Here is a 62566-nt window from a genome sequence, read left to right on the forward strand (position 1 = left end):
GTCCTCCCTGGGGGAAAAACATGGGTGTGAGGAGGGGGGGGGGGAAATGCCATTGTTTAAGAAAGGACATGGCATGTCCCCCACCTCAATAACATGTCCTGGCTTGATCCGTTGGGCTGGGAAAAGCAGAAAAACCCAAGTGAAGTAAACGCTGGTTCATCCCCCACCATGGTGGTTTGTTGGTGAACAAACCAACAGAGGTGCAGGGGGGAGCTCAATGGGACAGGAGACCTCTGGGTGGGAAGACCCCAGGTTGAGGTGCAGCTGCCTGGACCCCTGACAGTCCTGGGCATGGTGTGGGGGGGATTGTGAAAATCCCTGGCAATGTTCCTGGCCTGAAATTCCCCAAGCAGCCCACCAGCAGCCCCTCTGATCCTGGGGCTCAGGGCTTTCCTAATCCTGGGGGGATGCTCCCCAAACCTTGTCTTACATCACTTTCAGACACGACGACAGCCCACCTCCCAAAATGGGAGGTGCCCAGTGCTGGCTCCCAAACCAGAGGCACCAGGGCTGAAAGCTGGGTCCCACTGCCACGCTTCCAGGCAGGAACACATGAATATTTCAGTGGAGAAGCCGAGCCCTGTCAGTTTGTGTTTGGTTCTAGCAGGGTAAGTGCTGAGAGGGCTTGGGGGGAAAGGGAGGGGGGGAGGGAAGAGAAAACGCTCTCGGAAGATGCGTTGCGTCACATCCCGGGAGATGGGGGCAGCGGCCCCGGGGCCCGATCCTCGAGGGTCTCCACCTCTGCTAAGGATGCGCTGAGCCTGGCCAGCAGAGGGATGTTCAGGACCCTCTGGGTCGCGGCACATCCTTCCATGCCGCCCCCCTCCTCTCCTCCCCCCCCAAAAAAAAAACCCACCCCAGCACGGTGCCCAGAAAGAACTCGGAGCAGCTATGAGCAGGGGACGCGTTAAACCAGTGAGGAGGGTGGTGGGTGGGGGGTTGGTGGAAGGGACTCAAGGCGTCCCCTCGGGGATGCTGCCGAGCCAGCCGGGCGGTACGCGGGGCCCCTCGGCCCAGAGGCCACGGTAGATGGGCGCAGGGGAGGGGAGTGGGGGGTTGTGCGGGGTGCGAACTGACCCCGGCCGAAGGAGCTGTAGAAGGGGGTGTTCCCCCGCCGGGCAGGATGCGGAGGCGATGTTTCCGGGGGTTGTGGGAGGGAGAACGTGTCGCACTCCCCCTCCCCCAAAGTTTCGGACGCAAACCCACGAGCTACCGGCGCGGCTGTGCCCCCAGTCTTTTCCTCATCTTCTTCTTCTTCCTCCTCCTCTGCCTCTGCCTCTGCCTCCTCCTCTTCCTCCTCCTCCTCTGCCTCCTCCCCTTCCTGCTGCCCACTGCACTGTGGGGCTTGTAGTCTCCCCGCCGACCCGCACATGGGGCGCGACTACATTTCCCGAGGGCCCCCCCCCGCACCCTCCTCTTCCTCCGCCTGCCCTTGCTGCGGGATCGGGCTCCGTCTGCGGCGGGGAGCCCCGGCCCCCCCGCACTGCGCTCGGGCGGGTACGGCCTGCCGCCCCCATGCCCGCCACCCTCCCAGGTAGGGCCCGGGGTGCTGGGGTGTCCCCGGGGCTGGGGTGTCCCCGGGGTGGCCTGTCTCAGGGTGAGCTGCTGCCGCGCATCCATCCCCCGCCCCCAGCACCCTCCTCTCCCACCTGCACCCCAAGCCGATCCAGCATCTAAATTGGATGCTGGGGTCGGGGCGGGGGGAGGGACACGGGTGAATTTCGGGGAGCTTCCCTGCCTTGCTGTGCGGAAGGCGCTCCAGGGACCCCCATCCCTGCCCGCTCAGCTGCTCCCCAAAAAGCACATCGTGCTTCGGTGGCTTCACTTCGGTGCCCGCTGGGGAGAGCATCCCCCTGAGCCCCTCCCTCCCCCCCGGCTGTCCCTCTCCCCACCCCAACGCTTCACTATGGGGACCGTAGCTCCCCGGGGGGGCTGCGGCCACGCTCGGCTGCCCTCATCATGCCCCTGGCCTGCGGGCTGACAGCTGCGCAGCCCGACTGCCATCCCTTATCGGGGTCACGCCGCGATAACCCGGCGATAACCAGGTTCCCACGGTGACAACCGCGCTCTGCTCCTTCTTCTCTGCCGGGCTTGCACCAGGGCGGCGGGATGACAACGCTGAGCCGGGAGCATCCCTTGGGATCCCCTCACCTGGGGTGGCGGCAGCTCCGCGGGTGGTCTGGAGAGGTGGAACTGGGTTTGGCCAGGTGGGTTTGGGGCTGGGGTCCCTGCACGTTGCGGGGTGGTGGCACCAGGGCAGCGGCACGGGGCTGCGCCCTGGATTTCAGTGTGGTAAGGGTTTCCTTTGGGTCAGGGGCGGACACGAAAAAGGAAACGGGGAGCTCCCAAAACGCAGAGGGTGGATGTCCTGATTTCAGTGTGGATGGAGTTAATTTCTCTTCTAATAGTGGATAGAATGCTGTGTTTGGGAGTCAGGATGGGAGCAGTGCTGATAGTATCCTGTTTCTAGTTGTTGCCAAGCGATCAAGGACTTTCTCAGTTGTTCATATTTCCCTGCTAATGAGAAGGGAGGGGACGAAGCCAGAACTGGCCAAAGGGGGTATCCCATGTCAATGACGTCATGCTCAGTATAAAGGGGGTCTGGTGGGAGGAGGAGCAGGCGGCTCCAGGATGCGTGGTTTTTGGGGATGTCTGGTTTTGGGGCAGCTCTGGGCTGCACGGCCTGAGTTGTGTGGTTCGGTGAGAAACTGCATTGTGTATCACCAGTTTCATATATTTTTTGCTCTAAAGTCCTGTTAGCATTGTTATATCTGTCTTGCTGCTATTCTAGTAAACTCTCCTTATCCCAACCCATGGGGTTTTGGTTCCTTGGTTTTGGGGTTTTTTTCCCTTTCCCTTCCCTCCCCCCCTGCCTCCAACTTCCCTCCTCCCTCTTCCTTTTAAAGAACAAGTGACTACGTGATGCTCAGCTCTCAGCTGGGGCAAAACCATGACAGTGGAAAATTAGCCCGTCGGGGTCCTGGTGCACGTGGTGGGGGGGGGCTGCCCCGCAGAGAGCGGCTGCTAGAGGTGACGGTGGCTCACGTCCGCAGCCCAGCTCAGGGACAAGCGGGTGATGGGGCATAGTCCAGCCAGTCGCTGCTGGCAGGGGCCCCAGGTAGGCACGGCACGGTGCTGGGGTGAGTCTTTGAAGGTGCGGGGCAGGGAGGTGGTTAGCCCCTTTTCCCTTGCCCTTCCCAGCAGGGTGGGGGTGGGGGGCTGCAGTGCTCCGTCTGTCGCCCAAACCCATGCCAGCTCTGGTTGATAGCTGGCCCGGCAGTAAGGGAGCACCAAATCCCTGCCTGGCTCTCCAGGGACCCAATTAAGAGGTAGGGACCGATCCCTTTGCGTTGGGACACGCATGTTTTCGCAATGGTTTGGCACTGGTGCTGAAATCCCATGGGAATGCCGCCGGACAAAGGGGGACCCTGCTTCCTCTTTTGCTTTCAGTCAGGAGCCACCAGCTCACTTCCCTGTGCTTTATCCAGGGGAGGGGGCTCTTCAGACGTGAGCCCCCCTGAGTCTCACCGCACAGGATGAAGTAGGAGGAAGACACGGATGGGGACCGTGGACTTATGTGCTAATAACTGTAATTAGTCATTCTGCAATTAGCAGGGTAATCGGGTTCCTAGACCTTGCTCCCATGTCATGGATCGGTACACGTGGATTCCTTTACGGCTGGAGAAGTGTTGGGAGCAGGGAGCTCAGGGAGGACAACCCCGGCCAGGCCTTCACCCGTCCCCGCCTTCCCCTCGTGATCGCTAATCCGCTCTGCCTGGCGCTGCCAGCTTTCCTGCGGCCAAACCTCGGGCTCTGAGCCTTTAATCTCCCTCCGGACCCATGAACCTCGTGGCATTTTGCATTCTCCCTGGGCCAGGCGATGCCACCCAAGCACTGCAGCCTGCAGCAGGATGGCGGGGGGGGGGGGGATGAGCCATGGGGCAGCTGCTTGCCTGGCGCTTGGCTCGAGTCCCGCCGAGCGCCCGGCTAATGTGTAACATGGGCGGCCTCACGCTCACATTAACCCACAGTCAGTGTGGTCCCCGGCACGGCTGCTGCCATCTCCCTCCGGAGCACCCCTGGCACGGAACATCCGCATCCTTCTGCCTCCGGGTCTGCAGCAGAGCCGCTCGCCTCATTTTAAGGGAACAGGGAGAAAGGGGAGGTGATGGGAGCTGAGGACACCCCCCCACTCTGCAGAGCCAGGCACTTTGGGCATCCAGGCTCATTTATAAAGGATTTACAAATGCCGCCTGAAATCCCCCCCCTCCCTCTTCCTTCCCCCCACCACTCCTCCCCATCCCCGCACAGCAAGACGTGCAGCTGCTTTTCTTCCTGCAGGAACATCTCCTGGGGAGAATGTAGCAGTTATTTATTTGCCTTGTGATTATGGAGGAATTTCAGCCCGTGCCAAATGCTCCTTTCTCCCCAGAGACTGGAGCGGCGTGGCTTTTGATGCGTCGGAGAGCACTTGCAGCCAGAGAGGGTCTGCCTGGCCCGGCAAAGCCTGTCTAGATGATGGTCCCCCGGATAATGCCACCATCCTGCTGCAGAGCCGGCAGAGCCATGCCCAAGAAGGATGATGACACCCAAAAGCCAGCACCAGAGATGGCAACGGACCAGCGCTGGAAGCTACAGGTTTTCTACCTCTGCTTCTATGGCTTCATGACACAGATCCGGCCCGGGGAGAGCTTCATCACCCCGTATCTCCTGGGGTCTGACAAGAACTTCACGCAGGCAGAGGTAAGCCTTGGGCAGCCTGTCCCCTGCATCCCCCTTTGTGGCTACCCTGGGGATAGCTGGAGCATCCTACCGTGGTTGCGGGGTGTGGGGGAGGTGGGGGTGCATCCTGGGCAAGATGCCGCATGGTGAGGCGTGGTGGTGTTTTTGGGGGTGAGGAGAAGGTGGTGTGGGTCTGTCTGGTGGCACGGCCCTGTGACTCTGGGCTGCGAGGTCATCCTGGCCCCAAAGTCCCAGGCTCAGTTTTCCCTGGCTAGAGCCCTTGTGCCTGGGCTGGCAACTGATTTTGGGGGATGGTGCCTGACCCCTGCCTGCCAGGGCAGGCACAGGGGTCCTGAGCTGGGAGAAGCCCCGTCCCGTCCCAGCAAGGGGACCTTTCTATGCTGGCACAGCACAGGGCTGGGCACCGCCGGGCTGCTGGCACCGATGGCATTAGATGGGGAGGGGCTCTTCAGCCTCATGCCCCAACCAAGGGATGCTGGCCCCAGTCCCAGCGTGCTGCCGCGTCCGTGGGAACGCTGCGTTCCAGGCACGGGAGGGGGCCAGAGCTCAGCCAGGCCCCTGCAGAGCACGCTGCAGGCCGCCTTCCTCCCCGCAGAGGTGCCTCGATGGGAGTCACGTCCGGTGCCCAACAGAACCACGCTCCTCAGGGATGGGGACATCTGCCAGGGACGTGTCCCATGCTCAGCCCCTCCTCCTTGCACGCATGGCAGGTGACCAACGAGATCACCCCGGTGCTGACCTACTCCTACCTGGCAGTGCTGGTGCCCATCTTCCTGTTGACGGACTACCTGCGCTACAAGCCGGTGCTGGTGCTGCAGAGCCTGAGCCACATCTCCATCTGGCTGCTGCTGGTGTTGGGGACCTCTGTCCTGGCCATGCAGCTGATGGAGTTCTTCTACGGCGTCACCATGGCTGCCCGCATCGCCTACTCCTCCTACATCTTCTCCCTGGTTGCCCCATCCCGCTACCAGCGTATGGCCAGCTACTCCCGCTCTGCCGTCCTCCTGGGTGTCTTCACCAGCTCGGTGCTGGGCCAGCTCTGCGTCACCTTGGGCAGCGTCCCCTTTCTCACTCTCAACTACGTCTCACTGGGCTTTGTCAGCTTTGGCCTCATCCTCACCCTCTTCCTCGAGCGGCCCCGGCGCAGCCTCTTCTTCAACCGACCCAAGGGGGCTGGCAATGGGTCTGAGCTGGACAGGATGGCTGGGGGGGAGGGTGGTGGGGGGCCGGGGGGCTGGCGGGAGGGGGTGCTGTGCCGCATGCTGCAGGAGGTGGGCGCATTGGCCAGGCAACCCCAGCTCCGGCTCTGGTCCTCGTGGTGGGTCTTCAACTCAGCCGGTTACTACCTGGTGCTGTACTACGTGCACATCCTCTGGAACGAGATCTACCCCGCCATGGACAACCGCCGGGTCTACAATGGAGGGGTGGACGCCGCCTCCACGCTGCTGGGTATGCTGGCTTGGGCTGGGGACACTGAGGATGGGGAGGGGGTGATGGTGACACACTTTCCCCCCTGTATTGCTGCGTCCCCTGGGAATGGCGATCTGGAGGAAGTTTTGGGGGGTGCAGTGGGTGGTTTGGCAGTAGTGTTGAGGTGAGCATCGCTAGGCTGGGGGACTCACCATGACCCCATGCTGGTGAGGTGGTCACAGTGTCCTTCGTCCCCTTCCTAGGGGCTGGTGCTTCTTTCGCCGCCGGCTACATGAAGATCCGCTGGACGCTGTGGTCAGAGCTGGTGATCGGGGTGGTGACGGCGTTCCAGGCGGGACTGCTCCTCGTCATGAACACCACCTGCAACATCTGGCTCTGCTACGCTGCCTACGTCCTCTTCCGTGGCTCACACCAGTTCCTGGTGCCCATCGCCATGTGCGTGGTACCCCTGGGGACCTGCTCCCACCCCAGCAGCCAGGCCAGCACCAGGGGCTCACCAGTATCCCCCTCTATCCCAGTTTCCAGATCGCTACCTCCCTCTCCAAAGAGCTCTGTGCACTGGTCTTTGGGATCAACACCTTCTTTGCCACCGTGCTGAAGACCATCATCACCATCATTGTGGTTGACAAGAGGGGCTTGGGCTTGTCTGTGCATCCCCAGGTAGGAACATTGCAGGGGTGGGCAGCCAGGATGGAGGTGGTCCTGCAGTGGCATGGGGTGAAGCGGGGGGGCTGCAGGCATCACCCTCTCCCCACCTCTCTTGCAGTTCTACGTCTATTTTGCCTACTTCACGCTGCTGGCAGTGGTCTACCTGCTGCTGGCTGCTGTCGGCGTGGGCATCCGGCACAGCCACCGCAAGCGGCCGACGGAGCTGGCCCTGGCCAGGGAGCCGTGCCAGCACCCCACAGAGGCCCCAGCACCAGAGAAGAGCCCGGAGACGGGCGCTGTGCAAGCCTGAGCCCTGCGACCACCGTGGCAGCCGGGTCTCTGCTCCACAAGCAAGTGTCACCGTGCGGTTCTCCTCCCGTCCTGCCAGCGGGGCACAGCGCCAGCACCCCCTTTTCTGCTCCACGGGGCCAAGGGGCTGTGCCCCCACCACCTGCCCTTGGCCACAAACACAACCAGAGCAGGGGCAGGGTGCCCACAGCTGCCACCACCGCCACATGCCGCACGGGGACACGAAACACAGATGGAAGGGGTCCAGGCGGTCTCCTGGCCACTGGGTCCTCAGCGTTGCACGGAGCCAGGCTACAAGAGGATAACGTTCCTTTATTCAGTGCCTTTAGAAAATGGTTTTGTAGGACACAACTGACCAAACAAACAAAAAATAATAAAATTAAAAAAACCCAGAGATCCACAGGCTGGAAATTGCGTTAATTCCACAAAATACAGTAGGCTGTAAGGAGAAGCGGCCGTGTGACTCGCACAGCTTGGATGGGAATCATTTCCATAGGATAATAAAAAGCTAGTAACAGATTAATCTTTTTTTTTTTTTTCCTTTTTTTTTTGTGGGGTGGTTGGTTTTTTTAGCACCTTGGATTTGCCCACACACCAGTTCACCCCAGCTCTGCTGTGCCTGCCTTGGCCACTGGAGCACAGCAAAGGCAGGCCCGGGGCAGGAGGAGGAATTTGGGGTGATGGGAGTGTCAGCCCTTGGTAGCGCCTGTGTTCAATATGCACGTGCATGTAAACACACACCAAGGGCATGCCTGGCCCCATGTCAGGGTCACCTCATCACACTGGTTCCCATTCTGGCCTGGGTGCGGGTGTACCCGGGGTGGGGGGCACAGAGGGGATGGGGGGCGACAACAGCCAGAGAAACGCTGGGGCTCGTGAGGGTGATGATGAGCTGGGTGGGATCATCCTTACCTGGGGAGGATGGAGACCATCCTGGGGAGAGGGGGGTGCCGGCACCGCCACAGGACAGTCCCTTGCTTGGGTGGGATGCCAGGGTTTCCTCTAGAGAAGAGCCCGTAGCCCCAGCAGCATGAATTCGGGTCTGGCCCCACGCTCCTGGCGAGGACGGTGCAGGGCTGGGGGGGGTTGCAGCAGAGAAATCCCCACAGGCTTTCCAGGAAGGCACAGGGCATGGCAGTGCCAAAATCTCCCCCCATCAAGCATCCTCTGGTCCAGCCACCCCGAAAAAAAGCATCCAAGCGGGTGGTGGGACGCAAGCTGAAGTGGTTAAATAATATGGGTTAGAAGTGGAGCAGGAGGAGGAGGAGGATGATGAGGAGGAAGGCAGCCAGCCCACGGCTGCCCTGCCCCGGGTGGGATACAAGGAGCCCCTGCCAACCCAGGGCAGGGGCAATGGCGATACTCTTTGGCTTCAGGTCTGCGGGAGGAGAAGAAAACCCTGCTGGGGGTGAAGGCAGGAGATGGAGGGGCTGAGGAAGGACCATGGTGGGGGTGTCAGGGGGTGCAGGCTGGCCCAATCCTCCCCGGGGAGGCATGGGGTCCCCTCCCCTCCCCCAAAAAGGGAACGAGGCGGGAGGAGGGGCTGTCACTTTTTGGCAGAGGTCATGAAGCTGTTCTCGATGCAGAGGACAATGAAGGAGTGTTGGCAGCTGCTGGCCACCTGCTCCAGCAGCTTGCCAGAGCCCAGTGAGGAAGCCTGGCCAGTGACGCTGCGCTCCTCCGTCCGCCATGTCTCACAGTAGCTCTCAGGCAAGCGCCGGCCCTTGGCATCTGAGCCATGCCAGACACTCTTCTGAGGCCTGGAAGAAAGAAAAGTTGGGAAGGGGGATGACCGCTGCTGCTCCCTAACCGTGGTGCAGACCCCCCCCCCCTCCATCTCCTTCACTCCAACCCACACTCACCATCCTGCATCCCGCAGGACATCCCGGCCGTCGAAGGAGAGGATACGGGCGCCGGCTCGCAGCGGGGCTTCGCTGCCCGTGAAAAGGGCTTCCCAGTTACTGAAGAGCACTTCGTCCTGGTTTGGGGAGGGGTGGTGGAAAAAGATGGAGGGGGGTGTTGTTAAGTTGGTGTCAGCACTGCTTGCACCCAGAGAGCATCCCTGCAGAGCATCCCAAAGCCACCCCCACTGCCTACACAGCAGTGACCACAGAGCATCCCTGGGATCAGCAAACACCGTAGATGCCCAAGAAGTAGAACTAATCTGAACAATCTCACCAGCTATCATTCTCATTTTACTTGCCCTACCATCCCTCCAAATCCTATACATAATAGATGAACTAGACAAACCTGATCTTACCCTAAAGGCCATCAGACACCAATGATATTGAACCTACGAATACCCAGACTTTAAAGACCTCATGTTTGACTCATACATAATCCCCACAACAGAACTATTACCAGGACACTTCCAACTACTAGAAGTAGACCACTGCCTGGTTATTCCAATAGAATCCCCCATCCGCAGTATCATCACAGCCGACGACGTCCTACACTCCTGAGCAATCCCCACATTAGGACTAAAAACTGACGTGATCCCAGGATGACTGAACCAAACATCATTCATCACCACCTGCCCAGCCATCTTCTATGGCCAATGCTCTGAAATTTGTGGTGCCAATCACAGCTACATACCAATTGTAGTAGAATCTACACCTCTCATCCACTTTGAAAACTGATTCTCACTACTATCATCCTAATCGTTAAGCAGCTATGCAACAGCACTAGCCTTTTAAACTAGAGAAAGAGGTCCATCAACACCTCCTTAATGGCATCCCATAACTTAACCCACACCCATGGTTTTATTTTATATTCATAGCATGATTAACCCTATCACTAATCATTCAACCTAAACTTTTGTCATTCTTCCCCACCAACTTAGTTCACAAGAAACCCTCTACAAACACTAAAACTCACTCCTGAACTTCACCATGAACCTAAGCTTCTTTGATCAATTTACAAGCCCATCCCTCCTAGGAATCCCCTTAGCCCTAATCTCCGTACTATTCCCAACCCTACTACTCCCATCACCAAACAATTGATGAATCGCTAACCGACTCTCCACCCTTCAAACATGACTCCTTCACCTCATCACAAAACAATTAATAATTCCATTAGACAAGAAAAGCCATAAATGAGCTTTAATCTTCACATCCCTAATAATATTCCTCCATATTATCAATTTATTAGGCTTATTACCCTATACCTTCACCCCTACAACTCAGCTATCCCTGGGATGCTCTGTGCTCACTGCTGTGTAGATGGTGGGGATGGCTTTGGGATGCTCTGCATGCCTTGGGGCTCACGGGGTGTCGAGAGGGGCTGGGAACACCACAACCCCACCTGCCCCCCCCACGTACCCGGAGGTTGACAATGGGCACGGCCGCACGGTCGGCCCTGCGCACGATGCTGTAGAGATCCTGGAGGCGGGAGGAGAGGAAGGCGCGGAAGGTGCCGGCCAGCCCGACCTGCCGGGCTTGCTGGAAGCACTGGAAATCGGCGCCCCGGATGCCGCGCATGCCGCCGCTCAGCGGGGTGTTCAGGGCCACCAAGTGAAGCTGCCAAGAGGAGGTGACAGGGCTTGAGGGACATGGGCGGCCGTCGTCACCCCCCTTCCGCCATCGCCTCCCCGCCACCATCGCCATCATGCCTCCACTCCGCCATCGCCCCCGACTCCATCACCCCCCAATTCCGCCATCGCCCCCTGTCCACCATCACCTCCCCGCTGCCATCACCCCCCCTCCGCCATCATCCCCCCACCCCCATCACCATCACCCCCTCTCTGCCATCGCCATCACCCCCCCAATTCTGCCATCGCAGCACTCACGGCAGGCTGGAAGTCCTGGTGCACGTGGGCAGCCACAGGGGCCGGGTCTGGCCGGCGGTGGACGTAGTAGCTGTTGAGGAGCTCATGCTGGTGGTGGAGCAGGGGCTGCTCGGGCAGGAGGTGTTGGTTGGCTACCACCTCATCCCCGCGCCAGGGCCGGGCGGTTGGCGGGGGACTGTGGTTGCGGAGGGGGTGCAGGGGTCCCCGGGGCTGGAGGGGGGGCTGGGGGCCGGCATAGTGGACGCTGGGGGGCTTGTCGTACACCTCGTTGTCCTGGGGAGGGAGAGGCAGGTTTGAGGGATGGTTGGGGATGGGGATGGGATGGGAATGGATGGAGGGAGGGAGATGGGGGATGGGACTCACCAGGGCCGAGCTGGGGATCAGGGTGTGCTCCTCCAGCTGCAAGTACATGGCACATCAGATCCCAGCCATCCCCCCTTCCCCTTCCTCATGCAAGGGGGACACATGACACTCAAGCACCCCCAAAAGATGCCACTGAAACTCCAGGGTGATGCTGCCCGCATGCCCTCAGAGCCGGGCAGCAGAGGAGGTGTGGGGGGTCCCTCTGCCCCCCCTCCACTCACCAGCACCCGTCGGAAGCCCCCGCGCAGACGGACGTAGAGCTCCTGCCGGTCAGTGAGGAAGATGAGGCTGCCCTCGGGCAGCTCCTGCGCAGCGCTCAGCATTGCTGGGTAGGTGGGCAGGGCACGCAGCTGCGGGCACAGCCCCCAGGAGGGAGCAGTTAGGGCTCAGCCTGTGGGCAAACCACCCCCCAACCAGAGCCCCAGCTCACCCCCAAGGATGTCCCGCTGGTGCCTGGTGGTCCCGGAGGTCCCGGTGGTCCGGGGGGGCCAGGGACGCTGATGGCTGGGAGGAAGACAAGTGAGATAGAGAGGGCTGCAGCACAGGGAGGGATGCGGGAAGGGAGGGATGTGGGGGCACAAGTACTCACCTGGTCTGTGGGGACCTGGGAAGGAGGGAGGACCAGGGGGCCCTGGAGGGCCAGGGGGTCCTTGCCGCCCCTCGTATCCAATACCAGGGGGGCCCTGAGGTCCAGGGGGCCCCGGCGGCCCAACAATACTGTCCCCCTTGGGACCCTAGGCAGTGCAAGAGAGCATCCCTGGAGCACAGCACCTGGGGATGCCGTCCCCCCTCACGCCCCTGCGCTGTGGAGTACTCACCGGCAGACCGGGGTAGCCCTGGGGCCCAGGAGGTCCTGACAGCCCAGAGCCACTGGGACCATAGAATGGGGTGCCACCCGGCTCACCCTTCTCGCCCTTGGGACCTGCCTCCCCCTTGTCGCCCTGTGGGATGGCACATTTTTAAGGGGAGGGGTCAGGATGCACCCCGATACCCCAATCGGTGCCCGGTGCAAGCCCCATGAGCCACCGCTGGCAGGCAAAGGGCTTACCCGCAGGCTGGCGCTGAAGTGACTGAGGTCGTAGGGGAAGTGGCCTGCAGAGAGGGAGAGGAAGGAGAGGAGAGCCAGAGTGGGCATGAGCCACCCTCTGCCCACCTCCACCCACGGGGACCGATCACCCACCTGGGGGGCCTGGGGCTCCAGCATCACCTTTCTCTCCCTTTTGTACTGGGAACTGGTGGAAACCTGTGGGAAGTGATGGAGGCATGATGCCACCTGAGAGCTGCAGCACCCCAGCCCCAGCTCTAGCTCAGGGGGGGCTCCTCCTCCCCACCCCCAAAGCACCCTGAGGGGGCTGGAGGCGAGGGACACCCCCTTACCAGGGAAGGCTGGCAGCGAGGGATGGCCAGAATCACTGAAGGCCTGTGGGGATGCAAAGGAAATGGCTGCAGAGACAGGAGCATCCTTGGGTACTCCAACCACAGTGCAGTGCTGCCGGCAGCCCCACACACCAGCCCTGGCTGGGATGCCACCGCAGTGTCCCCAATCCCTTCCAGCCAAGCAGGGGACACGGGGAGACACCTGGTCCCCAGCCCTCAGCTTCCCCTCTTGCAGTGACCTTGTTGTTACTCACATTGCTGCTGTCATAGACTATGCTGGCAGGTGGCCCGGGAGGGCCTGGGGGACCTGGGGGTCCTGGGGGACCCTGCAAGGAGGAAGAAGATGTGTCAGGGTTCTGCAAGGCAGACAGTCCCCATGGGGGGGTAGGGGGCACACTGGGGCTGTGCCCTTCCCCCGCGAGAGGGAGACTTGGGTTCCCAGGGTGCCCCTCAATGTCTGCCCCCCCCCGCATCTGCTGGGGGGGAGCAGGGTGGGGGGCCTGTCACGGCATCACTCACCCGCAAGCCCAGCATGCCACTGATGTCCGCAGGGTCACCTTTCTCACCCTTCAGCCCATTCATGCCTGGACGTCCCTGCGGATGAGCAGCAGAGTTGAGCCTTGTCCCCATCACATGGTGACACCCCGGCATCACCTCTGGCATCACCCACCCCTCAGCACCGCGGGGACATGGTGGGGTTTGGGGTTCGGTGGGCACAAGAGGAGCAAATGAGGTGGGGAGATGCGTTGGGAGGAGGCGATGGCCAAGGGGACTAACAAACCGGGAGCGGATCTTACGGGTCTGCCCGGGAAGCCGATCTCTCCTTTCATCCCTGCTCGTCCCTGGGGACCCTGGAAGGGAAAGATGATGAGGATGGGGAATGCTCCGACTGGAGGCACCCCCTGTCGCCCTCTGCCCTGGATCAGCCCTGACCCTGCCTGTGGGACGTGAGGACGGTGACTTACCGAGGGTCCTGTCGGTCCCCGCAGCCCTGGCTCTCCCTGTGGACAGCAGAGAGGGAAGAGGCATCACCACCGGGACCACCCGGCACCCGCTGTGCTGGGATGTGCCCCCCACTCCCATGGCACACCTACCTTTTCCCCTTTCACCTTTGCGGTCACCACGGTCCCATCAGGGCTGATGATGACACCAGGCTCCCCCTTCTCCCCCTGCAAGAGAGGAGGAGGCAGGATGGGAGATGGAGGCATCGGGCTCCTTCCCGCGGCAGGGCTGGTGTCACCACCAGGACCTGTTGCCCAGGTGGGATGGGGACCAGATGTGTGACCACCTCACAGGGCAAGAGGTGGCCCAAAACAGTTACCTTCAACCCCGGGGAGCCCTGGGGACCAGATGACCCCCGGTCTCCTTTCGGTCCCACTGGGCCCTGTGGGTAGAAGCAGAGCCCCAGCGTCATCTCCCACCTGCCAAAGGCAGACCCCAACCCCCTACCTCCATCCCCACCACCCTGGCAGTGCCAGGACTGGGCAACCAGAGGTAACACCACCCAGAGTTTCCACTGACACAGTCCCTGTGGTCCCCAGCGCTGCCACCAACTCACCGGGAAGCCAGCGTGACCCTGTCTGCCCTGCAGAGAGAAGCGGGAATGCTTGTAAGAGCCGCCACCCCCCTTCATCCCCCTCCCAGACCTTTCCAAGAAACCAGGTGCCCACCCAGCAGTGCCAAGGGGTGGGCGTGGGTGGCAAGGGGGGCACCTACCTTTGGACCAGGCAAGGCCACCGAAGACTTCTAGGAAAATAAGAGAAAACAGGGGTTTCATCCTTATCTTTGCTCTTGAAGCACAAGTAGAGTTCCTAGAGAGGTCCCCCTTGGTCCTCCCGCATGATGGATGCCGGGCAGGCCCCTCCGCCCCCCAATTTTAGCTCCCCTCCAGCTGAAGCCAGGAGCCATCACTTACATCTTCACTGGAGACAGCAATGACCTGTCCAGGGGGACCGGGTGGCCCAGGGGGTCCAGGGAGCCCTATGCCATCTTGGCCTCGCTCACCCTAGACGATACAAGCCATCAGACCCTGGGGAACCCCTGGTGGGTCCCTGTCCCCAACCCAGTGGCACCTACCTTCTCACCGGGGCTTCCTCTGTCACCTTTGGGTCCCTGGAAGGAGGAGCAGGCAGAGGTGAGCATCCTGCTCAGCACTGCATGGAGCCAGACCCTGGGTCACAGGCAGAGACCCCCCCTTGCCCCCCTGTGACTCAGCAAAACCTTTCAGGCCACCCCCACCCCACCACCTCAAGGTGGTGAGTCAGGGTGGGATGCTTTTGGGTGGAGGTGATGGAGCGCAGTGAGGCAGGCTGGTGGGGATGCGGTCCCATGCAGCGAGGGCACCCTGGTTCCAGAGCTGAAGGCACTGGGGGTGGGGGGGATTTTGGCTTCTGGGGATGGTGCCATTGCTACACGCAACGGTGCCCTGCCTGGAGTGAGGGGAAGGCTTTTGGGTGCCTGATGCTCCTACCTGTGGTCCCGGGAAGCCCTCCAGGCCGGGGCGGCCATCCATGCCGGGCAGTCCAGCATCTCCCTGCAATGAGAGGCGGGAAAGGGCGAGATGGGAGTACGAAGCATCCTCCTGACAGCCCCAGGTCAGGGGGCACGGGGGTCCTGCCCAGCGCCCTGCCAACTCCAGAGGGTCACATGCTGCCCATCCCAATCTCCTGGCATTCCTACCTTTGGTCCCGGCAAGCCGGGCTGGCCGGGGCTGCCGACCTCCCCCTGCAAGGAAAGAGATGTCAGAGCAGGGATGTGCCCACAGGCTGCCCATGAGCACCCTGCACGGATGCTGCATGGGTGAGGAAGGTGTTTGAGGGGCTCCTCACCTTCACCCCTGGTAGTCCTGGCACACCCTGAGAGCAACAAGAAGAGGGCAATGAGTGTGGGGTGCTGGCAGGGAACAGGGTGGCAGGGGATGCCCCGTGTGGAGCAGAGGGACAGGGTGGGAGCAGAGCTACCTGTGGTCCCTCAGCTCCAGGTGGTCCTGGGGAGCTGGTGGCGAACGGCAGCCCCGAGCCCTCCATGTCGCCCTAGCCAGGGTGAGAAGGGGGCAGGGTGAGAAGGGGCTGAGCCACACCTCCTGATCCAGCTTCCCTTCCCCCCCATCGCCATCACAGGGGTGGTCACTTACGAATCCAACCTCGTAGCCTGGCCCCGGTGGTCCAGGGGGACCAGGGGGGCCTGGCTGCCCTCGGGGTCCGATGGGCCCGGGAAGTCCAGCTAGTCCCATTTCTCCCGGAGGTCCTGCTGGTCCCGCCTCTCCCTTGTTGCCCTACAAAAGGGACGAGGAAAGGAATTTAACAGCCCCAAAAAACAACTCTGGGGACAGATGGGACCGAGTGGGCCACGGTCCCCGGCTGGAGTCTGGGGCGGGAAGGAAGTACATCCCCTCCCACATCCCCAAACCGCCCCCTGGGACAGGGCAGGGATGGTCCTCTGCCTCCAGGGAGGAGGGGGTGTGTGGGAAGGGGCAAAGCCCGGCTTAGGGAGCATCTGGGCCTCCGCTTCCCCCGGCGCGGGGGGAGCGAGGAAGGGGGCGCTCCCCATGCAACGCGCACGGCGGCCACCAGAGGCTCGTCTGAGATCAGAAATGTCACTCCAGTTTTAACTGCGAGCATCGCCGGCCCCGGGGCGGGTGCAGAGCTGGGTGCTGACGGGTGTGTGTGGGGGATGCTCGCAATCCCCCCACCCCCCGCACTTTGCTACGGGTCTGCGAGCAGCCGGATCGGTCCTTACGACCGCTGCCGCCCCATCCACCCCCTCGACGTTGGCAGCATCAAGAGACCTTAGCTCTGGATGCTCTTGTCCCCAGCTCAGGCTGCGGCATCCCAAAGGGCATCATCCTAAAGGGCATCATCCCAAAGGGCATCCTGGCTCCTGAGGGAGGGGAGGGTGATCGTGTGCATCCCAGTGAGCCTTTACCTCCACTCTGGGGGATGTGGGGGTGGGAAAACACTTGAGCAAGCGGGCAGGAGAGCAATGTGCTACCCAGCTTCCCATAGCAGGGTGTGGGCACCCAAAACTCGCCAAGCAACCCCTCTTCTGTGCCTTGGAACACCCCCATGGCCTCGCCTGCACACTTCCCAGGGCAGCCATACCAGCACCAAAGCCACATGCAGGTGGCAGGAGCCTGGTGAGCATCCCAGGGGTGGTTGGTGGCTCCACACACCCCCGAGTTGTGGCACTGTTCTGCCCTGGGAGGAACCCAAATACCAGCATCCCTCTTCCTGTCCAAGCACGAGGTGCCCCCCCAGGCAGCATCCCTGCCTCCAGCCTGCAATGCACATGGGGCACCCTCCCAAGAAATCCACCCCAGGCACAGTACCTTGGGGCCTGGTGCTCCAGGGAGGCCGAGGTCACCCACATCGCCCTGAGGAGGAGGAGGAAGGAGAAGACAGTGTGAGGAAGCCGCCTTGTTGTGGGAGCAGGTGGGTGCTGCTCTCCAGTCCAGGGATGGAGGGAGTTGGGACCTTCCGGAGTTGTGCCCGAGGACCGAGTGGCAGCTGCTGTGAGACTCCCTGGGGTGCCAGCTGCCCCACGGGGAGGCTGTGACATACTCCAGGGGAACATGGGACACTCACCCGCTCTCCTTTAGGCCCTGGCTGCCCAGCTTCCCCGTCTCTTCCAGGAGGGCCTTGAGGACCCTGCAAGATGCCCAGGAGATGGCTCCAGCACAGAGAATTCCCATGGGGCTGGTGGGCACATAGCCCACCACCACCACAGGGGTCAGTTATGTCCCCACAACCCTGGGGTGGCCCTAGGATAGGTCCCCTTGGCCACCACATCCACCTACCACTGGCCCTGGGGGCCCAGGGATCCCATCCCTGCCTGGCAGGCCCGGTGGTCCCGGCAGGTCTGTGCGGTTCATCCCAAACCGTCCCGGCTCCCCTGGCAAGCCGGGCACGCCGGGTGGCCCTGGCGGACCGGGTGGCCCCCGTGGACCCTAGAAGAGAAGGAAGGGGTGATGGCTGAGTGTGTCACCTGGCTCTCACTGGTAGGAGGGGACTTGCACTCACCCGCAGGGTCTCCAGGTCACCACCGAAGCCGGAGCCCTCCATGTCAATGAAGGTCTGGGAGAGAAGCACAAGGGCCCAACATCAGGTACCAAAAGCTGAGGTCAGGGTGCCCAACAATGCAGGGATGCTGCCCAGGGGCTGGCAGCAGCATCCCGCTTCTCCATGGCCCTGTACCCGCACCCAAACCCCTGTATCCCCAGAGCACCCACCAGCTTGTCATGCTTGGATGAGGGTCCAGGTGGTCCTGGTGGACCAGGTGGTCCAGGTGGTCCCCTTGGCCCCACACCTGGGTCACCCTGGCACAGAGCAGAGAGCACAGTTGGCAAGCATAGCCCAGGCTCCGGGTGAGAGGAAGGAGGGGCAGAGGCGTGTGCCATCCCCCCACACCAGCACTGACACTCACCTTCTCTCCCTTCAGACCAGGCTCTCCTGGCGTCCCGGGGAACCCCTGGGGTCCCATATCGCCCTGTGAAGGGGAGTGGTATGGAGTCAGTGGGTGGCAAGGCAAGGGGGTAGCTGGCACCCATCATCCCACCACCCCTCAACCCCACTTACGGGTTTGCCGTCCTCACCAGGATCGCCCTAGGGATGGCAGAGAGGGCAGAGGTCAGTGTGCAGGCAGGGTGGGGGCAGAGGGGATACTGAGGGGTGAGGGGCTCCACTCACAGGCTCGCCATCCCTGCCAGGGGCTCCATCCTTCCCTGGTGGCCCTGGGGGGCCGGTGACCTGCTCCACCACCGAGCCATCGGTGTGCCGAGAGAGCGTCCCAGGGGGGCCGGGGTCACCCGGTTCCCCTTTTTGGCCCTTGGAGCCAGGGTAGCCAAATCCAGCATTGCCCTGGGGAGGGAAACGTGAACGGGTGGCGTGTCACCAAGGTGGGCAGCCCAGCAGACAGGGCTCTGCCATGGCTCCCCCAGCGATGCTCACCTTAACGCCCAGCTCTCCTTTCTCACCCTGTGGGACAGAAACCAAGAGGAGGGGTTGTCAAACGTTGACATGTCAGTGGCACCCCTCAAGGGATCCCCTCTCTCACCTACCTTTTCACCCTTGACACTGCCCATCCCCATGATGCCACCAGTCCCTGAGTCCCCTTTCAGGCCACGGTCACCTTTCTCCCCCTTTTCCCCTTTGGGGCCAGCACCTGTAGGCAGGGAAAAGGGACCTGGTTGTGCTTGGGGACAGCCACCCCGCTGTACCCCTGCGTGCATGCTCTGGGGCTGGCCGGTGGGGAAGAGGACACCTTGTTACCTCCTGTGGAGACCCGCAGCGTCTCCTCCGCTCTGGTCCTCTCAGCTTGCTGCAGGGAGACCCCGCCGCTGCTCGACCCGCTGCCCGCTGCCACGGGGGGGGCGGTGACGGGGACAGCATCCACCAGCCCTGGGACACCCTGTGCCAACAAGAAGGGGACAGCATGGTGCTGTTCACCTCCTGGTGCCCTCTCAAAAGGGACCCTCTGTGAGGCCTCCTGGGACCTCGACCATCCCTCCTCATCCCCAAAAATCTGGGGTTTCTACCACAGAGTGCAGCACCCATAGACACCAACTCACCTCAACTTTGCCCAAGGGTTGGTGTCCACCTTCTGCCCCACTGCCGAAATCACCAGAGACCTGCATTTAGCCAAGGAGAAGGGGTGAGGGGTCAGCCAAGACCCCAGGGTGGCAGCCCCCCCACCCCGCCTGCCCCAGCCATGCTGCCAGCACTCACCTCCTCAGCATCATCCTCTTCTTCCTCACACTGGCGCTCAGCCGCCCGCGGGTCCCCTTGCAGCTTCAAGTCGGCGATCACCCCCTGGAAGGAAACCACACCATCATAGATGGACACCCACCACGGACAGCCACGTGCCACAAGCCACCCCACGGCGTGGTGCAATCTGCCATGCCACCCAGCCACCGTGTCCCTCAGCACCCCGCGTACATCGGGGACGCTTGCCTGGTGTGCCAAGCACTCTCCATCGCAGCATCTGCATCCCGTCCCAACGAGGTTCCAACCTTGCAGCAGACAAATCCCCAGCGCCACCGGCATGGCCCGGCGAGCCATTGGGAAAAGCTCTGTGCTGGCACCAGGCAAGCCAAGCAGAGGTGGTGGCCAGAATCTGGCCAGCCAACCAGCAGCGCTTTGGCCATGCTCCTTGCTCCCCTCTCCAGACAGCTCCCCAGCTGCAGACGGCCTCTCCGCCCCCAGAAAGGGCTGCTGGCAGGTCCCGGTCTGGTGCAACCCTGGGTTTGTATTCCTTCAGCTAATCCACACTTCCTCACCATTTATTTGGGTTTTGCAAGCACGACGCACGTCCCAGCCACTTGTTTATACAGGAAACCACCACAAATTCCTTCCCAAGGCTGCTGCCTCCGGACAAAGCCCCATAGCCGAGCTACCTGTGCTGCCCAGGAGGGCAGCATCCCTGTCTCAGCTGGAGAGGGCACATGGGTACTGGTCTGAACCTCATGGCTCCCATGGTAAGAGGGATCACCCAGCACATCTCACACCCCAGCCTAGATGAGATGGGATACAAGGGGTGCTGCCGGGATAACAGGGATGCTGCTGGGATACAGGGATTGCTTCTGGGATGGGATATCTCCCATCCCTCTGACTCTGGTGGGGAGATGCTGGGAGACCCACATCTGCTCTGGTCCTCTTGGCTTGCGGCAGGAAGAGCTCGCAGAGGGTAAATACCTCCTGCTCGGTGTCTCTTCTCGGGGTGAGACACCTAAAATAATATTTGGGCTGGCTGGAAAGCCCAGTGTAACGGGGCTGGGAAGGACTGGCGCTCAGGAAACACAACGGGTTTAACAAAACAAGAACCAGGGGCAGCTACAGTTCAGCTGGGCTGGCTATGGCTTCGTTATACGGATATATTGTAGATATAGTTCAGATAGATAATAAATATATTGTACCTTTAAATATATAAGATATATAAAACCCCTCCCCCAAGCGAATGGCCCCCAGGTGGGTTGTGACCCCCCTCCCCCAGCTGCTCGCCCTCGTGACAGCTGGCTCTGATCCATCCCTTCCCTCCCCGCCGAGCCCCATGTTCAAGCCCAAGCTTTGATAGATGCAACACCCTGTCCTGGCCTTCCTGCTCCTGGGGTTGGCTGGAGGCATCCGGTACATAATCCAGTTCCAGGCTTGACTGGAGGCAGCCCCGTGAGGGACAGGTAACAGGGCTCTTCACAGCACATCCGTCCCAGTAATGGGGGCAGGAGCACCACGAGGTCTTACGGTGCATCCAGCTGCAAACAAACCTTCCTGCCGGGCCACAGCTGCGACCCCATCGACAGCAACCCCCTTGACACCTGGGGTCCTGGGGTCTTCTGCATCACCTGCAGGCTTTGCCCACTCAGGGGCTGCCACAAAGGCAACATGGGCAGAGGCACAGACACCAGCGGAGATCCCACCAGCTGCCCACAAGCAGCCCACCTTGCAGCGTGACCCAGGGCCAGGATTTAATGGGCTCGATGCCCTGTTAGTTCCAGATAACATGAGCTGGGGCTGGCCAGCGATGGAATTACCACGAGGCAGTCAGATGCCAAGGAGATGTCCAACGAGCCCACACTCTCGTCCAGCTGAGACAGTCAGCCTCCTTCCCCATGGGAATACCGGGGGTGGGCAGCGGGATCGGGCGTTTGGCACACTTGGGAACATCACCTGCTAGAAAGGCTGAAGCACTTTGATCTGCTCTGGGTGTTGCTTTACCTCCCAGACAGTGCCAACACCACTCCAGCTGAGGAGTGGCCCTCCCAACATGTTCAAGAGCAAAAAATTGCTCTTCAAGAGCAAAACTTTGCTCTTGAGACCTCAAGGGACCAACTTGAATCCCAGTATAAACCGGTCTCTAGCCAATCAATCATTAACTTCTCCTTGGGGAGGCTTTCCCTGCCCAAAGCTGTTTAACCAGGATGGTGGCAGCACCGTTCATTAGTCAAGATGATGTTTAAGCTGAGAAACACGCTTCTTCCCAACCCCCCTGGGAAAAGCATTGCTCCACTCAGCAGAACCTCTGTTGCTGGGCAAACCACGCTCAACTCCAGAGAAACCTAAACTTTCTTCTCTTGGAGCACCATGGGGAATTTCCATGCTGGCTGGGCATTTCCCCTACGCCTTCTGCAAACCTTATCTAGAAGCTAAGCCACACTCAAATCACAGGCTGAGCTATCACCTTCTCCTTGTGTTCTCCAGTGTCTTCCTGCCGATACTGTAACTCAGCTCTGGCCCAAGCATTTTTTCCAGCTGCGAGAGACTCTTTACCAGCCACACCTACTTCTTCAGCAAAGGTTTTGGGTATTTTTAGCAAAGGGGACACTCGAAGAGGCTCTGTGGATTTGTGGGAAAAGGTCCGGGCAGCGGTGGCTGCTGCAGCACAACCCATCGCCTCTCGTCAGCTCAACTTTGCCTTGGTGAGATTCAAGCCAACAAAGTTGGTGGCATCTCAAGCCACCTTTCCCCACAATCTCAAGCGTCCCCTTTCCCAGGGACATGAGCAGAGTGTGGCCAGTTTGTTGACTGGGCAAAATGGTTGGTTTAACAGGCACAGTCTGGTACTCCTCCAGCCTCACCCAGGCTTCTTAGAGGTGCTCCTCAGGATGACCTGAAGCCTTACCTGGTATTTATCTGGGTCAGCTCCTCCAGCCTGAGCAACAAAGAGCCCAGAACCCTCTTCCAGCTCCATCTCATCTGGCGAACGCTCGAAGTGGACCCGCTCGTGCTCCTCACAGTCCAGGTAGAGGATGACTTCATCTTCCTCCACACTGATGGCAAACCGTGTCCACTGGTTGAGCAAGGTGGGCACGGTGAAGGTGGCTGCCACGTAAGAGCTCGGTGAGCCTGGCTCCGTGTAGTAGAAGATGATCTGCTGCTTGCCCGCCCGCAGCTCCGAGAGCTTGACGCCCACGTAGATGATGCTCTGCGAGGAGTCCGTGATGGCAAATAGCATGCCAGCCCGGGGGGTGGTGGGCTGGATGTGGAACAGGAGGGAAAAGTCCCGGTAGAAAGGGCTTGGCAAGTGGTACCGGGCCACCTGGCCTGTGTTGGCGTTTGGGCCGAAGACGTAGCCGGGGTTGTTGTCGGGGCCATAGATTTTGAGGATCTCCTCCGGTGGGGGGTCTCCAATCAGCTCCAGGAGGCTGACCTCGGTGCTCAGGGTCTCTGCAAGAGAAAACGAAAGGGGACAGTCACAACCGGCCTGGTGAAGATGATCAAGCAAGGTGCCCAGCGGGGTGGCGCCCCTGCCCATGCCTCCCCCAGACACCACTCTTCAGCAGCTCTCTCTGCTTGCCCTACCCAGGGCCCGGGATTTTCCCTCCAGCTGCAGGTTGGCCAAGGCAGTGAAACTCCTCAAGCTTTTCCCACTGCATAGTTGGGATGCGACTCCAGAAATGCCACCCATTCTCTGCTGCTGGTCCTCTGACCACAGCCAGAACATCCCTGAGACTGGATAAAACCAAAGGGACCTTGCCTGTGGTAGCAACGTGCCCATGCAGGCATAGGGGTGCTGCTAGAGCACCGGGATGCTGAACAGCCACAAGCCGTGAGGAAGCTGTCATGCATCCATACCAGCTCCAGAGTCATGGTGACCCCCCTCCCCCATGTCATCTGAGGACAAGCTTACAGGGTCACCCCAGCAGGGAATAAATCAGAGCCATCCCCTTGCAACACCCTGGGAACAAGGCTGGAGCCGGCGCGCCCTGTCAGCTTCCCAGATGATCTCAATTTGGAGCTCGCCTCCTTTCCCCACTCCTTTTTCTCAAGGCGCCGGGGGGAGGGAAGTTCTGCTTGGGACGGGGACGGTTTCTCCTACCCAAGGCAGCTGAACATCTGGCCAGGCTGCGCCGACCCTCTGTACGCCAGCTCCTGTTGTTTTGGCAACAGGCACATCCTCATCGCCCACACACCGGGCGCTGGATTCCTCCTCTCCTATGTCAACTGCTTGGGGTGGGTGCCAACTTGATGGGAGTGAGCACTGCTGGGTGCTTTTTAACTCTGTGTTTCCCAGGAGTAAGGAAACCCAAAGGTCCTATCCGGCTCCAAAAAGGCTGAGGGCTCTGCAGCAGGAACAGCTCTGTACCAGGAGCTCAGGCTGCTCAGCGCTAATATTTGCCCCATCCCAAGTGAAGAACAGGAGCTGAGACAATTCAATGTCCCCAACTCCATCCCTGGTGTTCCAGGTGAGCTGCTGGGGGAGGTATCAGAGGTGTGCTGACCCAGGGAGGACCAGCCTGGAACCCCCACCCTGTTCTGGGGTTAGGCATCGTCCTCCTGAGCTCTTGAAAAAAATTTAAAAGAAGAAAGAAAGAAGAAGAAATCAGCCCAGCCTTGCCCAGCCCGGAAGGAAAACACGTCTCTCAGCATGGTGGGAGGAGATGAAAACCTGGGTGCCTCTTCCAAAGCCTGGAGGTACCTGCACAGGCAGAGCATCCCCAGCCTCCTGTCACTGAGTCCTGACGCCAGTGCCAGCCCCGCAGCAGGGACGCAGGCAATGCCACCAATTAGAGGTGGGGGCAAGTTTTCTCCCTGCCAGGCCCCCAAACCCCCTGATCCCTCTCCTGAGCTTGCTGCTCTGAAGCTGCTTGGTGTCCACACTGCTCCCCCAAGACCCCAGCCTCTCCCAAGCTTGGCACCCCCAGAACTGAGCACCCAGCCAGGAGGAAACCTCCCTCCTGGCCTTGTGTCTGTCCTGATTCCCTCATCCACCCTGCACTGGGACAAGGAGATCCCTGCACTGGGACAGGGACACCCCCAGCCCACTCGGAGGGGAAGGGCTCAGTGAAGCCCCTCTGCCACTCTGGGTGCAGAGACCTCTGGACCCTGGAGCCCAGCACCCTTTTGAGCCCAGCACCCTTTCACACCCAGATGTGCTCAGCCCTAAACCAAAAACGATGGGGTAAACAAGCAGGGCTCCCCTCACAAGACCCACAGCAAGGCCCAGCCTGGCACCCACCACTGAGACACCCCATGGGGCACCCCACTGCCCTGTCCCCAGCCACAGTGGTCATCTGGCAGCAGGCAGCTGCAGACAAGCCAATCGCAAACACCAGGATGCAGGGATGGAGCTTATCTTGGGCTAGAGGAAGCAAATTCACAACAGCTTTAAGGAGAGAGGAAGCCAGAGCTTCCTCCTGAGGGTCTGCAGGGGTGTAAGAGCCAGCGCCTGCAATTCCTGCAGCCAGACAAGTCTTCATCGGCCCCGGGGCTCGGGATGAAGTGCGACAGGCTGAAAGAGGCTTTTGTTCCCAATGCCATTCTCAACCACGCTCCCCTTGGGTTTTCAGCCAGCTCTGGGATCCTCCCTCCTCTCCAAACATGCCACTCACTCCAGGGTGGGAGCTGGGTGACAGTGCTTCCCAAAGTCCAAGATGGTAGAACAAAGCAGGCAGAGGCTGGGGCTGTGAGGCTGGAGTGGGCTGGGGGAAGCAGGGGGTTAAGAGGAGACCCCATTAAGTGGCTGCTCCCCTGCAAAAGCCAAGCACCTCTTCTCCTCCCCAGACCTTTCAGGCCATGCCTGCTATTTCAAAAGGACATCCAGAGCCAAAATATCACCCTCCCCCCCTCCCCACAGCAAACCAGCAGCACCCGCAGCAGAATGTGGAGAGCTGGAGCCTGCTGATGCTGAGGAGGTTTTGGGATGGGTGCTGGCACAGGACAGCTGCAGGGATGTCTCTGGCCACAGCAACCTGGCCATCTGGTCCCCTTGCCAGTGGAAAAGCCTCAGGGATGCTCCAAGCTCCTGCCAAGACTTTCCTGGGTGGCCCAAGCCAGGGCTGCCAGGGTTGCCTCACACATCCCATCCCAGCTGGGACACAGGGGACACCCGGCATGCAGGAACATCTCAAGTCACTCCATGGGGCGCACCACAGTCCTCACGTCCCCCACTCATTCCCAACACCACCCATCCAGGAGCATGCACGCACACCTCCCCCCAGCATCCCTATGATCCTGCCGAACTCCACCAGGGTCTCCCGGCAAACAGAGCTGCTTTGACACTGAGAGGACCATGTGTGTGACCCTTGTCTGCTGGCCCCCTGCTAAACCGTCCCTCTGACGGCAGCGGGTGTCTCGCCACTCTGGGTCAGCAGCCCCCCATCACCCGAAGGCACAGGGGGCTGGTGCAGGAACACAGCCTCATTCAGAGGGCTCGGCGGGGGGAGCGGCGAGCTCCCACTCCAGCTTTCATCCCAAACTGTGTTCATGCTCGTACCCCCATGACGTGCATTGCTCCAAGCACCAGTGTCCCCCTACACTGCTCCCTTCCTTTCCCCCCACCCACTGTCAAAGCGGCAGATCCCAGGCTGACATACAGAAGGGTCACAGCCACCTCCTGAGGAAGCCAGGTATGAAGTCACCTGTCCCACTACTGAGCAGCGGGGGATCAAACATTAGCCCTCGGGTAAATCATTAACTCCCCGGGCAAAGCACCACTCTGGGAGAGGGGAGTGTATGGGCACGGCCGGGGGTCACCTTGAAACCTCCTCACCGATGCTACTGCGGTTGGGTGGTTGTGGGATCCCGGACCTTCCCCCCTCCCCGTGGGGAGCTGCCACCTCTCCAAGCACCCCACTCTTGGGATGGACACCCCTAAGCCCTTTGCAGTGGCACTCATGAACCGGCCCCGAATGCCAGTGTGATGCACTCAGGGAGCTTCTCTTGTCCTGGCCAGCGGGACACTGTCTTTTAACCTGACCAGGGATAGGATGGTGATGCACAGCCTTGCAGAGGGAGCCAAGGCCTGCTGGCACTCCCTGTTTGAAGAAGCCCAGGCTGGATGGAAAGCAATTTGGGGCTCAGCAGCATCCCATGGCAACAAGGTAGAAGCATCTTTTGGTGCTGGGGTTTTTGGGGGAGGGGAGACAAACACACAAACCCAGGGACATCACCCAGCCACATTACCTGCAGAAGCATTAATAAAGACACAAGAATACCCTTCATCCTCCGCAGGGAGAGCATCACAAGGCAGAGGCAGGCGCCCACTGGCCAAATGCATCCAACACAGGTCTCTGATGGCCTCACAGAAGCCCTGGCATGGTGGGGGGGTTATGGGGACCAAGGCGCTACACCCAGGGAGCAGGAGCAAGCAGAGAAACCACTCCACGTAGCGATGGCACCGCGATTCAAGCAGCCCCTCCCACTCATGCAAAGCCGCCCGAATTTCCTCCTCGCTGCCGTGGCGGAGGTAATTCGGGAATCTGGCATGGCGGGTGCCCAGCACGCTGCAGAAGGGCAGGCGGGTCGGGACAGGCAGGCAGCGGCCCGCTGGCAGCGTCACTCCGGGTAAGAAGGATGCGAGCCCCATGCTGCTGCTATTGTAGAGTCGCGTAGTGGCGGTTAGTAAATCGAACTCAAGGGACCCGGAGTTATCAGCAAGAGGAGGATCCACACCGTTAGCCACCCTCCTCTTAGGCAAAGGGCTCTGGCTCCCGTTCACACCGGCCAGCACCAGCCCCCGGCGGTGCCAGAGGTTTGGTGGGGCAGGTGGTGCTCCGTGGCGATGGCGGCGTGGCTGTGCCATGGGGTCTCGGGGCGGCACCACCTGCTCAGGGGTGTTGTCACCTGGTGAGAAAGGGAAAGGGGCACTACCTGGCCGGAGACCCGCCGGTCTCTGCAAGGGCACCTGTGTCCCCATCACTGTGGGGGTCCCCGTCCCCAGGAGTTTCTGGTCCTCAGTGGTCACTGTCCCAAGGAGCTGTGGGTCCTTGGTGGTCCTTGGCCTCAGGAGCTGTGGGTCCATGGAGGTCCCTGTCCCCAGGAGTTTCTGGTCCTCGGTGGTCTCTGTCCCAAGGAGCTGTGGGTCCTTGGTGGTCACTGTCCCAAGGAGCTGCGGGTCCTCAGTGGTTCCTGGCCTCAGGAGCTGTGGGTCCATGGTGGTCCCTGTCCCAAGGAGCTGTGGGTCTTTGGTGGTCCCTGTCCTGAGGGACTGTGGGTCCATGGTGGTCCCTGTCCCCAGGAATTTCTGGTCCTCAGCAGTCCTTGTCCCCAGAAGCTGCAGGTCCTCAATGGTCCCTGTCCTCAGGAGCTGTGGGTCCTTGGTGATTCCTGGCCTCAGGAGCTGCAGGTCCATGGACGTTGCCATCCCCAGAGGCTGTGGGTCTGTGGTGGTCCCCACCTGTGAGAGCTGCGGGTGCTTGGTGGAGCTGCTGACCACATCCTGTCCAGAGGCAGGTGACATGCTGTGGGGAGGAGTGATGCTTGGCCATGCCATACTCTCCGCCAGCCCCGCGGTGATCCTGTCCCACTGTTCGGTGTTTTCGGCCACGGTCCCCTCACCTGCAGGCACTGTGGTGCCAGGATCCTGTTCCCAGCGCGGCGGGGTGGCCAGGTCCCCCACAGCCTGGCCACCCCCCATCCCCAGGGCTGTGCTGGGGGTGGGGGCTGCTGCAGTGATGAGTGGCTCTGGCACCGCGGTTCCCTTGCCGGATGCCTCCGGGCTTCCCGTGGTCTTTGTGCTGCCCCAAATCCAGTCCAGGAGCTGCATTTCAGAGCAGGAGAAGCAGCAAGCCAGGAGGAGCAGAAACCCCAAGTGAGGTGGGGCTGGGGCCATTAGGAAGGGGAAAATGAGCCCTGTTGCTTCCGAGAGTGAACTGGAGAGGCTGGAGGAGGGGAAGGAGGGAAGAGGCAAGAGTTTTGCCCCAGCCAGACCGCCTGAAGCGCTCACATTGCTCTCTCTTCCTCTGCTCCGGCACACGACCCTTCAAACCGGAGCGGAGCAGGAGGAGTGGCCGTGCTGCCGGCCCTGCCAAACCCTCCTCTCCCAAGGGCCAACCTCTCCACACCCGGCACAGCCCCCCGGGACCCTGCCACTCAGCTGGGGACCCACCTGAGCCCCCCAAGACCTCTGGGAGTGGAGCCAGCCTTCCAACGCACCCTGTTCCCTGTCCCAGCTGCTGCTGCCAGCTTTTTAACTCCTTCCTGCCCAAAAAAATTCCTAAATCTTCTTTCCCTGCTTGGCAGCTCCACCTAAACTGCCAGCATGGAGAGCTGCACGCTGGGGGAAGTCGTGCATGGACATGGTCCCCAGGGATGCCCAGCTTTGGTGGGACACATGGGTCCTACCCCCACACAGTCTGTGTCTCAGAGTAAGGATATAACCTTGGAGCAAAAACTAAACGAGGAAGGAAAATAATCCCAGAAAACATTTCCAATACTTCCACTGGCCGGAAACGCAAGTAGTCCCCAAAGTCAAGTGCTTCTGAGCTGCTTTCCTGGGTCAGTTACACAGCCAGGACCCCCCAGGTGTTGTCACAGGACAGCGCTTACAATCCCACCCCACCCCCCCCACCCCCCTCCAGCCCCAACCACAGGCATTGTGAGCCAGGAACATCTTGAAGCCAGCCAGGCTGAGCAATCGCAGCCTCAAGCACTGAAATTTTCCTGAAACCCGGGATTAAAGTTTCCCCTGGGCAGCATTGGTGCTCTCCCACGCCCCCAAAAATCCAGTTTTCTTCACCTCAGCTTAAAAAGAATCCCCCAAAATCCATCTCCCCACCTCAACGCTGCCCCGCTCAGAGACAATGACCCACCTTGCCCCTTTCTTGGGGACCATGGAGTCCCCTGGCTCCTGGAGCACAGCACTGTGCTGCTCTTGCTGTGACACCAGGCAGGTCACCTTTGTGGGTCAGAGAGTGTCCCCAAGACGGGGGCATTGACGGGAAGGTGACAATTTCATGCTCCCCTAGCCGGGATGCCACGCACCCCGTGGTCCTGCACAGTGGAGCAGGAAGCAATGCGAGTCTCCTGATGCTCTGGTTTAAAAACACTTCAGTAGAAGCACTGAAACAAGCACTCAGATGTCTGCCTGGCTTTACACAGCATTTCCCACGCTGCTTTTTAAGCAAAACGAGCGAATTTTCCCCTTAAAATGGAAGCTGGCACAGAGAGGGTGCCGTGGCTAACAGGCTTGCCCCATAACCGATGCAGTTAGGGGCGCATGTGGGGGAACAGCCCATGACGAATTGAGCGCGAGATGTGTTTCTGTCCGTATGTCAGAGTTTCCATATGTTCCCCCCCTTCAAGCTCACATGCTCCTATCAGCCTGATGAGAGCAGCCAGCCTGCCAACCCGTCCTGGCGTGTTTGGACGGGACCCCGCTGCGCCCAGCTCTGCTCCCCTGGGGCGAGGGCGCAGCATCCCGGCAGGGTGTGGGTTCCCCTACAACACGTGTCCTCATCGCACCCCAGAGGGATGCTTGGTGGCTGCCGCTCTTCCCTCACCACGTGAAAGCTTGGCGTTGCCATTGCCTCACCCCCAAACTTGGGGGGAGATAAGTGGGGTGGGTGTCACCCTGCAGTGGGGATGCGCTCTGAGGCCCCCCAATCCTGGAGCCATGCAGCATGCTGCTCCCAAAGCCCAGGGGTTGGGGATGGAGGGTGCTTCCAGCATCACGAGCCTGGATGAGCCGCCTGATCTGAGCCGGGAGGATTTTGGCGGCGGCACCGTGCTGGGGTGCCCCAAGCGTGTGCAGACACAATGCTCAGCTGGAATAAATCCCACTTCTCCCTTCTGCTGGGATTAGGCCGCTCATGATAGCGGAGCCGAGCAGCAATCCCCCAGGACCTCCCCGCACACGGGGCCATCGCCGCCAGCCCTCGTTAACTCAATGATCTTCGTTTCACTGCACACCTCTACACCGGCAGCTACTGGGAAAAGAGCCAGTGCTAGGGCATCCCAAAATAAGGCATTGCCGAACTCAGGACTCAGGGGGTGACCTGGTGGCGCAGGTCATGCTAAGAGCATCCCAACCCAGAGTGTACCAGCTCTGCCACTGACTGAGCAGCCAGGTGGGACAGGGAACACACCAGCTGGCAGAATATTTTGGAAAAGTATTTCTCTTCCAGGCTAAAAGCTCCCTAAAAGCACTTTGTAGGCTCCAGGGGATGCTGACGGAAGCTCATTGTGACCTTGAACTTCTTTAAAAGCAAAATTGGACCCTCAATCTGGTCCCAATTCCCTCCTGGAACAGGCTGGCTGCATCTTCCCACCGCCACTTGCTGCGGGGTCAGTCCTGTCCCAGGAGGAGAGAAGGGGGAAAGAGAAAGGGGGAAAGGAGATGGAAAAATAGAGAAGGAAAAAGAGATGGAAAAAAAGAGAAGTAAAAAGGAGGGGGAAAAAAAAAGGAGAAGGAAGGAGGGAGAAGTTGGGAAAAAAGGTGAGAAAGAGAAAAAAGAAACTGGAAAAGGAGATGAAAGGAGAGGGAAACCAAAGGAGGAATAAGGAAGAGGAATATAAAGGATGATAAAAAGCCCAGCACCTGGGTTTTAGAGCTGCACCACCCATCGGTGGTTAAACTGCTATTCTGCAGGGGCCAGGTAGGTTTTGAGCAGCCCAGCCACGTGTGTTCATCCTGGTGCCACTGGAGCAGCCCAGTTGTGTGTGACCATCCCGGTGCCACCGGAGCAGCCCAGCCACATGTGTCCATCCTGGTGCCACCGGAGCAGCCCAGTTGTGTGTGACCATCCCAGTGTCACCAGAGCAGCCCAGCCACGTTTGTCCATCCTGGTGCTACCAGAGCAGCCCAGCCATGTGTGACCATCCCGGTGCCACTGGAGCAGCCCGTGGCGGTGCCTGGGGAGGACAAACCTGGCCCTGAACATTCTGGGGCTTTGCAGCATTCCCATCCCCGTGTCCCAAGCTCTCAGTAGGGACTTTTCCAAGCTTCTGTCCCCCTCCAGCAATTTGGGAGGGGATGGGGACCCTGCCTAAGCCCAGCTCAGCAAATCCCCCTCCCAAACAGTCCAAGACCCCAAGCAAGCAAGACAGATGGACAGACGCAGAGACGGATGGGCAGACAGACAGCAGAGGGAGCCTCAGGCCGAGCAGAGAGCTGAAGCCTCCTTGGGACACACCCGTTTTGCTGCACCCCATCAGGAGTGATAACCCACTCCGGTTACACCAGGATCCTACCCATCCCGAGCACCCCAGTCACAAGCCCAGAGATCACCGAGATCTGGGCAGTGAGTGGCAGCAGTTTGGCAGGGTGCAGGCAGAGATGTGCGATCCTCCATCACCTCCATCTCCCTTCCTCCCCCTGGTCTCACCTCTGGGGAGGTTCTCCCCAAGCCAGTGGGGACCTGGGGCCAAGATGCCCCAAGTGAAATGCCCTGAGCCTGAAAACATCAAAGCAAAAGGGCTTTAAAGCTGATAATGCATCCAGCTTCCAAGAGACTGAGCCACAGCGAGAGGGAAAGACCCCCCCCCCCTCGGGCACCCCCTGATCAGCCACGCGCCTCTGGAGCTGGGGAGGGATGGAGCTCACAGCCCCCCACCCCCTCCTTAGCAATTGGGGCTCTAATTAATAACTATGTCCATCACCGGGCTCCTTTTATCCATTGTCCATTTGTGAGTCTGGGCCCAACTTCCCTCTGCAGCAGGGGGGGAAGGAGGGAGGAAACGAGGGGAGAAGGAGGGAGGAAACGAGGGGGGAAGGAGGGAGGAAACGAGGGGGGAAGGAGGGAGGAAATGAGGGGGGAAGGAGGGAGGATGCCTCAACACCAGCACAGCTGAAAGGCTGGAAGCAGGAGCACTCATGCACCAACCCAAAAAATTCAGGGCCTGTCAGCAACAGCTGGTATCTATAAATCCTATGGGTGTTTGGGATTCTAATCCGTCCTTCATCTACAAGCCCAAACAGCCACTAAAAGCCCTCATGGAGACGCACGCCGAGGATATTGCCACATCCCGAGCTGCTGACCTCCCATGCAGAGACAGGCCCTGGGACAGGCAGTGGGACCCAGCCAGGGCAGAGGGGAGGATGGGGATGGGGATGAGGATGGACGGGGGCTGAGTGGGTGTGCAGGACAGCACCCATCACAGCCCTGAATACGACGCAGGTGCCAGTTTGCCGGGACCTGTCCCCAGGCCAGTGTTTCCCCCCAGCTCCCTCTCCAGCTGCACACCACTGCTGAGCCCCTGGGACCACAGCGTTCCTAAACATTTACTCATGGAGAGCCAGACACATCTCTTCCCAGCAAATTCCTTGAAAAGATAAACCCTGAAAATGTCACGACTGCCACAGGGAGCCATCACATGACCCCAGGGGGGAAACAGGGTGCTCAGACTCCCCGCCCCCAAACTGTTACCTGCATCCCCCTTCCACTCCCAAGAGATGGAGGCACCCGCTGCTCTGAGGCATTTATCCTACTTGTCTAAGGAGTATTTTTGTCGGCTCTCATGGGAAATTATGCAGGCAGCAGCAGCAGGCAGGGTGAGCAAAGCACTAAGCAAACAGCCTGCCTTCCAAGGGGGCTAAAAATACCCGCGGGGGTCGAGCCCCTGAGAACAGTGTGCCAAGGGGCAGGTCTCCCCTCCCACCCCTGACCGCATCTCGAGTTTGCCTCATAACTCGTTACACTCCGGTGAAGACCAGGAGTCTCAAAAGGACAGCCAAGAGATGCTGATGCCATCCCCTTCTGTCCCATCCGCACAAGGGGGAGGACAAGGCAGCACCCGGGTTATCTGGCAGCCAGTGCAGGGAATTGGGGTTGGGGTAACTTTGGCCACTCCGAGAGGTGCCTTGGCCACCCCAGGGGATGGGCAGTAGAGAGGGGCCATCAGCTTTGGGGCACAGCAGAACCTAAAGGAAGGTCCTTAAAAGTACAAGGAGGTCTTGAAAATGCCAGGTGGGAGCCACGGCCCCCAGCCCCGTGAGCGGTCCCCTCCCTGCCCTGCCTCTGCAGAGGCCACTGCCTCTGCTTCCCGTCACCAGGCCGACAGCCCGGAGATAAGGCGAGAGGAGGCAAGGGAAGGAATGCGACCCCCTGGCTCACCCTCCCTGCGTTAATAAATCACCTTGCAGACTAATTGCTCCTTGGAGTGGGAAGACTCATCCCCCCTCCTCACCCCCCACCAAGGTCCTGCTCAGCCTGGGAGCCACGCTCCTGGGAAGCACTGAATTTCAATCGCGTTCCTGGCATTCCTGCCCCTGAAGGGGCCGAGGGGCTTCGGCAGCGCCCCTGACCACCTTCCCTACAGCCGAGGGGCTTCGGCAGCCCCCCTGACCACCTTCCCTACAGCCGAGCGGCTTTGGCAGTGCCCCTGACCACCTTTCCTACAAGCACGAGCACGGGGTGGGGGCTCTCCCGGTTGTCAGAGGAGGCAGAGTTGGTTCCCATCTCTGCAAGGGACTGAGCGGTGAGCAGCGGGGGAGCACATCCCTATTCCCAGCCACCTACTGATCTAAGAATACAGGGAGACCAATGCATTCCAGCTCACAGAGGGACACGGGGTGATCAGGGCTCAGATTGAGGATTTACGACTCGATGCCATGAAAACCTCCTCAATGGCACGGAGCAAAGCACAGAAGAGGAGGACAAGCCACCCACAGAATCATGGAATCACAGAACCACCTGGGTTGGAAGAGACCCATCAAGTCCAACCACAGACTGACCCTACCCAGCCCACCTCTAGATCATGTCCTTAAGGACTCATCTACATGCCTTTTAAATCCCTCCAGGGATGGTATGCTTCCCCAGAGCTCAAACGCAGGGGAGAAGCCAAGGAAGCCCAAAAGGTCAGGACACAACTCCCATGAGCATATTCCCAGCTGAGCACCAAGAGGGACTGGGAAAGGGCCCATGGGACACTGTACCCACCTCTTGACTGTGCCTACACGCTGCAACGTGCCAGGATGTTAAGCCGCTGAGGTCAAAGAGAACTTTTGGAGAGTAAAGCCCTGCACCAGCTTCAAAGGCTGCACAACTGGGAGCTGCCCATTCCCACCTGTTTTAGGGGACTTAAGCACCCAGGAAATCACCAGCACAACAACAAAAACACCCCCAACCGATTCACCAGGCAACGCACAGAAGAGCTGCCAAGTGCTGTAGTACCTGAAGCTATGACAGAGCAGCACAGCATCTCACCCACAGCTCAGCATCCACCCTGCCTCTGCCACAAGCCATGGTGCCAGGTGCCAGCCAGTCTGTGCTGCCATGAAGGGCAACGGATGGCCACAGCTTGCAGATGCTGTACGGAGCCCTACCCACAACTTCACAGCCAGGGAAACCCAGCCAGCAGTTCATTAATCTCATCCTCAGAGAGGCTCATGGCAAACACAACCCCAAGCTCAGGCGGTTGCTGTGGGGCTAGGTGGCAAACACAGCTTTCCTAGGGAAGGGAAAGGCAAAGAGAGGGATCTGGGAGGGGTTTTGGGGTTTGGACTTCAGCTGCAGTCTCTCGCTCATCCAACCAGTCTCGGTCTTGTCAGCGCTGCACCCCTACAGCGCAGAGGATGGTGTTTAGCTTGGAGCCTCCTGAACCCCCAGCCGTGCGTGCAATAAGACTCCTTGTCCAGTCCCATGGTCTCCGCCACCTCAGACAATGCTCTGCCTGTGCCACTCGCTCTGGCATCTCTTTGCTGCTCATGCCAAAGTTTTCTCTGCATCAAATTTGTCCACCCCACTTTGGTATCCCATCCGCCACCCCATCCCATCACATCCCAGGGTTGTCTGCTGGGCACCACACTTCACTGCAGACCTCAATGTGGTTTTTGGTACTCCAGGGTGGGGACATGCAATGGGGCAAGATGACCAGAAGACCCTTTAGGGGGTAGATCACAGAATTGTAGGTGTTGGAAGGGGCCTCCAGACCTCATTGGGTCGAACCCCCTGCCAAAGCAGCTCCCTGGCTCATATTGCACAGGTCGGTGTCCAGATGGGGCTGGAATATCTCCAGAGAAGGAGACTCCACACCCTCCTGAGCTGCCTGTCCCAAGGCTCCCTCACCCTCACTGGGAAGAGGTTCTTCCCCAGATTGGTGTGGAACTCCCTGTGCTCCAACTTGAGGCCATCACCCCTTGTCCTGTCCCCACAGACACAGAGAAGAGGCTGGCCATTTCCCCCTGCCTTTCACACTTGAGATATTTATATAGATGCTGCGGTCAAAGCTATTTAGTGCCTTTGTTAGCAACCCGGATGAGGGGTTGGTTGAACAGGGAAAGCATCATTCAGTCCTTGAACCTACCCATCTGCACACGTCCCAGTGCTAAATGAAAGATAAATCAGTAGAACACCTTGAAATTGAGTTGAGCGATGACAACGTGATGTCAGCCAAGGCTGAAATGCCCCGTTCCCTACCAAGACAACAGTCTCTCTCTCTCTCTCTCTCTCTCTCCCGGGCAGACAAAGCATTTAAGCAGAAGAATTCAGATCTTTTGAGAAATTCCAAGCACTGCTGTAAGACAGGCATTAAGGGCACCAAACAGGACAGTGTTGCCAGTGGCTACTTTGCTTCTCCATGCACGTGTAGAGAAGCTTCCTTCAGCACCGGGTAAAGCTAACGGGACCTGGATGAGGCCAGAAGACACAACCCCTCTCCAACCAACAGCCAAATGCCCTGCTGAGACCTACTAGTCCTCAGCACAAGCAGGACATGAGGATCAAAAGCCACCAGTTGACCAATCATTCCCTTTTTCAACATATCACTTGGTTTTGCAGCAAAATGTGATGTCACTAAATAGCTTTAACCCACTGGGCTTTACCATCTAGAACATCAAGAATGAGGATAGGTGGAAGCTGGTGTTCTGCTCACATGCAGATGGGGATTCAGAAGCAGGTTTTTTCCCTCCTGAGGATGAAGATGATGCCAGGGCTGGGCACTGTCCCCAGCATTGGCATCCCAAAGCAAAGCTGTCCAGCCCACCAGCACAGCGATGACTGTCTGCATTCTGTTTTCTGGAATGATAAGAGTTAAAAAAGCCACCCCCACCCCATCCCAAACCACACAAAAACCCCATCAGGCCTGCCTGAAGAGGAGGATTAGGGAGAATAGGGCCATTTCTCAGTAAAGACTATGGCAACATAAATAGAAAAGTAACATTAAGCTCAAGACTGGGCCCTTTCGCCTTGCTCCTGCCCTACAATGCCACTATTGTTTGCCTGACAACTGGTAATTATCCCAAGCTGCACACACTGGTATTCCCACCCTTTAACCGGGAGGGATTTTGCCGCCACCGACCCTCTGACACCAGCAAAAAATTCACATACCACAGGGTTCAAAGGGGGGGCGGGCTGGGAAGGCTGGGAGATCTGTACCCAGTACGTCATTCAGGGACCTCCGTTTAGTCATCTCTAAAAAAACTGGAGCTATTTGGGATGGTTTTGCTGCAGATGACCATGCTCAGGGTTCAAGGTGCCCGAAAAAGCAAGGGGGTCTTTTCCCTCCCATCCTGAAAGAGTGGTACCTGGATGAAAAAGAAGCATCCACCTCCTAAATATCCCAGTCTACGCAACTCGTCTTCCCCCATCCCGGCAGCAAAAAAAAGAAACTGTAAAGAAATAAATCACAGATTTAAACTTTTCCCTGGGTTTTCCTTCTCAGGTACCCCTGGGGACCCTGAAGCCGCGGGGATGAGCCCCCCTGGAAGGCAGCCGCTGCCCTGCTGCACTCCCTGGCTGTACTGGGGCTGTGATGGGGCTGAGTTGGCCCCATCGCTCCTCATCAATGGAATGGAGGAGTCAGGCTCTCAGCCTCCCCAGCACTCCAGGAGCCCAGCCCGGTGTCAGTACTGCTCAGATAAGGTGATAAGAAGCACTGGAAACTGCCCCAAGATGGACTGAAACGCTCCCACGGACAAAATGTGTTTGGTTTGGGGTGTTTCTTTGAACTTTTGCAGAAAGACGAAAAAAAAAAGGGGGGGGGGAGGAGGAGTCTTTTCTGGTCATTTTTTTTTTCCTTTTTCTTTTCTTCCCCTGGCTGCAGGCAGCACAGCCAAGGACAGAGGACACACAGAAACACCAGAAGACCCAGCTACGAGCACTGAAACCAGCTGCTCCAGGGTTTTACTTTTTATTCTCCCCACCACCACCGCCTTTTCTGCATTTTAATGACACTATTGCAGAAGTTTCTTCCTAACGGGAAAGCTGGAAACCAGTTTTTCCTGCAGCAAAGCCAATTCCACAAATGCTAGCAGTGACCTGTAAAGATAAGAACGCCCCATAAATCAGCTGAGCAACATCTTTCCTTCCTCGCAGCGGCACGGGCCCGGTGCGCTGGGGTTTTTTTAGTTGTTGATGTTTTAAGCACCCACAGGAACAGAGACCGCTCCTAAAACCCCACTTAACCCATCCCAGCTGCAGTGAAAATAGCCCCCAACCCTACAAGCCCACGTATGCAGGAGGAGTTATGCTACAGGACTCCAGGCAAGCTCCAACCTGTCCCTGCAGTGCCCGTTTGGGCTTTACGGGGAATGAACCCCCCCCTCCACCTTTTCCCAACCCTGGAGCCCAGCCAGCCTAATTAAAACGTGTGGCCGCTTGCAGGGAGGAAAGCCGGTGGCTGGAGCACAGAGGCTTCAGCACATCCAGCTCCATCACTGGATCAGCACCCCACTTCTAAGGATGCTGAAAACTGAAGGAGCTCCTAAGGGTTGTGTCGGCACCTGGATGGGTCCGGCTCCTCTCCCTCACTTCCTCCCCAAAGCTGCAGGGCAAAGAATAATCCCACATTATTGTCCCTCTCTACTCTGCCCTCATGAGGCCCCAGCTGGAATCCTGTGTCCAGAGCTGGAGCCCCAGTACAAGAAAGATGTGGGACTGATGGGGAGGGTTCAGAGGAAGCCATGAAGATGATCAGAGGGCTGGAGCACCTCCTCTATGAAGAGAGGCTGAGGGAGCTGGGCTTGTTCAGCCTGGAGAAGAGAAGGCTGTGGGGAACATCATTGCAGCCTTCCAGTCCCTGAAGGGAGCAGAGAAACAGGAGGGGAATCAGCTTTTTAAAGGGTAGACAATGGCAGGACCAGGGGGATGGAGTGAAGCTCAAGGAATGAAGGTTTAAATTGAATATTAGGGGGAAGTTCTTTCCAGAGAGAGTGGTGAGGGGCTGGAACAGGCTGCCTAGAGAGGTGGTGGGTGCCCCGTCACTGGAGGTGTTCAAGGCCAGGTTGGATGGGGTTCTGGGCAACCCTGTGTAGCTCCAGGCCTGGAGGTTGGGGACCCTGCCTGTGGCAGGGGGTTGAAGCTGTGTGATCCTTGGGGTCCCTTTCAACCCATGCCATTGTATGATTCTATGATTTTGTTCCTTAAATCACTTCTGGCCAGAGGAGGTTCCTTGGCACCGAACTCCTCAGGGATACTGGGGCAAGGCAGGATGGGGGAAGCAGCAAGGAAGGGATGAATGCTCACACAGCTCTCAGGGAAAACACTCACTGGCCCCTCTGCAAGGGAGGGAAGGCAGGAGAAAGGCAGGAAGGGGCCACAGGGAAACCAGAGGGAGGGTTAAAAAGATTAAAATGGGACAATGTTATCAGCGGGAAGCTGTCCCTTGTCTCCACAGGGAAAGGGGGGTGGGTGTGTTCGGACTGCCAGCTCTGCCCACCAATGCTCTGGGGTACCACACATCACATGGTACCCCTGAACCCAGGACGTGAAGCATTGCCAGCAAGGCTTGGGAGCAAAACAGGGTCATTGGGAGATGAAACAGCAGCAGAAAAAAATAAATGGGAAAGTTTTACTCCTTACCCAAGAAACTGCTTTTTACTGGAATTTGCACCACTGTGGTTCACTGGTCCTAACCACATCAGCAACACCCTGAAGCCAGAGAGATGCCAGAAGCTTCACAGCCACCCCTGCCCGGCACAGTAATGGGAGACCAGAGCGCTGGGACTCTGGGATCATAGAATCACAGACTGGTCTGGGTTGGGAGGGACCCCAAGGATCACAGAGCTCCAACCCCCTGCCACAGGCAGGGCCACCACCTCCAGGCCTGGAGCTACACAAGGTGGCCCAGGGCCCCATCCAACCTGGCCTTGAACACCTCCAGGGATGGGGCATCCACCCCCTCTCTGGGCAGCCTGTTCCAGCCCCTCACCACTCTCTCTGGAAAGAACGTCCCCCTAATATCCAATCTAACCCTTCCCTCACTCAGCTTCACTCCATCCCCCTTGTCCTGCCAATCTCTGCCCTTTAACAAGCTGTTTCCCCTCCTGTTCCTCTGCTCCCTTCAGGGACTGGAAGGCTGCAATGAGGTCCCCCTGCAGCCTTCTCTTCTCCAGGCTGAACAAGCCCAGCTCTCTCAGCCTCTCTCCATAGGGGAGGTGCTCCAGCCCTCTGATCACCTCGTGGCCTCCTCTGAACCCTCCCCAACAGTCCCACATCTTTCTTTACTGGGGCCCCAGGTCTGGACACAGGACTCCAGCTGAGGCCTCCCAAGGGCAGAGCAGAGAGGGACAATCCTCTCCCTGTCCCTGCTGCCACCCCTCTCCTGATGGAGCCCAGGATCCCATTGCCCTTGCGAGCTGCAAGAGCACACGGATGGCTCATGGGAAATTTCTCATCCACCATGACACCCAGGTCCTTCTCAGCAGGGCTGTACCTGGAGACCCATTTCCACCCCGAGAGTCCAGCCAAAACATCCACCAGCCTGTTTTATCGCCTGTTGCCCCAAATTTCCCCACCACCTGACCAAAACTAACCAGCGGGAAGCAGGGACAGGGCTGTCCTGGAGACCAGCCCACCTCTCCTGCCTGCCCAGCCATGCGAAGCAGGACGCATCCGGCCCACCGGCCCGGGATGGAGCAGGACCCAGCCAACGTCTGCCTTACACCACAGCATTAATCCCGTTGCTAGGACACCCGCGGGCGAAGAAATACAACACTTGACGGATTAGCGTCTAGACTGGCTGACCTTTCCCTCCGCTCACGAGGTGGAACCCAGGCGAAAACCGGGCGCTGTTGGCTAAAAGGAAGGGTTTTTCCTAAGGTTGTGGGGTTGGGGTTTTTTTTTTCCTGAGGGGAGCCAGGGAGGGAGGGACATCACTGTCACTGAAAGAGCCGTTTCACTACCTGCCGCCGGAGAGGGATGTGCAGGAGACGGACCCGGGTCTCGCAACCTGCTGCCAAGGCTGGGCTTTGCCCAGCAACCCGGCTGACAAAAGGGCCTTTCATGAGAGGGGACGATGTCAACTCTGCAATTAGCAGGGGAAAAGAAAAAAGAGCCGAAAGAAGATTATTACCTCCAGCAGTTGCCTCTGGGGGCCCCTCTCGAATGGTTTCGTTAACTCTTTCGGCTGAGCCCGAGGTAGGGAGGAAGCCACCAAAGCTAGCGGTGGATGGCAGGGTTGGAGGGCACCCCAGCCTTGCAGGATGTCACAGGTAACCCCTGCGTGCTGTTGGAGCAGGCTGGCAGCAAGTCATGTCTCTGCCCCTGAGCTCCAATGGGGGATCAGACCCAGTGGAGAGCGGGACCACCACCCTCCTGCTTCTCTGCAGCAAGGGAACCACCCTATCACCAGCCCACCCCTGTGAGAGCCCCTGCGAGATGGAGATGGTGACCCAGGGTGAGCAGCATCCTCGCTCAAGCCATTGAGCAGCTGCAGGGCATGCGAAGCACTGAACCTCCTCCACCTCCTGCCTTGGATAAGTAGCACCACAGACAGCCCAGCCCACTGGGTACCAGGCATGGTTGGGGGATGCTGGGATACCCCCACATTCCCCACCTCCACAGCCTAATATCTCCATCTCCCCACCAAAAAAGATGCAATAGCTTGTTAAAATAAAAACCCAGGTGTTTTTTAGGAGATGGTGTCCTAGGAAACTGGTGGGAAGAGGTTAGAAACCTCCCTCAGGGCATCTTTTCCTGATGCCACAGTCCTCTCCACCCACCCATCTGGTACATGCATTCAGAGTAGAGCAGCTCGCTGGCCCTATGGCAGAGGCGTCACCTGATTCAAGTTGTCCCCCAAAAAAGCTATCTGGAGATGGCAAAATGCCAGCTTGAGCACGGTCCCAGGGTGGGGACAGGCAGGGACAGTTCGCCCACTCTAGGGGCAGAAGGGTGAACTGTCCCTGCCTGTCCCCACCCTGGGACCGTTGCTTTCCAGGCTCACTTCAGAGCTGCAGCACTCGCTCCCAAGGAGCCACCCCCGGCTTCCCCAGGTCCCAAGGGTGCCCTTGGGGGATGGAACTCTGGCCTCCTGTCTCCGTGCAGAGATTTAACCCAGAGCCACAGGCACTGAGGTCCCAGAAGCAGCATCAGAAGTAGCAACTGGTTAATCACATCCCACATTAAAACCCAGAAAATCCGCACATGCAGCTGTCATGCGCCTTCCTCCACCCACCAAGTCAGGGACTTTCACCTCCATCCCTGGCTTCCCAGGGGATTTAGTACCAGCCCAAATCACTGCAGATCTCTTCTGTGCTGTCTCCCGCTCATCAGCGCCTCCGCTGAGCACCAGCTGCTGGCAAGATGAGGCCCATTTTCCTGGAGCTACCCATGCCTGTGGGTACCCAGGGGATGGGGAAAGCGGCTGGAAGCCAGGAGAGCTGGTGAGAGCACCCCATAGATGGCAGAGAAGAGATAGAGCAAGGCTGTGAGCTCCACACCAGGGATTTGTGGGGTAGGAGTTAATCTCCTTACAAAGCACAGGGCCTCCCAGCTCCGAGAGCACCCGTCTCCCACCCAGGGAGAACAGCCCAGCGCTCAGTAACAGAGCCTGAATTCATCTCACGAGCGAGGCACACGGTTATTAATCACGAGCACGCGCTAATGAACGTGGGACAGAAGGCCTGCAGTCCTGGCACATGCGAGAGTAGCCACCACAAACCCTCTGCCTGCCTTAGGACCTGGCTGGGGCGATGACGGTGTCAGGGAGGGTAACACAAGGTGTCCTGGGGCTCTGTGTCACCTGTAGGTCCCAAACGTGAGCAAGCCCAATATCTTCACTGCAGCACAGCCTCCTGCCCCAAGGGAGGGAGGGATAGCGGTTACAGGTGTCCCATCCCTAGGGATGATGCTGAGAGTGGGTGGGTGTCCTGTGGGGCTCCCCAGGAGGGAGGGAGGACATGACCCCGTGCTGGGGTTTGACAAGGAGCCTCAGAATCACAGAATTGTAGGGGTTGGAAGGGACCTCGACAGCTCATTAGGTCCAACCCCCTGCCAAAGCAGCTCCCTAGCTCATATTGCACAGGTCAGCATCCAGACAAGTCTTGAATATCTCCAGAGAAGGAGACTCCACACCCCCTGGGCAACCTGTCCCAGGGCTCCCTCACCCTCACTGGGTAAAAGTTCTTCCCCATGTTGGTGCGGAACTTTCTATGCTCTAACTTGCAGCCACTGCCCCTTGTCCTGTCTCCACACAGCACTGAAAAGGGGCTACCCATTTCCCCCTGCATCCCATACTTCAGATATTGATAAATAGTCTTGTCTTCTCTAGACTGAACAGTCCCATCTCACTCAGCCTTTCCTCATACGGGAGATGTTCCAGGCCCTTAATCATCTTTGTAGCCCTTCTCTGGACTCTCTCCAGGAGATCCCTGTCTTTTTTATCCCAGTGAGCCCAGAACTGGACACAATACTCCAGGTGGGGCCTGACCAGGGCAGAGTAGAGGGAGAGGATCACCTCCTGTGACCTGCTGGCCACACCCTTCCTGCTGCATCCCAGGATCCCATTGGCTCTCTTAGCCACCAGGGCACACTGCTGGATCATGGCCAACCTGTCATCAACCAGGACCCCCAGGTCCTTCTCCACAGAGCACTTCTCCAGCAGGTCATCCCCCACCCTGTACTGATACAGACGGTTATTCCTCCCCAAGTGCAAGACTTTACACTTGCTTTTATTGAACTTCATCTGGTTTCTCCCTGCCCAGCTCTCCAGCCTGTCTAGGTCTTGCTGGATGGCAGCACAGTGTCCTGCATGTCAGCCACCCCTCCCAGCTCTTTATCATCAGCACTTGCTGAGGGTGGATGCTATTCCCTCATCAAGGTCGTCAGTGAAGATATTAAACAGGACTGGACCCAACACCGAGCCCTGGGGAACACCACAAGTCACAGGTCTCCATTCAGATTCTGCTCCACTGATCATGACCCTCTGAGCCTGGTCCGACAGCCAGTTCTCAACCCACCTCACTGTCCACTCATCTATCCCATGCTCTCTCAGCTTTGCTATCAGGATGTCATGGGAGACAGTATCGAAAGCCTTGCTGAAGTCAAGGTAGGTGACATCCACTGCTCTCCCTCCATCCACCCAGCTGGTGACGAGATCATAGAAGGCTATGAGATTGGTCAAGCACGATTTCCCCTTGGTGAATCCATGCTGACTACTCCTCATGACCTTCTTCTCTTCCAGTTGCTTGGTGACGGCATCCAGAACAAGCTGTTCCATAACCTTTCCAGGGACAGAGGTGAGGCTGACTGGCCTATAGTTGCTGGGATCCTCCTTCTTGCCCTTTTTAAAGACTGGAGTGATATTGGCTATCCTCCAATCCTCAGGCACTTCTCCTGTTCTCCAAGACCTGTCGAAGATGATAGAGAGTGGCTCGACAATCCCTTCTGCCAGCTCCCTCAGCACACGTGGGTGTATCCCATCCAGGCCCTTTGAGCAGCTCCTGGACCACCCCTACCTCCACTAGAGGGAAGCTCTTCATTCCCCAAACACTCCTACTTTCATCCAGAATCTGTGGGTCCCAAGGGGCCTTCGGAGTAAAGACTGAGGCAAAGAAGGCATTCAGTATCTCCACCTTCTCATCACCCGTTACCAGGACACCCACCTCGTTCAGCAAGGGACCCACGTTATCCCTGGTCATCCTCTTACTATTCACATATCTGAAAAACTCTTTTTATTATCCTGTATGTCCCTTGCCAGCTTCATTTCCAAGCGGGCTTTAGCCTTCCTAGTTATGTCCCTACAGGCCCTGACAACATCCCTATATTCTTCCCAGGTGCTCAGACCCTGTTTCCACAGTTCATAAACCTTTTGCTTCCCTTTGAATTTACTCATTAGCTCCCTGCTCATCCACACAGATCTTCTGCCTCTCCCGCTTTCTTACTCAAAGGGATGCACCTATCCTGTGCTTGGAAGAAGTGCTGTTTAAATGCCACCCAGCACTCACAGGCTCCCTTCTAACAGCGTAGCCCACGGGACAGTTCCTAATAGGTCACGGAGGAGATCAAAATGAGCTCTTCCAAAATTCAGGGTAGCTATCCTGCTTTTTGGCTTGCTTCTTCCACCCAGGATCTTGAACTCTATCATTTCGTGGTCGCTTTGTCCTAAGCTGCCCCCGACCTTCACCTCCCTAACGAGCCCGTCCTTGTTAGTAAGAACAAGGTCCAGCAGCTGCCCTCCCCTTGTAGGTTCCTGCACCATCTGTAGCGGCTGCTGTCCCCAGACCAGGCTGGCCATGCAAATGCTCACCACTGAGGCTCCATCCATGTCCAGCCCCATGCCAACGTCTCCCTGAGATGAGGGTCCTGGCCCCTCTGGAGAGCAGTTCAGGGCCAGAGGAGGATGATGGAACCAGAAAGACATCTTTCCACCCTGGGGAGCTGGTTTAGAGCAAGACAAGGTGTCGTCTCACCTTCTCCTTAATACACTGCTGAATTCTCTCCTACCCTGATTTGTGTGCATCACCCCCACAACCTGGGCTGCAAGTGCTTACATGAGGGGGGGCTCACATCTCCCCTCTCCCAGGGACCCCACTAACCCCGCTGCTGGCAGGCACAGCAGGACCTGTGACACCCCAACACTGCCCACATCACTAGAGGTGCACGGGGAGGTACCCTTGGCTTTTGGCAGCCCTCTGCCTTCCCCCATCCCTCATCACTGCCCATTTAATAAACCACAGCTCACTGTACTTACTCCACAGCAAACACAGAGCCCCAGATCCGGCAGCAGCCAATGCCTTGTGCACCCATCCAACAGGGACCTCCATGACCCACCTCCCCTGAAGATGCACCCCAGTATGGAAGGAAAGCAGATAGGACCCAGGCCATGGCTTGAGTGCAGCCAGTGAGCACCGGCAGCTTACCCAGGGTTATCAAAAAGGGGCTGTTTATCCCAAAGTCAACAATACCTGACTCAATTAAGTTACAGGCTAACGAGGAGGGTGGGGGAAAAAAAATTATTTGCTTGACTACAGCGTTCACTGGAGGGGAGGCAGGGGGCTTACCAATGAATTGTAAAGTCAGAGGTATCTCCAAGGGCCCTTGGGCTGATGGAGATGTATGCCAGTGGTGATGCTGGGATGGTGACGCTGCAGATTCCAAGTGCCCTGGCTGCTATTCCCACTCCAGGTGGGTTCAAGCAGCCTCCCCTCAATCTGGGGACAGGGTCAGAGGAACAGCCAGATCTCCAGTCCCCTGGGAGGAGGAAACTAGCAGATTGTGCTTGGGAATAAAATAAAACTACAATAAAAAAATCCACTAATGACCAATTTCCATGTTAGAAGAGGGTTGGGAGACGATGCCAAAAAAAGCAATAAAAATTCCACAAAAGCAACCTTTTCAACTGAAAACCAGCAGGCACGAGATGTTCCGGACCAGATGTTGCTCTCTGAGAAGCCCCCGGCGCCAGGGATTCTCCTGCCAAACGGCACTGCCGGTCAGACCCCAAGCACAGCGAGTCTCCAGGGTCCTGTCCCCAGAGCAGCCCCATCCTGCTGCCCCCGGGGTGGGTCGGGGGGGTTCCTGCTCCCACCTCAGCCCCCAGAACTTGCTGGGAAGTAAAAGCCACCCCAGGAATGGTCCTTTAATGGTCCAAAGGGTTTATTAACTGTGCTGGAGGCTGTGGAGGGGTTTTTGCCTGCTGTCTGCTCCCAGGGAAGGAACTCGAGCAGGAAACACGCTGAGTGATGCCAAGATGCTCAATTACATTGGCAGACCCAGCAAATGCACCCAACGCTGCCACCCACCCCACAGGCAAAGTGTCCCCAGTGCTCCCTGTGACCGGGAGGGACGTGGGACATCAGGCTGAAACATTGCAGCAACACACCCACCAGCTTCCTCTTTAACAAAGGTTTCTTGCTCGTTAAGAGAGGAGGCCAAGCTTTCCCCACAGAGGACACAGCCTCACAAGTGTCTGGGCAGCTCTGCACAGCACCAAATCCAGGTGAACGTCACCCAGTGTGTGTCAGCTACGAGTTTCCCAGGTTCTGCTGGTTTCCCCCCCTTCACCAAGTCTTTCCCTCTCAGCTCCTCACTCCCTCCTACCCAGCATGAACCATCGAGCCCCACACCTGCCGCCTCCGCTCTCACGTTTTTCCCAGCGGTTCCCAAACCACATTAAGGCAACACCGGAAGCCCCCGTTAGCCTTACAAATGTCCAAACCATTTTCCAGTCCCATCCAGTTCCTTGTTTCAATTATATCTTTGGCAACAAGCTCTCCAGGCTAATCAAGTCCCACATCAAAAGCCAAAAACCACACACGTGCTGCTACCACATACATTCCTCCATCCGCAAAGCCAGGGGTTTTCTCCCACTCCCCAATATTCAAGGAGATTTAGTACCAACCAGTACTGTTGCAGGGGATTTCTTCTCCACCACCTCCCACCCATCAGTGCCTTCTCTGAGCACCGGCTCTCAGCAGGACAGGCAACATCTTCCCAGAAGGCAACAGCACCATTGCTCCACACACATCGGTGCCCAAGGGATGAGAAATATGGCTGGAGGACAGAAGAGCCACCGAGAGCATCCCACAGATGGCAGAGAAGAGATGGAGCGACAGGGTGAGGTGGAGCCCAGCATTGCCCCCAGCCCCCCCCCCCCCCCCCCCATGTGTCACACAAGATGCTGTCTCAAGGCTGCACACCCAGCCAGAGAGACGCACAGGATGCTCTTGGAAAGGATTCATCCCCGACGCCTTCGCAAATGTCATCAGATACTCCATAGGATCGTTAAAATGCTTTATTAATCCCATACCTCTGGGCTGCTGATACACATCCCATACTTAATCCCAGATGGCTCCTTTGAGCTTGAGCTCTCTACTGAAATGCCATTCTCTTTTTGGTAAACTATGGGAGCTGGGAAGAGACACGAGGTGCTCGCTGGGGGTGTTATGTCAGGGCTTCGACTGCCACCCCAAACACTCACCAGTACGAGAGAGAAGGTGGCACCGCATGGCCCCTGCCAGCCCCATGAGAGCAGGTCGCACGGCTCCATCCCTCCTCCTCTTCCAGCTCCCTCTCTCCAAGCTGGAGGAGATGATCATCCCGGAGGCAATGCCCTCTGCAAAGCAGCCCCAAGCTTGGAGCATCACTTGCAGCAAGGAAGCATTAGCTGGAATGATGTGGGATGGATCATCTCCCTCCGCTCTCCAGGCACAGGGCAAATAGCCCTCCTTGGAGATGGAGAGAGACTGGAGTCACAGGACATGGGGCGATGGGTTTAAACAAAGATCCTAGGTTTAAATCAAACGTAAGGAAGAGAAGTTTTTAACACTGAGGATGGGGAGGTCCCTGGCACAGGGTGCCCAGAGAAGCTGGAGTTGCCCCTGGCTCTCTGGCAGGGTTCATGGCCAGGTTGGATGGGGCTTGGGGCACTCTGGGCTGGGGGGTTGTCCCTGCCCATGGCTGGGGGTGGGCCTAGATTACCTTCAAAGGTTTCTTCCCACCCAAACCAGCCTGTTATTCAACAATAATGCAAGAGCAAGTACATCAGTAAAACTGCAGAGGCACGAGAGAGAGATGCAGAAGGGCAGGTTGTCCCCTGTCCTGGGGTGCTTCCTCAAGACCTGCCACAAGCCCCGGATGAGACAGAGGACACCACAGTGGCCTCCTATGGCACATGCTGGGGTAAGAACAGCCCTCCCTCACTATCCTGAAGAACCAAGGACAGACCTCAGCCCCGCCAGACACCCCACAGGCCGCCCAGGAGACCACACAGTAGTGACCGTGTTGCCCGTCCGTCTGGGTCCTCAGCATCCTCTTCAAGCTCCCTGTCCATACAAACAGGAGCGGAATCAACTTTTTAAAAGGGTAGACAATAGCAGGACAAGGGGGATGGATTAAATTAGATATTAGGGGGAAGTTCTTTACAGAAAGAGTGGTGAGGGGCTGGAACAGGCTGCCCAGAGAGGGGGTGGATGCCCCATCCCTGGGGATGTTCAAGGCCAGGTTGGATGTGGCCCTGGGCAACCTTGTGTAGCTCCAGGCCTGGAGGTTGGTGGCCCTGCCTGTGGCAGGGGGGTTGGAACTCTGTGATTCCTAGGGTGCCTTCCAACACAGAGCAGTCTGTGATTCTATGATTCATGGGCAGATGCAGCTTTGAATCAGTCCTCACCCGCTCCCCCCTTCCCCCTGCCTGCTCCCTGCTCCACACACTCCCATCTCCTTAAAAAGAAGCGATGACATTCCTCCTCTGGAGACCAGACCATTTCCCAGGAGCATGGTTATCTGCTTTGGGGTTTGTTTTAAGCCTTGTGATAGTGCTTGAAAGGAGATTGCACCACACGTCTCCCCATCTTCTCCAGGTTTGCTATGCAGCAGCGCCCAAACTGTGTCAACACGAACGCCCCAAGAAGAGGTTATTCCAGCCATGGGCCAAAATAAATAAGCTGCAGTGTCACACAGAGGCTACTGCTCGGAGCAGAAATCCTGCTTCTCCGGGTTTTTCCAGTGGCCATTGGGAAAAAGCAGCTCGGGTGTCCGTCCTCCCAGGGACACACATCAGCAGGGAGCTCCCAGGCACCCATGGCCACACAGGGCTAGGAGGCACCTGGCCTGAGCTCCTGCTCCCCACACAGAAACCTGAAATCCAGCCGGAGTTCTGGGGGAAGCATGCTTTGGAGGGGCTGAGCCCAGGTATGGAGCTGCAAAATCAGGACTGGGGTTGGGAAGCAAAGAAAACCCCCATCTGGAAGTGCAGCCACTCTGAAGGGCCACACGTTCTGTTTTTAAACTGTTTCCAGCCCCATAGTGTGATCTGAACGAGGCTGCTGCATCTCTGCTGCCTCCTCTATGGGGTGGGCAGGGGAGTGGGATCCATCTGCAGGGTGCAGGGACACATCCACAGGCTTGGCTCTTTACAGGTGCCGGCAGCCTGGGGCGGCTCTCCCTCCCCACCAGCTCCCACAGCAGAGAGCAGCAGCCCAGATAAAGTTTTGCAAACAAAAGTCCCACAAGCTGATAAGGAGATGGGGAGCCTGTGGAGCCTCCCAAGCACAGCATCCTCCCCAGCTGCTCCAGCCCAGCTCACGGACCTTGGCAGCCAAACGATGCTGGCAGGGCTGAGAGGTGCCAGCTCTCCCCATGCTGGTGGGCACTGCCTGCAGCTCCAGAAGTCCTTCCCTTAGTCTTTAGAAGGAATTCTTAAAATAATGCTTGCCAAAGCTCCCATCCACCTGTCAAAACCCCCCAGGCACTGGTGCCAAAGCCGTTACATCACAGCCCATGAAGCACTCTGCATGGCACCTGTTTCGTCTCTGAAGGCACGTGCTGCAAGGAACCCCAGCTGAAGATGGGAATAAAAACAGGCTCGAGCCTCCATGTCAACAGCAAGCAGCTCAAGCAGCTGGTCTATCTAATGAGGGGAGGAGGCAGCTCAGCTTCACAGGTGCTGCCTGCATCCTCATCATCACCAGCAGCCAAGAGACTCGATGGACCAGCCCCAAGATGATGCAGAGAAACCACTCATGAGAGATGCTGGATGAAGCCGGGCTGTCTCAAGTCAGTGGACTGGGGCCCCCCTGGCCAAACCCCTTTGCAAACCCCCAATGGTGGGGATCCCCCATCCCCAGGGACCTGTCCCAGGGTTGTCCCCCATCCTGAGAACAGGGATTTCCCCAGCATTCGATGCCTTGTGCATGGGGGACACCCACAGCCTGACGCATGCCCCAAGTCCCCTGTGCTCTTGGGATGGGTCCCGCAGCAGCACCCTTGCAGCATCCTCATCCCCTTCCTGGCTACGTGCCCTTGCTGAGGAATCCTAGAGATCTGGTGATAAGAGGCAAGAACAGCTCTGGACAGCTCATCCCCCAAATTTACAAGGCAGGCAGATAAACAGAAAGGTTATCTGGGTGCCAGGACAGCCTTTGGAGCAAACATTCCTCAGAAGCCATCACAAAGGAGGGCTGGCAGAACAGGCCCTGCAGTCCTTGGACATTGAACCAAGGGAAGGGGATAAAAAAAAGAAGGAAGAAGAAACAAAAGGCGACACCAACTCTCTTGCAAATTCTTTTAAAACCAGGTTCGTGGCCTAGCTCTGGGAGACAGCCAAGTGAGCAGGGTGAAAGAGGCACGTCGCTGCCAGCGGTGACCAGGCGCAGGCGAGGGTCCCCCGACATTTAACCCCTCTGCATGCCACGTGAAACCTCCTCGGGGTCCCCCAGCACGGCTACTCAAAAAGCAAGGGCAAGGGGAATGCAGCTCCAGCTCTGCCAAGGGTCCTGGCCAGTCCTGCCTGCGCAATGCCTTGCCAGGGGCAGGCACGGGGAGTGGGGTGGGAAGGGCACACATTGCTCTGAGTAACTGCTGTTAAAGCACCTCCCGGCCCTCCAGCTCAGTTTGGCCATGCTGGACGGTCTCCAGGGACCTAAAATAGTCAAATTAGGATTTCACATAGGAATTATGTTCCCATCTCTAGAGATCTCCAAGAGGAGCTTTGTTCCCACAGTCCCTGGGGAGGCACGGAAAGTGGCGTCACAAACCCAGTCCGAGACACTTCCAGACACACTGGGGGAGTGCTGGGCATCTCCAGGCCACTCTCTTCCCCTCTGAAACATGTCCCAGCCTCTGCACAGCCATGCCCACACTCTTCCTGAACACCACGAAGCCTTACTCCCATAAATAATCCGATTCCACAGCCCAGTGCCTGTCCAGCTCCCACCTCACTTGTATCTGGGGCTCTTCTCACCCAACCCACGATGGTGGTGAGAGGGGCACAAGCCATACCTGGGAACCCACTGGCAAGCTGGCAATGCTCAGTGCAAGCAAAAGACGACCAGAGTATCGTCACAGAGAAGTCACCCTCCTCACCTGGTTCTAGACCACCTCTTGCAGCTCAGCACCCTTTGCAAAGGGGGTTCCTGGACCGTAAGCAATGTTGGGGGCTCCCCATGTCAGCCGCGGCTCTCTCTGCTGCCTCACATCGGGCACGCATCCAAAGACCGGCTGAGAGGGGAGGAGGGCTGGCAGCTGGGAGGAAGCTTCCCCGGCGGGGAGGTAAAGTTCATCAGGAAAGCAGGCAGCTCATGCGCCCCGGCAGCGGGAGAATCGGCTCGGGTGCCCCGTGAGGGAAAAGACGTGCTTGAAAGCTGAGTCAGCACCGAATCCCTCGCTCCCAGGGCAGGAGCAGCTTGAGAGCAAGAGAAGCGGTTCGTTCGCAGAGCCCCCGAAAAGCAGGGGAAGGGCAGCGAGTGGCGTGGGAGGTGTCGCGTCCCCCGGGCACGCACCCCACGCTTACTACCACCCGCAACAACTTCCAGGAACACGAAGTCACGGGGAGGATGTCTGCAGAAACTCTCACCGCCCGGAGCACCCCGGCCTCGGGCTAACGCCATCCCGGCTGTCCCACAGCCAGAAGGGACCAGGCATACCACCCGCGCCCCAGGAACGCCTCCGAGCGCACCGCGGTGTCTCTCAAGGGCACACCGTTCCCCCAGCATCCCTTCCCGGCACCCCCTTCATGAGGGACCCCAACGCTGTCACCCTCAGCGGCCAGGAGGGATGGGGCTATTGAAGGGATGCGTGGAGGAAACTCCCCCCATCACCCTTCTCTTTGGGGACCACTGGGTGCAGCACTGGGCTCGAGGGAAGGCGCGACCCCAAAACGCGTGCTGGGGAGCAGGGAGACTGCGCTTGTAGAGTACCCCAGGGAACCGGGGGCTTCAGGACAGGGAGGGGGTCCGGGACCCCGGGCACGACGGCAGAGACCTCCCTCCCCAGCATCCCGCGCACGTTACCGGGTTCCTGGGACGCGGCGGGGACCAGCAGGACAAAGAGCCCGAGCAGCAGCCGCCGCGGGGGGCACCTGTGGGAAGGGAAGGAGAGAGCAAGGGGTCACCCTCCCTCCCGCCGGCTCCGGGCTGCGCCCTCGGCCCCGCAGCCCCCGGGAGCCCCGGAGTGGCGGGAATCCCCCGGGTGCCGGTGCCCCCGGGTCCGCCCCGCACGCAGGTGTCCCCCAGCCTCAGCGGCATCGCTGCACAGTCGTGCCGGCGGACCCCGGCCCCGGTGAATCCGGGGTTCTCACAGCACCGGTGCCCGCGGGGTCCCTCCACGGTACACCAGCACCTCAACCCCGCACCAGGCCCCGTCAGCTCCGGGCTCCCGGTGCACCGGTGTCCCAGTGAGCCCCAGCCCCGGCTGCTGCTGGGTCTCCGCGCTACGGGTTCCCCCTCCCAGCTCCGGCGGCTCTACGGTCCCAGAGCACCCCAAGCCCCGCGCTCGCAGCCCACCAGCCCACATCGCTCACCCGGGGCGCATGGTGCCGGCGCGGCTCGGCGCGGGCCGGCTGGCGGGGAGGGGAAGGACGGGGAGGGGAGGGGAAAAGAGAGGAGAGGGGAGGGGAGGGGCGGCCCGGCCCGCCCCGGGCTGGCGGTGGAACGGGCGCGTCGGGGCTCAGCCCGCCCCCAGTCCCGGGGCTCGCACCGCCGCTACCGGGTGGGGGTCGGGGACACCTCCCCGGGACATTCGGGCTCAGAGCCAATCCCAGCGCAGCCTGGGGAGGGGGGCATGGGTTGGGGGCGGCCCGGCTTCCCGTGGAGGATCCCATCCCCAAGGAGCCTCCTCGCCCCGGGTGTCGGGGAGAGCCTTCGCCCCCAAAAGGGCGCCGGCAGCCCGGGCCTGCCCCAGCATCGCCCGCTCCAGCAAGCCCGTGGCTTTGGCTCGCCGGCCATGCCTGGTCTTGAAGGAGGGAGTGAATCAGGGAGCCCAGCGCCTTCCCTCTCCCCTCCCCTGTTCAAGCAAGGGTGCTCCCACCTGGGCACCCTATGCCCTCTGCTCCTACCCCAGCAGCCCCACGCTCCTCCCCACTGTGAGTTGGGGGGTCGGGGGGTGCCTTGGCAACCCCACGAACCTCCTTTGCCACCCTGATGTGATGAACCCAGGGGTCCCTGGACACCCCCTCCGCTGGGACATCCCTTACCAGGGCTTTGGAAGGCCAGAGCCTGAGCAGCAGCAAACCTCACCGAAGGCATGCACTGCAGCCCACATCCACCTCCTCCCCTTACCCCAGCTTTCATCTCCCTCCAGCCCCAGCACCTTGAAGGGCAGGATAATCCCCACAGGAACCTGCCACACCTTGCTTTGTCTTCAGCATTTTAGTGCCCCGCAGCAACAAGCTTCCGAAATCCAAGCCCTGGAAGCTTTCAGGGATGTAAGAGTGATTCACTGATGGCAGAGGTGGTGTTTAGTCTAAGTCACAGTTTGGATCCAGCAGGATAAACCATGGCATCCAGCTGCTGGGCTCCATGCTCGCAGAGGTGCTACTGTCTATCCAGCTGTATCACTACCCATCCTTTTAGCTATGAATCTTCTAACTCCACTTTGCACTGTGGAGCCAAAGGCAAGCAGCCCCTCAGCACAACCCCAGCCTGGGGCTGATGAATAAACACTGAAGCTGCCTTTTGTTTGGGTGCAGAATGATTTCACGCGGTCGGGCCTGTTAAATTTATGCTTCCCTGGCTGGATGCTGAGTGATTTACCACCCCCTTTCTTTTCCCAGCAGCTGGATTCCTCCGGCTTCCTTCCAGGTAGACGGCTGAATGTGCGTTGCCTGGAGTACCTGAGCTGCACAAAAGGCAACACGTGGCAGCCCTGAGTCACCGGGCTGCCATTTCACCCAGGGATTTCGGAGGGGTGAGTGGGCTGCGGGAGGAGTCGCAATGGCACTGGGCCTGGAGAGCCTGGAGCAAGGGGGAGGAGAGTCCTGGGGTGAGGATTGTGCTTGGAAAAGTCTCCTTGAGAAAAAGAAACATGAGCTTCCCCCCCCCCCCCCCCCAGGATCTTCAAAGCCAACCGGCTTTTAATGGGTGTGATTGGAGAGGGTGGGTAAGTGCCCACAGCCACCTGTGAGGTGGCTCAGCAGGGAAACGGGATGCTGATCCTTCCTATCGCTATCACTGCCGGGCAGGAGCTGCAAACCTGGTCAGGGCTGGCCCCACTGCCCTCCCAGACCTTCCCACGCACTGAGGCAGGCGGTGCTTGAGTGAGAGCAGCGATGTTACTGCTGGGTGCTGCAGCACCGGGGTGCAGGTGAATGTGGAGCTGATTTACAGCCCCGACTTCCTCCTCACTGCACCTCCCAGCCTGGTTTGTGCTCCCCTGGCTCTCGCTGTGCTTGTTCTCCAGGGAAAGGCACGAGACAGGTTCAAGTGCATCACCCACTCTCCTGCCTTCGGTCTCTGCCCCAGTGCCTGCCCCATGCCGCGGGGCCGTGGCCTCCACCCATCCCCCTCAACCCCCCCCCAGCAGACCTCCATGCAAAGCGCCTGGCTGACACCGGGGCAGTTTCCCATCGTAAAATCTCCTCCTGCTGCGCTTTAAAGTCGGAGAGCTACGAAGGACGGATAATGAGGCTCGTCTTTTCCCAAGCAAACAAACACCGCCCGCCGTAGGGGGGACACACGCTGCCAGGGAGGCTCTCTTTCCAAAGCCGACCAAATGGAAACCAGCGGCGCTCTCCGATGGTGGCTCGGCTGCTCGCGGCCACGATTTCCCAAGCCCCAGCCAAAAAGGCCCTCCTGCCCCACAGGCTTCAAGTTCCAGCAAAGCTTTGTCATTTTTCATCTCAACACGGCTCCTCCAGGGACCTGCTCTTCCCCCACCCCCTGCGCCCAGCTCCCACCCGGCTGTATCCCGTGGCTGCTTGTCCTCATGCTGTTGGGTGGCCGCCGGGCAAGGACATCCTGGTGCAGGGACAGACGGGCTGTCCCGGCTCCCAGGGCACACAGCCCCTGCCAGCTCTTCGTCTGGGACAGTGCAGCAGCCAAAAAAAATGTCACCCTGGCAACCCTGCAAGGAGACTGGCTGTTTTTGCCTCCTTTGGGCAGAGAGGAGGGGTTGGAAACGCCGCAGCCCAGGCGCGTCCCTGGCATGGCTCCGGAGCTGGCACACATGGCCTGTGTTCACGTCCACGTCCCCCCCTCCCCAAAGCAGCTTCGGCACGACGGCTGCCCCTGTGCTGTGAAGGGCAGCGTGTCCCCAAGCTGCCGGGTGCCCCGAGGAGCTGTGACCTGTCTGCCGTGGGAGCGGCGAGTGTGCCAGCGGACACCCGTGAGCCACCGCCACTGCTGAAAACCACTTGGTTTTGCACGGTTGCCTTGAGATGCTCCTGTGACTTCCAGCTGGGATGCGGGCAGGGGGCTTAGTCCTGTTGTCACCGAGCTTTTCCATGTGGGAGCCTTAGGACAGGGGCCAAGGGGGCAACATGGGAAGAGGGGGGGGGCGGACAATATCTGGCAAGCATCTGTGTGGGGAAACAAAAGCTGCGACCAGCGGATGGAGCAGAAGACCACCAGCAAGTACAGCTGTCACGTCTGCACCAGCCCCCCAGCAGTGCCTGTGGCTGGTCCTGCCGCCTTGATGTGCCACTTGTCCTTGTTAGAGCCACCTTCTCCCAGCTGCAGCCCCTGGGTGTGAGCGCTCAGGGCCGCTGGTACCAGCCTGGACACTGGCACTGGATCTATCTGCTGCATCCATTGTTCCAGCTCAGAAGCCTGTGTCCACCCAGATCTGGCAGGACAGCAGCAGAGGAGCTCATCCAGCAGGGATGTCCACTGCAAAGAGCAGTACAACTCCCTTCTCTTGGCACCTTCAGCGAGGATCTGGCAAAGGGGTGACGGGACAGCATCTTGGTCTGCAAAAGGCATCCCTCCTTTTCCGGAGGTGAAGCACAGCCGTGAAGGTGGGCGTTTGGGAAGGACCCAAGGAGCTCAGACAGGGAGTGGAATAATTGGAAATCCAGCTATTCCCCCAATGAGGAAAGCTGGCAAGCATGAGCGCTTGGCCAAATGGGGAGCATGTTACCCACCCATCTAGGCGAGGGATGAGCTAAACCAGATTGGGGTTGTGGGAGGCTGTAACCACAGCATCACTGTGCCTCACCCCAGCAGCCAGATCTGGCAGACGCGTTAGTGAGGGGCTGCAGAGAGCAGAAGGAGGTGTTATGGGGGCAGCCAGAGGCCTGGCTGGCAGCAGAAATGCTCCAGGATCCCGCGCCCACCTGCACCCCTCCTGCAGACGGGTGGAGGACGGGACAGCACAGATTGCTGCAGCTCGGCAGGGGGGTGAGCTGGAGCCAGGGGACCACCATGCCATCTCCTCCCACCTCAGCAGGGACAGGACAGACGCCTCTCTGCCCCAGCGCATGGCTCAGTCTCCCCCCCGCCCCCCCATCCCCGCCACTGCAGAGCCTAGAGCCCCACACACAGAGCTGAGCAAGCAGGGGACCCCAGCGCTGGCCACATCCCGGAGCCGCTGCTGCTCTCCTTGGGCCGTGTGCTGTGGAGAGCTCCCATCTGGCAGAGTCATGACATGATGGCGATGGCCTGGCCTGCTCCCAGGCTGGATATCGGCAACGAAAGAGCCGAGCGACTCAGGAGAGAGAAGGGCATGCAAGAGCAGTTGCTTTGGAGCCAGCGGATACACAGCCGCTTATTCAGCAGAGGCACAGCTGAGAGCTCACCCCCCCCACACACAGTAACCTCCTCCACAGGGAAGGAGGAGGGGGATCAGAGGGGGGACCCCTCCTTTCCTATTCCAGGGCTGGGAAGCACTGTGCTGTGTCAGCAGGGAGAGAGCCAGCCCCAGACCCTTGAACCATGGGGCATCTTTCCTGGTGCCCGACTGCACCCTTGGGCAGTGCCCACTCCCTCCCATGCAGCGTCCCCCACTGGAGATGAGCACGGGGGTGTCGCAGCAGCCCCCACTCCCTCTGTGACTCATCCACTCCAGGGGAAAATCAATATTTCAGCACACGTCAGACACAGGACCCAGAGAGCCATTCCATGGGAAAGGGGACGAGGTGGATGCTTCTCGCATGCCTCATCCCGGCGGCTCGCCCTTGGGCCTCTGCCTCTTGGCTCGCTGTGGGAAATGGCACTTGTTTCCCTTCCCGCTGCGCCGTCAGGCTCCTACACCGCCAGCAGAAGATGGGAAGGGTAAGAGGGTTGACTTTGGAGCTGTGTGAAACCCGTGGTGCATCTGTATCCCAGGTACAAGGTACAGGTCTGGTCCCCCATAGCTCCAGCGGGACCAGTTGGAGCTGGGGGAGCTGAGGAGCATCTGCAATGATGGAGAGGATGGAGCAGCTGCTGGAGTAGCTCCCTCCCCTCACATCCCATGGGTGCTGTGTCCCAGCAGGCTCTCCTCACACCTGTACCTCCCCGTTTCTCCCCAGAAACTGCAGTCTACCTGCCCTGCTTGGTGTAAGCTGGGGCCAGCAGCCACAGAGCAAGGAAACTCACCTGGATCCCTGCTTCCCTTCCCCAGTCCTTTCACAGATACCTCCTGGAAAGCAGTTTATTTTTAACAGGAGAAAAAGAGCATGTTCCTCCTTCCCTCCTGAACTGACAGCCAGGTGCTTGCTCAGGGGAGAGCCTTGAGATGGGGTGAGGCAAGATGAGAGCTCCAGAAGAGTGATAGGGCTGGCACAGTGATGGGGCTGCCATTTGGGGGACAGGCCTGTCAGCACCCTCAAGCTGCTGAGCACAACACCCATGGGCTGGAAATGCTGGATGTCTCTGGCTCAGGCACGGGGAGGTGGGTGGGAGGACACAGGTCACAGGGTGGTGTGGTGGCTGGAAGAGGGACCGGCAGGACCCTGTGTTGGTAACAAGGAGAGTGAACAACCCCAAAATGTTGGGTCCTAGCATGTGGTAGTGCTGCTTTGCTGGGGAATCTCCCAGCATGCCATAGGTTGTCACCTCATCTCTCCCAGACTGCACTCAGCATCTTCCCTGGAGAGGAACCATCAACTTTGACTCAGTTGGGGAAAAAAAATAAAGAGAAAAAAATTCATCAAAGTCCTTTGCTCCAGCTAGACTTAAAATAAAAGCTGTCTCCTCCCTGGGAAGAGGAAACTCCCAGCTCCCTGAGGAGGGATTTGTGCTGGCTGATCCTTAAGAACCAGGATGCCCTGAGATTCTGCCCCAGTTCTCAGGATGCTCTGAGCTGCCGGGCTCCTGCAGCCTGGGAGGGGGTTTGGCCACCATGAAGGATTGCTCCTGTGAGGATCCCCACGCCTGAGGATACTTGTACACACCTTGCAGAGGTTAGTGCTGGGATCTGAGCACGCATCTGCTGACAGTCAACGTGCCCCATCCTCTTCTGGCCCAGCTGGTGCCAGCCATCTCTGAGCTGACCAGGACTGACTGACATTTAGCTTGTCTCTCCAGGATAACCCCACCGGGATTACTGTTCAAATTTATGGGCCCTTCCCACCTATCTGGGGAGAAAAAAAATGGGCTGGGATGGATGGGAGTGGGAATGCCCCGGGGCAAAGACCTGTCCACTGTGGCCATCCCATCCCCATTCACCCTGCTCACCTCCCGCTCCCCACAGTAGATTTGCTGAGGTGTGTTTGGCAGGACACCCCTCAAGCCTGCTCCTAAGCCCTCTTGCTTCCTTGTTTACATCCAACTTGCTGTGCTTTTCCCAGCTTTCCCATTCTGCTTTTGGCAGACCTTCTGCTCTTTGGCATCCACCTTTTTCCTGCACTCCCCGTTCTGTCCCCTCAGCTGGGCAGGAGCTTTAGGGGCTTGCCCTCTCTGCTCTGTGTTTTACTGAGGCTCTTAATGCTGCAGCCTCCAGGCAGCTTGGAGGCCTCTGGCTTTCTGGACCACACCACTGAGAGGTTTAGGGCTTGGCCTGCTTTTTTCTCCTGTTTGACACATCTCCTGAGTTTTACACCATCTCTTGTCCTGAAACTGAATAACCACGAGCTGGATTTATTCAACCTGCTCTTCCTTACCATAGAATCACAACTAAATGGTATCGCAGCCCAGCCTAGACCCTCCCAAGCTACATCCTGTGTGTTGTGCAAGAGCAGATCCAGGAAAGCATCTTCATCTGGTGGTTCTCAGATTGCTTCTAGGGGGGGATGGCACTGTGTACTGTGTTCAAATGTTTTCTCCTTCCATCCTGTCCCCCAACACCACAGACTGTGAGTAGCTGGTTCACAGAGTCACAGATTCACAGAATCACAAGGTTGGAACAGACCTTTAAGATCATGGAGTCCAACCATTCCCATCCTAAGTTAAACCAGATCCCTGAGCACCTCATCTCCCCATCTGTTAAACACATCCAGGAGTGGAGACTCAGCCCCTCCCTGGGCAGCCTGTGCCAGGCCCTGACAACTCTTTCAGGGAAGAACTTTTCCCTCACATCTGAGCTGACCCTGCCCTGGCACAGCTTGAGCCCATTTCCCCTTGTCCCATCTCCTGTCCCCTGGCTGAAGAGACCATCGCCCACCTCTCTGCACCCTCCTGGCAGGGCAGGGGAGGTGGTGATAAGGTCTCCCCTCAGCCTCCTCTTCTCCAGGCTGAACACCCCGATCTCCCTCAGCTGCTCCTCATATTATTTGCCCTTCAGACCCTTCCCCAGCCTGGTTGCCCTTCTCGGGACTCGTTCAAAGACCTCCATGTCCTTCTCATGGTGAGGAGCCCAGAATTGGACCCAGCACTCGAGGTGCAGCCTCATCAGTGCCCAGTACAGGGGCACAATCCCCTCCCCAGACCTACTGGCCACACTATTTTTGATACAAGTCAGGATGCCACTGGCCTTCCTGGCCACCCGGGCACACTGCTGGCTCATGGTCAGTCACAGTCACCTAACACCCCAGGTCCTTCTCTGCCTGACAGCTCTCCAGCCAGTCCCCCCAAGCCTGTAGCGCTGCATGGGGTTGTTCTGTCTCATGTGCAGCACTCCACACTTGGCTTTATCCTGTTGGTCTCAGCCCATCCGTCCAGTCTGTTCAGATCTCTCTGAAGACCCTCCCTACCCTCAGGCAGATCAACACTTCCTCCCAGTTTAGAGTTGAAGTGTCCCCATAAAATCTCACAGTATTTTTTTTAAGTGCCTGGTGGTGGTGCAGGAACACGGGTAGGTTTTCCTGTGCACTGCTGCCCAGAGCTGGCTGTGCTCCTGTCATGGCAGGGGGTCTGATTTCCCTTCCTTATTGATTGCAGTTACTCTCTCTGTTTTCCTGTGGGCATTTTTGAAGCATACTGAACGTTACCTGCACTCCCCACACCAATCCCATCAGGCCAGACCAGGTGGTCCCACCCAGCTGCCTGCTTCTGCCAGCATCTCCAGCCTGTGCAGATCCCTAACATCCCAAGAGGTGGTCCAAGCCCTACCATAGCTATACATATAGCCCCTTCTCTGACCCACCATCTCATCCCTACCCTGAGACTCCAGCTCTCCCCCGTGTTTTCTGGGTCTCACCCCTGGGACTGCCAGGGTTTTGGGTCCTGAGCACCAGTGGCTGGCCAAGCAGCCCGGACGCAGCTATCAGCTCACCCTCCAATACTCACATACCACACCATCAGCTTCTCTGCTGTAGTCCTGAGCATCTCCCTGTAGTCCTGAGCATTTCCCCGTACTCCTGAGCATCTCCCTGTACTACTGAGCATGTTGTACTCCTGAGCATCTCCCTGTACTACTGAGCATGTACTCCTGAGCATCTCCCTGTACTACTGAACATCTCCCTGGCAGTGTGTGGCAAACATCTGGGTATCCTGGTGGAGTTGCTTATGGCATATAAAGTAAGTGCCACCAGGCACGGTGTTCCCTCAAAAGCCTGACCTGCCACCTCAGCCCAGTGATGGGGAAATGGGGGTGGGGGGGACAACCTTCTCCCAGCACTCAGGAGCTGCCTTTGGCTCGTCTTCACTTGCTCAGCAACCACCCCCGAACAGGTCAGCACTTTCTTCACAGCAGAGCTATGTGAGGAATTTCTCCTGAGGCAGCTGGACCCTTTCCAAAGAGGGAGAGCTGCCAAATTCCCACACACCACCCCCCCAGCTTCCCCCCCTCCTAGCCCCCAGCAGAGAAACAAGGTGAGAAGGTGGACCCTGAAGGCTTGCTGTGCACTTCCACTTCTGCCCTTGTGTCTGCTGGAGCTGGGAATGAGGGGCCCTCTCCCCTCCCCTCCCCTCCCCTCCCCTCCCCTCCCCTCCCCTCCCCTCCCCTCCCCTCCCCTCCCCTCCCCTCCCCTCCCCTCCCCTCCCCTCCCTTGCCTGGGTTGACTGCACTGGGGAAAGGACTGGTCCTGCCCTGTACCTCCCAGAAGGACCTTTTTATGTCCCAGCTCTCTCCAAAGGCAGCAGGTAGAAGACACCGGTGTGGATTTGCAGCTGTTGGGTGATAGGCAGCAGGCAAGAGGAGGCTTCTGATGTCCTCTGCCCTGGTCAGGCCCCACCTGGAGTATTGTTTCCAGTTCTGGGCTCCCTGGGATAAAAAAGACAGGGATCTCCTGGAGAGAGTCCAGAGGAGGCTACAGAGATGATGAAAGGCCTGGAGCATCTCCCCTGTGAGGAAAGGCTGAGTGAGCTGGGGCTGTTCAGCCTGGAGGAAAGAAGACTAAGGGGGGACCTTATTAATGTTTATCAATATCTGAAGGGTGGGGCACAGGGGGACATGGCCAGCCCCTTCTCAGTGTCTGTGGGGACAGGACAAGGGGCAATGGCTGCAAGTTGGAGCACAGGGAGTTCCACAGCAATCTGGGGAAGAACTTCTTCCCGGTGAGGGTGAGAGAGCCCTTGGACAGGCTGCCCAGCGGGTGTGGAGTCTCCTTCTCTGGAGATATTCCAGCCCCATCTGGACACCGACCTGTGTGACCTGCCCTAGGGAGCTGCTTTGGCAGGGGGTTGGACCTGATGGGCTCTGGGGGTCCCTTCCAACCCCTGTGATTCTGTGATGTGCAGGTGGCGTGGGGCTGGGGGATCCTCGGGCTGGTTTGTGATGCCTCCTGTGATTTATTAATTTCTTAAACTGAGCTTAACATCAACTGTTGGGCTCATGTGCTCGGGTGAGATGCGAGGCTTTCCCATAAAAGCCCATCCCCAGCCCTGCTGGCATGGAGAAGACACCTGCAGATGTGTCCCCACAGGCATCCTTTCCACCTGCTCCTGCTGCTTGACAGGTCCTGCTGAGATTTTTGCTGGCCCTGAGGAGCCCTGGCCCAGAAGAAGAAAGACAGGCTGGGCGAGCTGGAGAAGAATCATGCCCCACAGGCATGGATACCAAACCACCCCCTGCATGTGGCAAAACCA

General features: G+C 58.7%; 2 protein-coding genes across 2 annotated transcripts; one reads left to right on the forward strand and one right to left on the reverse strand.

Moving 5' to 3' along the window:
• Positions 1-1437: 1437 nt before the first annotated feature.
• On the forward strand, positions 1438-7525 carry SLC19A1 (solute carrier family 19 member 1). The gene is made up of 6 exons (XM_084265763.1): positions 1438-1534; positions 4433-4743; positions 5454-6192; positions 6417-6609; positions 6693-6834; positions 6941-7525. Exons 2-6 carry the CDS (start codon positions 4516-4518, stop codon positions 7130-7132), a joined length of 1494 nt encoding a protein of 497 aa, XP_084121889.1. The 5' UTR covers positions 1438-1534; positions 4433-4515; the 3' UTR covers positions 7133-7525.
• A 1152-nt stretch (positions 7526-8677) lies between these two features.
• On the reverse strand, positions 8678-27721 carry COL18A1 (collagen type XVIII alpha 1 chain; the record flags this gene model as incomplete). Its single annotated transcript, XM_084264554.1, has 42 exons — positions 8678-8891; positions 8994-9109; positions 10452-10649; positions 10919-11191; positions 11282-11317; positions 11503-11631; positions 11712-11785; positions 11871-12015; positions 12100-12222; positions 12330-12373; positions 12462-12524; positions 12659-12701; positions 12913-12984; positions 13178-13252; positions 13456-13509; positions 13624-13659; positions 13753-13827; positions 13980-14042; positions 14217-14243; positions 14375-14404; positions 14574-14663; positions 14735-14770; positions 15129-15191; positions 15338-15382; positions 15487-15513; positions 15619-15690; positions 15792-15932; positions 16986-17030; positions 17242-17304; positions 17454-17603; positions 17677-17730; positions 17886-17972; positions 18080-18142; positions 18232-18258; positions 18343-18513; positions 18604-18630; positions 18714-18817; positions 18925-19063; positions 19224-19283; positions 19381-19464; positions 22271-22815; positions 26554-27721. 42 exons carry the CDS (start codon positions 27719-27721, stop codon positions 8678-8680), a joined length of 5151 nt encoding a protein of 1716 aa, XP_084120680.1.
• Between the last annotated feature and the right edge of the window lie 34845 nt (positions 27722-62566).

The sequence above is a fragment of the Gallinula chloropus genome, assembly GCF_964237585.1.
Source record: "Gallinula chloropus genome assembly, chromosome: 5".
NCBI classification, from domain to species: Eukaryota; Metazoa; Chordata; class Aves; order Gruiformes; family Rallidae; genus Gallinula; species Gallinula chloropus.

Bases quoted from the DNA above. Each gene is read 5' to 3' on its own strand.
- SLC19A1 (XM_084265763.1), top strand. From the start codon at position 4,516: ATGATGGTCCCCCGGATAATGCCACCATCCTGCTGCAGAGCCGGCAGA. The intron at 4,744-5,453 runs GTAAGCCTTGGG...CACGCATGGCAG, and splicing joins AGAACTTCACGCAGGCAGAG to GTGACCAACGAGATCACCCC. The intron at 6,610-6,692 runs GTGCGTGGTACC...CCTCTATCCCAG, and splicing joins TTCCTGGTGCCCATCGCCAT to TTTCCAGATCGCTACCTCCC.